Here is a 72,089-nt window from a genome sequence, read left to right as displayed (position 1 = left end):
ATTAGACTAGAAAGGATTGAGGTTAGTTACGAATAGGTGCTATCAAATCTGGAAGGAGTGAAAGTGGACAAGTCCCCTGGGCTGGATAGGATTTATCCGAGGATTCTCTGGGAAGCAAGGGAGGAGATAGTGGAGCCTTTGGCTTTGATATTTAAGTCATCATTGTCTACAATTTTAGTATCTCAGGACTGGAGGATTGCAAATGTTGTGCCCTTGTTCAAGAAGGGCAGTAGCGATGACCCAGGTAATTATAGACCAGTGAGCCTTATGTGTGTTGTAGGAAAGGTTTTAGAAAAGATTATAAGAGATAAGATTTATAATCATCTAGCAAGCAATAATTTAATTTCAGATAGTCAATATGGTTTCGTTAAGGGCAGGTCATGTCTCAAAAACCTCATTGAACTTTTTGGGAAAGTAACCAAGCATGTGGATGAGGGTAGGGCAACGTGGTATACATGGACTTCAGAAAAGCCTTTGATAAGGTTCCACGTGGTAAGCTGTTGGAGAAAATGCAGAGGCATGGGATTGAGGGTGATGTAGCAACTTAGATTAGAAACTGGCTTTCTGAAAGAAGGCAGCGAGTGATGGTTGATAGAAAATATTCAGCATGGAGTCCAGTTATTAGTGGTGTGCCACAAGGATCTGTTTTAGGACCACTGCTGTTTGTCATTTTTATAAATGATGGGTTAGTAAGTTTGCAGATGACACAAAAGTCGGTGGACAGTTTGGAAGAATGTTACAGATTGCAGGGGGACTTGGATAAACTGCAGGATTGGGCTGAGAGGTGGCAAACAGATTTCAATGCAGCTAAATGTGAGGTGATTCACTTTGGGAAGAATAACAGGATGGCAGAGTACTGGGTCAATGGAAAGATTCTTGGTCATGTGGATATGCAGAGGGATCTTAGAGGGATCATAAATCCCTGAAAGTTGCCACCAAAGTTGATAGTGCTGATAAGAAGGCATATGGTGTGTTAGGATTCATTCATAGAGGGACTGAGTTCTGGAGCCGCAATGTCATCCTGCAACTATACAAAATGCTAGTGCGGCCGCACTTGGAATATTGTGTACAGTTCTGGTCACCCCATTACAGGAAAGATGTGGAAGCATTGGAAAAGGTGCAGAGGAGATTTCCCAGGATGTTGCCTGATCTGGAGGGAAGCTCTTTTGAGGAAAGGCTGAGAGACTTGGGTGTGTTCTCATTGGAAAGAAGAAGGCTAAAAGGGATTTGATAGAGACATATAAGATGATCAGAGGATTAGATAGGGTAATTAGAGAAAGTCTTTTTCCTAGGATGATGACGTTATCTTGTAAATGGGGGTATAACTACAAATTGAGGGGTGATAGATTTAAGACAGATGTCAGAGGCAGGTTCTTCACTCAGAAAGTGGTAAGGCTGTGGAATGCCCTACCTGCCAATGTAGTTAACTCAACCACATTAGGGAGATTTCAACAATCCTTGGATAAGCACATGGATGAGGATGGGATAGTGTAGGGGATGAGCTGAGAATAGTTCACATGTCGGCCCAAATTTGAGACCTGCTGTATTGTTCTATGTACTATGTTCTATGAAAGTGAAACTTCCCAGGCATTTCCCACATCATCCAACACATCAGGACTTCTGCAGGGTCTCAATAGACAGTTCAGATGTACATCTGCTATCTGACAATCTGGACACTGGAAAATTTCTTGAATCATAAAATCTCTAGAGTATGGAAAGAGATCATTTGGCCAATTGAGACTGCACCGACCCTCTGAAGAGCATCCACCAAGATCCAGGCTCCCACCCTGTGAGTTCTGAGAAGTCACAGTATTAAATGGGTTAAACAATCTTTCTCAATAACACATCTTGTTATAGTCAGCAAGATATCAGAAAAAAGAAAAATTAACTCATAATTCTCTTTATCGGTAAGACAGAATCGAACCAGCCTCCATGACATTCAATGGCATCATTGAATCCCTCACTATCAAATTCCTAGGGTGTTACCATTAACTATAAATTGAACTAGATCAGCCATATGAATACTTGCCCACAATAGCTGGAAATTCTGAGATAAGAAACTTACCTACTGACTCCTCAAAATCTACCCACACTCTACAAAGCATAAATCAGGACTGAGATGGAAAGCTCCCCACTTGCTTGGATGAAAGCAGCTCCAATAACATTCAAGAAGCTTAACACCATCTCAGACAAATTAATCCAATTAACTGGCACTGCATACACAAACCCACCTATTCACTCTCTCCATCACCAACATACAGTTATAGCAGTGAGTAATATGTACAAAAAGAACTGCAGCAACTCACTAAGTCTGCTTCAGTGGCATGCTCCAAATCCTTTCACTGTGGAGTTGTGCACCGAAGTCATATGCCACATGGTCAGTGAATATCCCTCTCCATCCAATAGTCACCAGTTATTTTATTGTGGTGGTTCAAATGCAGCTTGCACAGTGACTGCTGTAGAATGAAGGGATCATGACTGCTGTAAGGAGACTGGTCAATGTCTTACCGTGATTTAATGCCTGTGCTCATATGCCTGCTGGATATTATCAAAGTGGAATTCTTTTCAGTTCCATACAATATTGACATGTGCTGTCTGCAAAATGTAATGTGTACCACGCATGTAATGAGGAAACGCACAATTCTAAACAAAAGGTGTGTTCAGTCCTACTGCTTATCTTTTGCAAGAGAGAAATAACAACAGTTAGTTTCATTGAAAACAGAGCCTCAGTGATCACCCATTCACAACAGTAGACAACGAATTGAAAGATGTTTCAAATATTTCCAGCACCAACCTGGAAGAAATGAGACACATTAAGGTTAATTGTCAGAGCCACTTACACAACTATGGACAAAGTAATTCTTGCCTGTTCTCACCAGTAACAGATTTCAGGGTCTCATATATTGTTTCTCTCTGAGTCATGGAAGGGAATTGGTCCCCAAACGCCCTTACTGAGAGTCTTTCTCCCCCTATTCCTTTCTCCTCTTCCGGCAACTAGACCTTTTTCTGTATGGCTTTTCTTTATTATCTGATCATTTTGAATTCCAAGGAATGTATGTAATAGTTCTCACACTTATGGCTGGGAATAACCAATTTATGCAGAAATATTTTAAAAATTCAGCATCTGTCACACTACTACTCATAGATTTTCCGATTGTTAAACAACTACAGAACGCGCCAAACAATGGTAGAATTATTGCAATTGGTAGAAGAAATCAAAAAGCAAATGATTTTTAAGTAGTTGATGATTCATTTAAATAGTTCTGATGGGGTTTACTTCCTGCTGTTGAGTGTGTGTTCAGTTCTGCAGGGTTAATGACAGTGATTACCTGGAGTGTTGAGCTCCAAAATGGCACTATTGGTATCAAATCATTGTGCATGCTGAGATATCCAATCTTCCTGCTCTGCATGTTTTCAAAGGATATCTACTGTGTGTGTCCTAACGTTCTTCTCAATTTGCCTCATAAAACTGAGTTATGAGGTTGGAATTTTCTTTGTGGTTCCATATAATATTGACAAGTGCTGTCCCCAAAGGAATATGTGCACCATATATGCAATGAGAAAACACGCAATTCTGAAGAAAACGTGTGCTTCATCCTTCTCCTCATCTTTTGCTAGTTTGATACTGTAAGGCCATTTTATGGCACAAAAAACAGGTGCAAATGGGTCAAATTTATGGCCCTTTTTTTGTCTTGATTTGGCAGGTAAAGCTACAATGGTGTAGATTCAATCATAGTGGTGGAAAATTGCTTTTAATGTTACCTGGAGCGTTATTCCACACAATGTACTTTGTACAGCATCATCAGATTCAGCCCAAAGGTTAGTGGGGAACAACTAACAATGCAGTTGGAAGATAGGAGCTTAAACAATGGAGACCAAATGAAGATCATCGATTCAAAGGGAGAGCAGAAGCAAGGCAAGAAACAAAGTGAGGGAGCGGGGTTAGGAACACAACAATTCATCAGAGATCAGTTACTATCTGTATGTCAGCTCAGAAACAACTGAACTGACAAATTAAACAGCAGCTGTTTGTCATTTCACGATTGAAATTAGTGTATGTAAGTCACAGTTTACTTCTCCTTTGGAAAGACTTCCAAATAAAAATAAGCAAACATATTAATTACATCACAGAACCAACGAGACAAGTAAGGATTCAATTTGGAGGATACACCATTGTTATTATCAATAAAATCAGCAAGTTAGAGGGTTAATGTTTCTATGAAGAACCTAGTTGGTGATACATCTTCCAGTGATTGATTACATCAGTCCAGAGTTAACTGAATGTATTGATATCCGTTAATGGTTTTCAGCTAAAAATTGATCACTTGCTTGCCAGCATGCACCAATTAATGCAGAGATCCCACTTTAGATTGGAATTCAATGCAGCGATTGTTGAAGCTTGAACATTGTATCCATTTACTTGTCGGTTACTTAGTACTGTAGGAAATCTGTAAAACTGACATAGATTCAGAGTTCTCCATGTGTGCTTGACTGAAACAGCTCTTTGATTCCAAATATTATTTCAGCTGTTTGGGTTAGAGCAACATATGGAGTACATGTGGAGGGTATTTGGTAGGAGGTAGCGTTGTATGTAAATATGAACAGCACTGTGCAGCAGTTGTGCCTGGAGCACTGCAAGATGTTTAATGACCTTTTAGATATTCCTTGGTTGGTAATTCCACTGCAACCTTGTGACACTGCAATGTACGAACTATGAATGATTTGAATGCCCTCAGAGAAAGTGAGGACTGCAGATGCTGGAGAGTCAGAGTCGAAAAGCGTGGCTTTGGAAAAATACAGGAGGTCAGGCAGCATCCAAGGAGCAGGAGAGTCAATATTCATCAGGTATTCCTGATGAAGGGCTTATGCCCAAAACATTGACTCTGTTGCTGCTCACAAGCTGCCTGACCTGCTGTGTTTTTCTAGTGCCACACTTTTCGACTTTAAGAATCACCTCCCAAGACAGTATTTTGAATGATTCTAATGATTGTCCATTACCAACAAGGGTATATTTTGCTTCTCCACTAATATCTTTGTAACTTGCCGAGCTACTGTTCCCATTAACAAACACTTCAATAAACCATATCAACACATTGCATATTTATCTCATCACACCTCTTGCAGGAAACTTGTTGATACATAGGTACCCACATAGGCATTTAATCAATGTCAATTAGAACCATAGAGTTCCTACAGTGTGGAAGCAGGCAATTTGGTTCACTGAGTCTGCACCAACCTTCCAAAGAACATCCTACCTAGACGCACGCCTTTCCCTTATTGCTATAACCATGCATTTCCGATGGCAAATCCACCTCACCTACATATCTCTAGATACTATGGACAATTAATATGGCCAATCCACTTAACCTGCACATCTTTGGACTGTGGGAGGGAACAGGAGCACCCGAAGGAAATCTGTGCAGACACGGGGAGAATGTGCAAACATTGCACAGATAGACTGGGGCTGTGAACCAGCAGTGTGAACCACTGATCCACCATGCTGCCATATTTACTGTTATGTAAATTAGTAAATCCTTGTTTTCCTGGCAAAGGCTGTGCATAGTAGGAGGGAAAGGAGCTGTATGAGAAGACGATTCCTAAACTTGACAGCAGAGTGAACTTATGGGTGGCATGGTGGCTCAGTGGTGAGCACTGCTGTCTCACAGTGCCAGGCACCCAGGTTCGATTCCAGCCTCGGATGACTGTCTGTGTGGAGTCTGTTCATCCTCCCCCTGTCTGCGTGGGTTTCTTCTGGGTGCTCCTGTTTCTTTCCACAATCCAAAGATGTGCAGGTTAGGTGAATTGGCCATGCTAAACTGCCCATAGTGTTCAGGGATGTGTAGGTTAGGTGCATTGGCCATGCTAAACTGCCCATAGTGTTCAGGGATGTGTAGGTTAGGTGCATTAGTTGGGGTAAATGTAGAATAATAGGGTAGGGAATGGGTCTGGGTCTTCAGAGGGTAGGTGTGGACTTGTTGGGTTGAAGGGCCTGTTTTCACACTGTAGGGATTCTATTCTATTCATCTTGTAACTTCCTTATATATATGTAATTAATCCAAGTCAACAGTTTTCTCACTATTATTCTACATTGCCTGTTCAGTTATTTGTTCACTCACTCGCTTGATGGTGGTACTATCCAGGATATATTTTATTTTGTCTTCAATCCATTTAATAGGAGGCCAAGACAGTTCTAGAACTTTACTGATGTGCCAAATGCCCTGCTGAGCCACGCTAATATGCTTGGTCTCTCCATAGAAATTAAAACATGTAGGTCAAAGTGCACTTTCAGAGAGGGCTGTTCAGCTGGATAGCATATCATGAGATGGTCTCCTCTATAAAAGTGGCTCCTACAGCCATCAAGTGTCTTTCCCCATCAAAAGCTTCAGCTTTTTGAAATAATTTCCAAAATACTTCTCCTCCAGCTAATCCACATTAATTCCTCAATGTTTTGCAAAGTTAAGTAGCATGCAGTCACAATGATTGTTATTGACACTTTACCGGCTTGTATAAGGTGCCCTTGATTTAATTAGATGTCAAAACCTTTGCTTAACCATGTTAATGCAGGGCTGAATCTGATGGATGTTTTGGCTAGGTGTCAGTTTTGTCAAGTTTCTTTTGAGGTTTTTCTAAACGGGCCAAGCAGGTTCTCTGACAGCACATTACCGACCACATCTCATAAAATGTTTACTCAGTCCCGATGGTGTCCAGTCATCTGATTCCAGCCCCATTCTACTACTCGCCTCACCCGGGGCAACTAGCTACTGCTGGGATATCCTGGAATGGACTGGTATCCCTTCTGCAGACACCATCTTCAAAAGGCTGTTGTACACCTAGGCAAGCATTGATGGTCCGGAAAGGCCACACTGTTCCTAATGTTTGGCCTGGATATGACGCAGAAGGGAAAAGTGTGCCTCATTTTCTAGGCAAGAACCTCGAGGTCTTGGCATATACTGTGGTGTAGATGAGGGATATCCTTTTCCCCAATACCATAATGGTTCTTGCTGATGAATTAACCTTATTAAAGCTGTAAAGGGGAATAAGCCTTGTCTGCCACGTGAAGTAACTTTATAACCAAGCAGCAAAGCTTGCAATTTTATTTCCTTAATGAAAAGGATAAGGACATGGTATATCATATAAAATCAGACACATTCTGATTAGAGCCAGGATCTTGAACATTATTCTGCTTGTTCCAGTGTTAATGGTAACTGATGAACTGTTAACTGATTGAATAAAATGTGATTGATGACCGGAGCATTATAGAGTGCAGGGACGCACAAGGTTGAAGGTACACAATCGACAATACTTAAGCTTTGGGAATGCTGCCATTCGGAATATTGCCATCTGACCATGGTTTTAAAAAAATGAAGCTACTGGCTCTAAAAAAAATGCTTGTTTTCAATGTTAGTAAAATCACAGACTAACCAATATTTTTAAGTTTTTTTAAATTATACTCAAGTTGATAAACAGACCTTGCAATCATTGGCAATGATTTATCTGGGATGATTTCCCTGATGCTGACTCTTGATCTATTGCCACTCTACGAAAGTGTGGTATTACAAAGAGTTATTTGAGGTTGTTCATTGCCACAAATCTTCCTCAGTCTTTGCTTTATCTTTGGCCGATTTAGCAACTAGTGGTAGAGGATACATCATGATACAGTATTTATATAAGGTGGATTGTTCTAAAATGATAAAAATATTTTAATAAACACAACTGACTTTGTTGAGGCATAGTTACTTGGACATAGTAAGCCAGAACAGGTAGATCTGTTCCTTCTGAAAGCTAGACAAGAGTGTTTTGTCTCTACCCACAGATGGTGTGTGACCAAGTAGAATGGGCCAAGCCCCTTGGAACATAACATTTTACAACTTTGTGAGATTTTCCCCTAGGTTAACCTATTACATGATCATGTATCTAACTGCATAATATTTTTCACTACCCGATCTCCCACCAAGTGTCTGGCTTCACAAATGCAGGTGCTTTAGATATTTCACAGAACACACTTCCTTCAGACTTTCTTAAGGACTTTTGACCTGGTTCTGGCATCTGGAGAATCATTTATCTCTCAGATATCTTTTAAAGAGGATATTATTCTTTGTAAACATTGTCTTGGATCCATTACTTTTTTCGAAGGATACTTAACCACCTGAACTTTCTCCTGAAAGACAGATGTTCTTGTATCTTGTAGCCTTCTGTCTTGAAAAGGATTACTTCATCTTTGCAGTACCCTGGATACTGAGAACAAGTAGTTTCTTCCTTCTGACCATATCCGGTTGTGTGGATGTTGATCTGTCTTCCATAGAATCATATGCAGCTTACCTCTTGAGCTGTTAGTCAGGCTTGCTGTCTTCAGTGGCCCTTTGTAGTCAGTTGACTGAGTGAAGTAAACCTTTTCAGATTCTTAATGTGTTCCTGAAGGATTGATGCTCGCTCAACATTATCTCTGTCAGTAGCATTGATTATTGTCTGAAGATCATCAGTGGAAGATCCAGAAAGGACAAAAGTGGGTTATACAGCTCATGCTGTCATTCTGGTTTACAGTATTCGTTTCCTTTCAAAGGTTTAGCTGATTTTTATCTTCGGATCTACCTTTGTGATAATGGGAGCATTTTTCAGACATGACAGCTCTGTGCAATTGTTGATTTCACAATGAAAAATGAAACCTACAACCTTTTTTGAGTTCACTAGCAATCACACTGCTGACTGAGTCCTTGTTGTAGGCTGGCAATGCCTAAGTATTGCCAGTGTTTCCTTTCCAATATATCTTCACAGAGGGAAGCTGAATAACTGGTCTTTTGTTACACACCAGAGAGATATCCATTATTTTGAAATGCTCTGAGTACTCAAATATGTTCTGAGGCAACTCACAGGACTTTTGGCATGATTATTCATCAATGTAATACCAATGGAATGGGAGCACAGTCTTAGCTATTGTTCATACTGAATCTGGTTGAACCTCTGTTGGCTTCCTGGCCACTGTTTCTTTTCAGCTATATGAAGTAATTTCTTTACACAACTGAAGGTAATCTCAACAGCTTCTTTCTTCTTCTTGGGCTCGAGCCTGATTTTAGAAAGCCCAATGAAATATTCTATTGGTTACCTCTTGACCAGTCGGTTGATAATGGTTTGTATCTGGACCAGTGGTTGAACAATCATTTCTTGTTGTTCCTTGAGAAATACACAAACATCTCCTAGTCTCCTAAGAAAGCTGAAATTGTCGCATGTGATCAAGGTCAAAAGTGAAGAGTGCTGATTGTGAAATATATATTTTCAACACGCTTACACTCCTTACAGTCTAGCGTAACTTATAGTATTCCAATGTACTTGACAATTATTCCATCAGCACCATGTTGTTTCAATTCTGATCTGTAATTCTGTTTCTTCAGCCATGGTAACTGGTCTGACAACATAGCTCATCTATCTGTGCATAAATTTTAACAGGATATCCATTGACATAACAGATTCTGTGAAACCTAGATTATTGGGATTGCCAATTTCCCTTAAGAATGTCTCGGTGATCTTTATAAAGGACATTGTAGCATTGGGCTTTATTTTGCAAGTGTAACCTTCTCCTTTTCTGCAGCTTTGTTATTGTGCCATATCTCGGCAGTTAGGGTTGTTTTCAGTGTAATGCTGTACCTTGAGAACTGATCCACCCATGAAGTCAAATCTTCTATTCTATAAGATCCATCTCCAATATTGAATTGCTGGCAAGTATCACGTCTTCTCAATGTGCTGATTAATCTACAATTACTGTAAACACATTTTAAATATATCATTTTAATATGGTGGTGTTTCAAAACATTGGGCTTTCCACTGCAGTGAGCACAATTGGTGCACAACGTTTGTGCACCAATTCTCAAAAGCTCTGAAAACAAGGAGGATGTGAGGATCTGGATCGATTTACTTAGCCCATGTCTTGTAGTGAGAAGCTCATATTCCCAGGAGAGTTCAACATGCAAATGGGGAATATCAGAGGTAACTGGAAAGGAGTTCTGGGTAAACATCGAGTTAGACAACTTAACAGCAGTGGCCTATAACTCCTGAGGAAAAGTACTAATCTCAATTATGGTATTGCCAACACAATGTTCACCGAAGTAGGCAAGTGTAAGATCAGCTTGATGCATCCAAGGTTGAAACAGAGGCATATGATTGAGGACTTCATTGTGTATCAAAGAGGTCTCCAGGATGGATGAATCACAAGCTTTGCAAGGTGCAGAGTGTTTGACAGATCACAGTTCTCTACTTGAAAATTGTTCCAACTCTGTGCAAGTGACCAAAAGTCATCAGAGTTCTTTTCAAAATGCTTAATCTCATTGCTTGCTATAATCAGTTTCAGAACACATTTGATCAAAAGCTCAAAGTTAGCCACCCTTAAATTGAGAAGGGGAGAAAATGTGAAGAGATTGTCACTGAAACAGCAAATACTGTTCTTGGACTGAAGAAATTAGTGCTGCAAGATTGGTTTGATGGAAGTGATGAAAATGTCTCTCAAATCCTGCAGGCCAAAGATAAATCATATATGGATGAAAGAATAGTTGAATCTCCACATCTAAAAAAGATCATTTCCACCACCTGAACAGTACCATTTACAGAGAACTGTGTGTGATGCAAGATCAATACTGGGAAAGGAAAGCTGAAGAATTACAACAATTTACAAACTCCCATACTTCAAATACTGTTCAGCTCTATTACATCTATGTACAGGTCATCTAGGACAGGCTCAACATATTTGCTCTTGGTCAATTGGATCAAATATGAAGCAGAAATAGGAGACAGCTTTTATTTCAAAAATATACTTTATTCATAAAAGATATCATATATATACATAGTCACAAATGGAGTTTGGTTCTGTACAGTAATATGTAAAGGAAGAAACCAGATGGGCAGAACAACTCCATAGTATGCTGAACAGACTGACTATTGTCAAGCACACAGCCTGCAACCTAAGCAGATGAACCCATGCAATGATTCAGGAAATGGCGAAATCCAAGTGGAATTCTTTTAAAGTGGCAGACCCTGATATAACAAGAGGTTTTCCATGATATCTGTTGCATGTATAAAATGAAAAAAAGATGTCAAATTACTTTTGTGATACCAAGATTGTTACACATGATAAATCCAAAGGCAGCAAAGCAGTGTGTACAGTATTTTCAGAGGGTCACAACCACATAAACGTAGAGCACTGAAACAGACCCTTCAGTCCAACTTGTCCATGCTGACCAAATATGCTAAACTAATCTAGTCCAATTTGCCACCACTTAGCCCATATCATTATAAGCCCTTCCTATACATATACCTGTCCAGATGTCTTTTAAATATTGTAATTGTGCCAGCCTCCACCACTTTCTCTAACAGATCATTCCATACACACACCACCCCCTGCATGAAAGAGTTGCCCCTTAAGCCCCTTTTTAAATCTTTCCCCTTTCACCTTAAACCTATGCTCTCTAATTCTGGAGTTCCCCATCCCAGGTAAAAGACCTCATCTATGCTACCTGTTTAACCTAAAATATAAAGCTGACTGTTTTATCTTGGATGGTATGAGGTTCCTTGAATTTTTTGTATCTACACCCATCCAAACAAATGGAGAGAAATTCATCACATTCTGACTTTTGTTTTATTCATGGTGCAGAGACTTCATTGAATAAGTCACTCACCTCAGGATACCCCACCTCAGTTCTGTTCTAGTAGCTAAAATACTTAGTATCTAGCCACTGATGACACCAAGAAGTCAATACCATTGAATGTCAAATAGAGATGATAAGATTTCATTATGGTGGCATGAATGCTATCTACTTCTTGCCGGTCTAAGACCAAATGCTACAAAGAATCCATGGCAATGAAGATACAGATTACTATATTATCAAAGAAATTGTCAACTAATCTGAACATTATGCAATTATTGGCTAACACCCACACCTCTAATATTTGATAATAGGAAGGTGAAATACATGAACCCCAAGATACTGGCTGAGTTACTCCTGCAGCAATATTCTAGGGCTGAAATGACTAACCACCAATAAGCAACTACCTTCATTTTGTCAAGTATGATAGCAGTCAGGGGGAAGATTCTCCCCTGATCTCCGCTGACCTTAGTTTTACTGGTGATGCTTGGTGTTACACTCCATTGTCTTGATGTCAAGGCCAGTAAGCCTCAATAACTTCAAGCATTCAGCTCTTTGAATCTATTTTGGGACTAATATTGTTTTGAAATATGAAGCTCAGTGTCCCTGGCTGTGTGTCGGTGAGCAGGTTATTGTTGAGTAATTGCTGTTGGAAAGTGTTCTTGATTACTTCTTCCATCACTTTTACAATGAGTGGAAGTGGACGATACTGGCAGTAATTGGTCCAGTAGGATTTGCCTGCATTTATTTATTTTGGTGGCAGTTTATACTTAAACAACCTCAGACATTGTTGGGTAGATGGCAATTTTGTTGTACACTGCAGCATCTAAGTTAACAGTACAACTCATTCTAAAGCTGAGGTCTTCTGGGTTATAGTTTGTTGCTAGATCCTGCAGCTTTTCTTTAGCCAAGTTCAATACATTCAGGTATTATGTCTGTCATGTAAAGTGAATTGAATTAGGCCTAGGTTTGCATTTGTAAGATTGGGGAACTCAGGAAGAGTTGAAAAATGTGGTGTTGGAAAAACACAGCAGGCCAGGCAGCATCCGAGGAGCAGGAGAATCGACGTTTCGGGCATAAGCCCTTCTTCAGGAATCCTGCCCACTGTCATTCAAGTTTGCATTTGGTATGTTTTTCAGGACTCAGAGCTTCTCCGTCTGGTCTGGGATTATTTAGCTCTGTCTGCAGCATGTTGTTTTTTTGCTGTTTAGATTGCATGTATTCCTGTATTGTAGATTCATCCAAGTGGCACTTCATGATGCTATCTTTGCCATGATTCTCTACATATCTCACCTGCCTTGATGGTAATGGAAGAGCGAAAGCATCAATTGAATTGGTATACAATACCGCAGATGCAGATAGCACACAGTCCCTCATGATCACCCAGATCTGAGATGCTGGAACAGATCTTAAGATTTCCTTCTTAGCATTGTTATACTGTTATACAAGATTATGGAAGGTGTCTTCAATCTGTTTACAGGATTTGGTCTGCACAAGGCCTCTGCTTATCAAAATGAGTCATCTTTGCATTGTGGAAAACAAGCATAATTATTTTGAATGGAGACCATTGACCTGAATATCACTCTATTACGTTTACCAGTCAACTGTTGCAGTTCCTGTAACTTGGCTAAGTGAAGTCTCTGTGCACCTGCAATTTCCTGGCTGCCGAAAGCCAGCTCTAAAGGGAAGTATCCATGGAAGCTTTGCCTGAAACCATCTGGAAGTTAGACAACACAATCATTTCATATTTTAAGCGTTAAAGTAAGCATGGATTATTTCTTTGTGAAGCTTCTAAATACAACCCCCAACACTAGAATATGTTGAAAGACAGATTGATTTTACGCAACATATATGTTTACATATTTTTACTATTTTATACATTTAGGAATGATTAATTAAATGGTACAAAGATTTGCAAATTAGTTACTTCTTATCTCCACTTTACAGAAACCTTCTTCTTAGCATAATATTTCTTGGCAAATAAGGTATGTATTTATCAGGATTTACTGAAATTCACTTCAATGCATTATCATTTTTAATTTCAGTAGTAAATTATCAGGTCACTGGGCAGTGAAATTATTGGCACCCATAGAATAAATTAGTCTTATTCACACTGAGACTATGCGAGTTGAGGCTGCCAAAGTAAAGAAAATTCTCTCAGAAATACACAAGAAATTGAGAAACTTAGGCACAAGCAGACATTATTTCATTCAGCTTATTTTTCTTAAATCAAAGCACATAAATCTGATGTTCAATTTCAATTTCGTCCTTTTGCTAAACCAAAAGCCTCACTTTTGTTTGCATTTTCCATTTGATATTCCTTCAGAGTGCTGACATGTTTGACAATTTTGGAAAGTTTGTAAATTACTTATAATATATCCTCATGCATTACTCAGCGCCAACTGATACTGCAGGGACTTTCTGAAACTGTTAGTTTCAACAGGTTGCAGTGACTTTTACACAATCAGATCCATGCGACCAATTGTCAAATTTGGTTGCTAATTGCACAGATGTCGCACGAGCAAAGCATTTACATTGCAAACAGATGTATCGGAACAAAAATTATGGTGCACAAATTACAATTTGCTAGCAGCAACGATGTGATCATTAAAATGTTTAATTGGTGAAATCTGATTTCGTAGTCCTCTTGAATATTTTTGTTGAAACTATTAACTAGGAAGTGTACCACACTCAAATTGAATATGGCTAGAAAGGGTCTTGTCTAAACGTGATGAAATAAATGTTCATCTGAAATCTCAAAAACAAAGCAAAATCACTAAGGATACTACTTAGATGATGGTTATGAGAGCTGAACCCCATCGCTTTGATTCAAACACAAGTATTTGTGAACGACAATCCCTCAGCTCTATGTACCATGGCATTTACAGAGGTGAATGAGTAGTTGGTATCCAACTTATATTGATAGGAACTTCACAAATAGAAGACCTGTTTCTGCAAACAGGCAAGTAGTACATTATTTCCTTCATGCAAAATGAATTGAGACATAAACCTGAAAATTACAGATCTGTTGATCTAATAGCAGTGGAATAGGTGAGGCATGAAAACATTTCACTGTTTGGTATCAATATTCCTCTGGGTAGCTGAAAGGTCATAAGTAGCAATTAACAGGGATTAAGAGCCACAACCTAAACCATGCTCACATCCATAATTTCCATCTGCCACTACTCTGAAGAGCTGAGTTACTTATGCTTTCGATTTTCTTTCTTCTAGTACAAAAAAACATGCATTATTGTAAGCCTCACTTCATAACTTAAATGTTATTTAGCATGTCCTTTCCCTTGCGGAGATTGGACAACGTGCTGTAATAAAAATGGACATTGCTCAGAACACCGAGGAAGGGTTACTGGATCAGAAACAATCACTCTGATTTCTCTCCACAGATGCTGCCCGACTTTGAGCATTTCCAGCAATTTCTATTTTTGTTTCTGATTTCCAGCATTTGCAGTTATTTCTGTTTTTGTTTAATGTGCTGTAATGTTGGCCACTGATGGCCAGATGATCTGATTTTTCAGAGACCAAAAAAAGGTCATCTGTTCTTTTTAAATTGATGTAATCTCATAGACCACAAATGACCAAGCCCATGGTAAAGCTCACAACTGAAAGTTAAAATAAAAGTTGTCTAAATGGAAGGCTTACAGTATAGCACTGTCAAAGTCTCAAAGGCCAAATATGACCAAACATCTCACCATACACGTGTTAAAACAGGTGGAAGAGGAAGCCTAGATGCCCACTAATGGCAAAGGAAGATGCTAACATAAAACCAGAAGAATCACTGGATGAACTCCATGTGAGTCTGAATAAATCATATGGTACCTTGAGTTAAGTTCACCCAAAGCACAAACAACCTGTCTATCTATGCCCAATACAGTAGTTCAGCACTCTATCCTCACCACTGGCATCAGCCCTACCATAGAAAGCAATCTATAATTGGGATACTTCCTTATGTCATGTTTGACTCCTTTGTAAATATGTTTCTTTTGATCAAACCTGAAGCAAACAATTTACGACAATTAGAATAAATGGTAGAGAATAGAGAATGCTGGAGGTCCCTGGGTGCTTTGTTTCTGCTATTATTTGTTTCGGTACATACAAGCAAAATCTTCATGTAAGATTTCAAATCGAGATTTTGATTCATTAGGACTGGTCAAATTATAAGGAAATGAATTCTCATCTACATGTAGCTTAATACTTTTATTTGAGTTTTAGTTTAGTCTGGTAAAAAGCCATTCCACAAAACGTGACTGAAAATGATTCAAATGTAAAACTATTAGTACATAATAAAGTTCATTTGAGCAGAAAAGCTCCAAATACAGTTAAGTACATCAACTCAATGTATTATATATGGGAAACATCAAAAATAATTTAACATGAGATTAACTTAATTAGCATAAAATAATTCATTCACTAGGTATGTACTCATGTGAAACTCCTTGTATAATGTCAGGGATTAAAATTCAGCTAAGATAAATTATATTAACCATTCAGACTACTTCTAGTTTGGGACCAGCTCATAACTAAACTTGTGCGCATCCAGCAATTATTGAACTCATTCATTTAGAGTTTACCATATGAACCGATATGCTACTGTTAGCATGGCAGCGAACTTGCTTATTGCTGGTTGGGATAAAATCGATTATCTGGTGTTTGAAAGAATGTCATATGTGTCATATTTACCCATCTGAGGGGCCTGAGCCTTTTCCACCAAGAAACTTTCCTTCCAAAAGCATTTAAGCCAAAATCGATTTAATAAGCTCATAGAAAACTGTGACAGAAGTGTTGTGACATTTCATAGGCACAACAAATATTCTGATTAATAAGTACCTTTGGGGCTGAATGCTTTTCACATCAAGTATGAAATATACCTTACAATGGAACACACTAGTACGTTTTATTTATCTTAGGCTGCAGCAAAGCCGAGTGGAATGTCAAGTATACAAAGACCATCAGACATAATTGGAAAGGGATCTGTCAGCCAAGGGATGAAATATAGGATGAGCTATGTTAAGCTTTAATACATGGAAAACAAAGCCGATTATACTCCCAAAGATTAATAAAACTAATGCCAGAAATTATATTTAGTCTTACTTTCTATTCTCAATAAGATGTGGCTATGTATTGTTACCTCACAGTTCTTAGAAACTTCTGTAAAGTTTTCTACAATAGATGCTTAAAATCTTGAGCAGGATCGTTCGACCCTTGGATAGGCAAGTGTAGAGAAAATTGATATCATGGTCAGTGATCCAGATTACCAACTTCACCCGGCCCCTAATCATATTCCCTGAGGTAGGATCAGAGGCAGCAACCCATTCACAGGCGGTGGGTCATTAATAGTAGCAATAAGCCCCCAATAAGCCCATTGTCAGAAGCCAGCTGAAATATTCCAGTCAACTCTGGGTCTCCTGAGCCACTGGAGATCAGCCTTACTCTAATGCAACTGCCTACAGGCTGGTTCTGGTAGCAAACTGAAGAACCGGCACTCCAGAAAGACCGACTGACCTCAGCTCTAGCCATGGCTCATGAAATGATGGGCTTCTCCCTGCACAAAAATGACCAGGCTACTGAAGACATTCTGTAAATTCCAAAATGATGGGCTTCTCCCTGCACAAAAATGACCAGGCTACTGAAGACATTCTGTAAATTCCAAAATGTCATGGCTGGAGGGCTCCAGCTTTGAGAGCCCATGTGCTTTCTTCAGTTAGATGGTGTGACAATGATTGGCCAATTCATGGACAATCACTGCTGGGTGACTATTTCCTCCACTGCGATGAGTTATGACCTCAACTGAACCCTCATCAAAAGAATAAAGCCCTGCCTCTTATCTCAGATGCTTTCAAGTGGTAAGGTCATTGATGTAATGTGGAATAATCTTGCTTCCAAAGAGGTTAGTTAAGAAGTATAATGTTCATTTCTGAGGGCCATTCTTGTTCTGAAGTCATAGTGTATATATAAAGTGATTTAAGCATTCAGTATCAAAGGATTGATCAAAGATTTTCCAACAACAGTTGACGTGAAAAGATGTTTGTGGGAAATTCCTTCATTCCAGGCTCCTGATATAATTGTGAATATTTTGGAAAAGGTCACAACAAGTTAAATGATTTAAGGATAATCTTGACTTAAAATATGAGAGGTGGAATAAATTATATGGCTGATTAAAAAAGTTCCTAAAACTAACTCAGAGAACAGGATGAGCCCTTTGATACCCTGTGTTTTGAAAGTGAATTATAATCCATCCTGCTAAAAATGAGGATATAAAAAAACAAAGAATCATTGCAAGTCAAATAAACATAAAGGTAGATGTCATAGAAAACTATCACTGATGTCAGAATGACCAAAACCTCCAGCAACAGCTGAATCAAGCAGACAGTAAGTGCACAATCAAATAGGCATCACTACTCCTGAAAACATAAACACAAAAACCTTATAACAAATAATACAGAAGAAAGTCTGGGAAGGTATACATTTCGTTCCATGGAGGAAGATGGAACAATGCAATTGCGATGTGTTTGTTTTACCCCAGTGAAAAAGGATTTGCAGCAAACGATATTTACACAAGTGTTTCCTGGACTTGCTCATTAATATATGTGGAGGGGTAATGCTTATTCTTACGTAAAATAGAAATAATCAGCTACAACTCAAAGGGATTAGAATGCAATCTTTAAAACAACCATTTTATATTCGGGCTGAACACTGCAGCAAGATCTGAGAAAACAAGCACAAAAAAGCTCTCACCGAACTGCATCATATGTCTCATCCGCCTTTTCCCGTTATGTTAACGGAATGTCTACACTCAGCCAAACAAGGCAGCAGGATGGAGGAGATGGCATGTGAAAGGTGACATCATTTCACAGACTCTGACTTTTAAACCCTTCACACGGTGATGTAGAATGTAGAATGCCCATGGAAGCAAAGCAAACTAGAAATGTCACTCAATGCCACCTGTCAACACACTGCTCTGCTAATGCAGACCACTGAGAAAAGAAATTCAATGATCTTGCCAAGGTAACACTAAGTTGGAAGCAATCCTACATTAGACACACTTTCCATTTTCCTCTTTCACTTCTTTTGGTACCAGCAAACTTCAACTTTTCACAACAACACTTTCACAACTAATTTATAATGCATTCCAGTTAGAATAAACTACAGCTTAGCATTATTGTCCGGTCTCTCCTTAACACAATTTAGACAATTCCAACCAGGATGTTATGAATGAATTTGTCCAGGTGTCAAACAATACCAAAGCAGTCAAATCAATATGAACACAAGCCAGTACCAAATCAAAAGAGCCCCACTTTTTATTAGGAACAAAATTGCAATTATCTTTAGTACTAAACATACTATCTCTCATCTTATTTGACTCCTTAATGTTACATTACTTCCGATTCTCTTGCAAATTTACATAATCACACTGTCTCTGTCTCTGGATCTACGATGCTGCTTTCTTCCTTTTTCTCTCTCTGGGTTGTCAGCCGGTCTCTGCCCCTTGCCATGCTAGTCTCCTTGGAAGGTCCCGGACAATTCCAGAGATTCCAAGAATGGTTCCAACAGTGAAATTTTCAGGTGAACTCCATTTTTATACCTTTTAGATGTTTTCTGGAACTTTCTATAGCTCTGGCCAATCAGGGAGACACACTTAATAGTTTGAAACAAGAGTCAATTATTTAGATGGCATGCCACCGTTAGTTTCTATGTGTAGCAGGACCCAATGCCTTTCTGTAAGGTCCCTCCTTGACTTAGTGGTTAAGTTGTTGGAGGTTTCTGCCCAGAATAACTTGCTTTTTACATTATGCTAAGATCATTAGCACCTGGCTACTGTGTTTGCACTGTGCCTGGTATATAGGATTTGCAATTTCGGAGTTTCAGTTGACCGATGTACCCAGCATCCCTTGCTGTTTGGCCAAGTTAGCAATCTGTGTTTAACAGCCAGGAGGCTGTTGCAGCATTGAAAATAAAAACAGCTACCAAAATATCCTAGTAGCAGTTACTGACACGCACAGCTCTGTTAGATCTTCTCCCACCCAGAGAGTAATGTTTTCCCCTTGAAATAATTCCACAGAGGCCAGTATCCCATCACCAAGTCGCCCTTTACTTACATGTTTTAGTTATATGGACTTTTTTGGCCTTTCAGAGCTATCTCTGAGAGTGAACAGAATCTCTAACATTCCCTTTTATATCTGACAGCCAGGGCTCCCTGATTAGACCAGGTTACCAGGCCCAAAGAACTCAGATTCTATAGATCCTCCTGGCCAGCTTTGCTCCAATCATGATACCCTTTCAGATGACTGCACCACTGGCTTTAGTGGCAGAGGAATTGTTTTTGAGGCTGAAAGCCTGTGTTAAATAGAATACAGCAGGGATTGATATTGAGTTCCTTTGTTGTTTGTTGCATACATTACTGATCTAGACACATGCATGAGGTTAGCTCAGTAAATTTGCCAAGGTTGGTCATGTGGTCAATAGTGAAGAGTCCATAGAACCTTAGATCTGGGAGCCAAAATAAGTCATTCAACCCATTGAATCTGATCTGAAATCTGCTACTCCCTAACTTTTCTCCATAACTCTTAATTTCCTAACTGATTAAAAATCTGTCTGTCTCCTTCTTGAATATACTTAACAATTTCCTTCGAGATAATAGGTCTGATGGGCTGAATAGAGTTTGATCTTGAAAAATATCAAGTGATGGACTTTGAGAAGACTGACAAAACAAGGGAATATACAACAAATGGTAAGACCCTGGAAAGTACAGAGGGATCTTGATACGTATGTCCTTAGACCCTTGAAGGTAACAGGGCAGATGGATAGAAATCAAAAATCAAAGAACTGTGAATGGTGGAAATCTGAATCAAAAACAGAATTTGTTGGAGAAACTCAGCAGGTCTAGCAGCCTCTGTGGAGACAGAAATAGAGTTAATGTTTCAGATCCAGTGACCCTTCTTCAGAACTGAAAATGGTATTTTTGGAAAGGTTATATTTCATGACACCAATGGTATGAAAACATAGAGTCATACAGACGTACAGCACGACCCTTTGTTCCAACTCGTCCATGCCAACCAAGTATCCCAAATTAATCTAGTCCCATTTCTAGCACTTGGCCCATATCCCTCCAAACCCTTCCTATTCACATACACATCCAGATGCCTTTTAAATGCTGTACTTGTACCAGCCTCCACCACTTCCTCTGGCAGCTCATTCTATTCACGCGTCACCCTCTGTGCAAAAAAGTTGCCCCTTAGGTCTCTTTTAAATCTTTCCCCTCTCACCCTAAACCTTTGCCCTCTAGTTCTGGAATCCCCCACCCCAGGGAGAAAACCTTATCTGTTTACCCTATATCTTCTCCACAAATATGCCCCTAGCCAAGCTGTTCCAATGCAATTACAATACTGGCATCTACCTTGAAATGTGGAAAATTAACCAGATATGTCTTGTTCCTAAAGCAGAACTATTCCAATCATGCCAAGTAAAGGAAGATGTCATCAATAGTACTACCAAGTAGCAGTCACGCAACAATAACTTACTGGCTGGCACTCACTTTTGTTTTCAACAGAGCCACTCAACTCAATACCTCAATACAACCTTGGTCCAAATGTAGCAAAACAGTTGAACTCTGTGGAAATGAGGGTAGCTGCCCTTGACATCAAGGCAGCACTTGGCCAAGTGTGGCATTAAAGATTCCAAACAAACCTGGAGTCAATAATGCTTGCTGATTTTAGAGCTCAGCCATCTCAGCCAGAGAATATCATCAGGAGTTCCTCATTGTAAAGTCTAGGTACAAATATCTTTGGCTGTTTCATCAGTGGCCTTCCCTGCATCAGTGCCTCAGAGGTAGGGGTATTTGTTGATGACTACACATTGTTTAGCATAGTTCATAATTCTTCAAATTCAAAAACCATCCAGGTGCAAGTGTAACAAGACTTGGACAATATTCAGGCTTCAGCTGACAATTGGAAAATACCATTTACAGTTCACAATGTCAGGCAATGACTATCTCCATCAAGAGAGAAACCAAGCATCGTCCCTTGACATTGAAGAGCATTATCATCACTGAATCTCCTACTATTAACATCCTGAGGATTACCATAACCAGAAATGGAACTTGACTAGCCATATAAATCCTGTCGTCTATCATCAAAGGCTCAAGTCAGTAGTCTAATCAAATATGCTTCACATGCCTGATTGCATGCAGCTCCAACAAACACATGAGACTCAGCACCATTCAGGGCAAAACAGCCTACTTGATGCACATCTCATCTAACATCTTCAAATTTAACTCCCACCATCACCAGTGCACAATAGCAACAGGATGTAAAGTCATCATAACATTACCAGACCATAAGAGAGAGATGACTAGTGGTGACTTAACTGACAGTAACCATGACTTAGGCACAGAAAAAAATTAAAAACAGAGTCCTTCATAGTACTTTCAGCCAGGGCAGGAAACACTCTGCATCACAAAACCGCCATCCAGTTAACGGACCTAACTGACCACCAAACATGTGTACAATCTATAAGGTACATCACAATCAAGGCTCCTTAGACAGCATTTTCCAAACCTACAAATTCTATTGTATTGAAGGACATGGACAACGGGTACATGGCAACCCAGTGCTTGGAAATTCCCCTTCAAGTTCACACACTATCTTTTTGTATGTAAGCTGTACATTGAGGGGATGAGTGTTTTAGCCAATGAGAAAGTTGCAAAGCGATATACATGCCATCAATCATGCCTTGGGGAAACCAGGAACCTGGTAAAAGCAGGATAACCTTTTTACTTTCCTGCTTGTTAAAAGTGATTAAATCTCCCAGTGTTGCTATAAACGCCATCATCCTTCAAGATGTTATGGAGTCTCCCCATAACTGCTTAAAATGGCCCATAAAAGTCAAGTACAGTAGTCACTTTCATATTTAGAGAGAAGGCAGTGTGGGACAATAAATATAACTACAAGTTTTCATGCAAACCGTAACATATGTGTCAGATGCCTTTTAGATTAAGCACACCCTTCTTTTTTATATCTCTACAATTAAACCTTCATTGTTCCAAACTTACATACATGCTCTGGGTGGAAGTAGAATTGATAATTGATACATCACAATCTTCTTAAATGCAGCATGAGTGTACTTTTCTCCATTTTGTTCTTCCCTCTCTTTGATGATAGCATACTAGGGGTAGGAAGGGAGGGTACGGTAAATTGCAATAATCTGCTTGTATTAAGAAATAGCACCAAGTCTGTAAAAAGAATGAGTCTCGACAGTCTCTTCAAGTTCAGAAACCCCTCATTCCCATATGTCTCAGCTAAAGATGGCAAGCTGTGACTTATAAATCGTATTTTATGTGAAAGAAGGAGATCCCAGTGCCTCTGGCTCTCCTTTACTGTGTTGCAACTCAGCAGGGGGAATGTGGATTGGAAATTGGGGAATGAAGTAAAGGGAACAATTCTATGCTGGAAAAACAATGGATGTAGCTTTTGTCTGATTTCTGTCCCTCACAAAAATACTTTTAATTTTGCACTACAATTATCTCAAATTGAGAAAAATATTCAATTGCACAGGATTTGTGGATGTAAATTTCCTTGCTGAGCTGGAAGGTTCAGTTTCACTCGTTTCATCATCGTACTAGATAACATCATCAGTGAGCCTCTGGTGAAGTGCTGGTGTTATGTCATTACCCAATATTTAAAGCAGAGTTTCCTTGATATAAAGCATCTAGCATTTTTTCATGTTACATTTTAGACAAAATTCTGGGATTTAAACTGTTACTGGAAATTAGATTCTTCAAATTATGTAACCTTTGTGTTACTACAGATAACTATGGAACAGACAATAATATCACCTGCAAAAAGATGATTCAGTGACTGACTGCAATTCCCCTATTATTGAAGGAACTGCTAATCAACTTGATTAAACCAGCAGCTCAAGTCAATAAAAAAAATGAAATAATCATGTTATTCAATTTAAAATAATACTGTAAGAAGGACAGTGATGTCCTGCAGGTCTTTGTAAGTTATTGTGCTGATCATTTCTAATGAATAGCTACATCCATCCTATTAACTGCTTTATTTGTCTTGTTAAAGTGAAAATAATACATTGTCCTACGAAAATCAAACACAGCGATTGCTGGAAATTCAAAATAAAAATAGAACATGCTGGAGAAACCCAGCAGGGCTTGCAGCATCTGTAGAGAATGAAATAGAGTTAAGATTTCAAGTCCAATTTGACTCTTTTTTCAGAACTGGAATGTATTTTCCAATTGTGTTCTTCCCATATGGAAGTTTAATACATTCACATGGGATGAGTGCAACCCTGAAAACATTTCCAAAATAGCTTTGAGGCAGACATTTTAGCTCGTATCCCTGCTTCCTGGCTGCTTCTCAATTGTCCGTTTAAGATTGGTGGTGTGTAAAATCTGCAATAGGGTTTATTACAATTCTTTTTACAAATCTAGCCTTTTTTTCTATCTAGTTGCTCATCTTGAAAGAGTATCCAGCGCACTCATACATCAAGTTAGAGTGATTCCTTTGAGAGATGTTAAACTCCTGATGCAGAGAGAAACAGAATTAATATAAGTAAATAGAGAGGCTTGTTACATCTGGGTTTATGTGAAGTTCTGTGTTATATGATTCGCATACATCTTATTTCATGTCCGAGCGCATATTTATATGAAAAGTGCTTTACCATTTTTCCACATGTTTATTAGAAAATGCCACATGTCGAAACTGAGATGGACTAGTCAGAATGATATTGATATTATGAGATTACGAATAACTTTATAGACAAATGTGTAAAATGTAAATATTAAAACGTGAAAGGAAAAGTAGAAATCAAGCATTCATAGAGCACTCTGCCATCAATGCTTCAAAGAGCAATCACTGTGGAATAGTATGGAAAGGCTTTCATTGTTGTATAGAGATCGAGTTGGTGGCAGCTAAAATGAAGAAATGTAAAAAAAAATGTCTTTGGCAATGAGAGCAAACACTTTTGGCAAAAAGGCATATCATACAAGGCAAGTGAGAACAACATTGAAAATGCAATCATGAACATAATGGACATAAGGAATAACACAAGAAATGTTTCATAGATGTTAGCCAGAGGGAACAAGGAATTCACGAATGCCAACAGCTAAAAAAAATGAGAAAATGTCATATGCTTTTAGAAATTGAAAATGTTCCTATATGGGAACTATTAAGCAGTAGTGGATTTCTGGTCAAAAAAAATCTAACTTTAGTAAGGGCATCTTTGCAACTTTCATGAGCTTTGACTGTAATCATAAGTTGCTTCAGGCAGTATTGCAACTAAAACATGAAGGAGCCATAAACAAAACAAAAGCAGATATGAAGTCATTTGTGTATGTTGCAGTATTCAGAAAGGAATATTCCACCTTTTGAAGATTTTATATCTGAAATTTTAAAAGAAAGGCAAAATACATAATTTTTCAGATCACTAGTTAGATCCTTGCTTCATCTTATCAATGGCCTCAAAGTTGATATAAGTGAAATAAAAAAACTTGTATATATTTCATTTTCTATGCTCAGGGTAATGATGATTAACATTATGTGATTCTTTCTCCATATCAGCTATCATGTTGTAGTCTGTAAACTACACATTGAAAAAGTTTTACCATATGTCCTATTGGTCTTGGCTAATTAAAGAAAGCAATCAATGAAGTATTTTATTAGACTAGATGAAGAGAAAATCCGCACATAAGAATAGTGATATTTCTGTCACGGGAAATGAAAGGCTTTCCAACTGAGACCATTATGTCAATGTCAAGCACCAAACTCTCAGGTTGTCAGAGGCAAAAGGACCAATGTCGAATTGTAAAGCTAGAAACAACTTGAAATGTTCTTGTCTAACTTAAGATTGTAGTCCACAGTTAAAATACTTTTACTTGTATCAGCAGATAATAGTAATGGGCACATGTCCTCTATTTACTTGTCACCCACTCCTGACTAGGAGTGAGATCAAGCATGTGAATACACCTACTCCATTCCTCTTCATTATAATAGGAAGCACATTTTGGAGCCTTATGTTTCTCTTTAGCATTGGCATCCCATTTTTTGTCTTTGTGAAATTTTGCTTGCCCTAAAGCAAGAACATTAATGTTGTGTATATTTAATACTTAGTTATGTGGTTGTGTTCCATAGCACTTTAACTACAATTATCCTTTGCTCATTTAACAGACGGATACAGTGAAGTTGCCAGCTTTCTTGAAGCAGATGCACGCAGATTTATCAGTAGAAACAACAAGAGAGAAAAACATATTTGACCTCATCCTTACCAATCTGCCAGCTGTAGATGCATCTGTCCATGATAGTTTCAGTAAGCAAGATTCCCTACAGTCCTTATAGAGACAACATCCCGCCTTCCCAATGAGAATAGCTTCCATCGTGTTGCATGGCACTATCACGATACTAGATGGGACAAACTTCAAAGTGATTTGGCAACTCAAGACTGGGGACCTATGAGGAGCAGTGGACCATCAACAGCAGCCGAATTATACTCCAACATAATCTGCAACCTTATGGCCCAGCACGTTCCTCATTCAACCATTACTTTCAAGCCATCTTAGTCCAATGCAGAGTGCAGGAGGGCATGTAAAAGCAGCAGCATGCATACTTGAAAATGAGGTGTCAATCTGGTGAAGTTACAAAACAGGATTACTTGCAAGCCAAACAACATAAGCAGCAAACAATAAACAGAGTTAAGTGATTGCACAATCAAATAATCAGTTCTAAGCTTGCAGTTCTGCCACATCCAATGATGGATTAAACAACTCACTAGAGGAAGGCATTCAACAAATATCTCAATCCTCACGACAGAAGAGCCCAGCACATCAGTATAAAAGGTAAGGCTAAAACAACCACAGCAGTTTTCAACCAGAAGAGCAGACTAGATGGTCCATCATGGTCTCCTTCAGTGGTCATCAGCATTACAGATACCAGTCTTCAGCTAATTTGATTCAGTCCACGTGATATCAATAAATGATTGGAAGCATTGGATATTGCATCAGCTATGGGCCCTGACAACATGCTGGCAAAAGTACTGAAGCCTTGTGCTCCAGAACTTGTTGCTCCCCTAGTGAAGCTGCTCCAGTAGAGATACAATACCAACATCTACCCGACAATGTGGAAAATTTCCCAGTTATGCCCTGTATACAAAAAGCAGGACAAATCTAACTGACCAATCACTGTGTCATTTGTTCACCCTCAATCATCAGTAAAGTGATGAAAGGTGTCATTAATGGTGTTAGCAAACAGCACCTACTCAGCAATAACCTGCTTAGTGATGCTCAGTTTGGGTTCCACTGAGGCCCTCAGCTACTGACCTCATTACAGCCTTGGTTCAAAATGGACAAAAGAGCTGAATTCCAGAGGTGGGATGAGATTGACAGCCCTGGGCATCAAGGCTGTATTCAACTGAGTGTGGCATCAAGGAGGCCTGGCAAAACTGGAATCAATGGGAATCCAGGAGCAAAGTCTCTGCTGATTGGAGTCAAATCGGGCACATAGGAAGATGCTTGTGGTTGTTAGAGGTCAATCATCTCAGCTCCAGGATATCTCTGTGGGTGTTCCTCATAGTGACCTAAGCTTCAGCTGCTTCATCATTAACTTTTCCTCCATTATAAGGTCAAAAGTGGAAATGTTCCCTAATGATTGCAAAACGTTCAGCAATCACCCACAACTCCTCAGACTCTGAAGCAGCCAGTGTTCAAATGCAACAATATCTGGATACTATCCATCTTGTAATGTTTGCATGACCCAAATCCAGGCATTGACCATGGAACATAGAACATAGAACAATACAGCGCAGAACAGGCCTTTCGGCCCTCAATGTTGTGCCAACCTGTGAACTATTCTCAGCTCGTCTCCCTACACTATCTCATTATTATCTATGTGCTTATCCAAGGATTGTTTAAATCTCACGAATGTGGCTGAGTTAACTACATCTGCAGGTAGGGCATTCCACACCCTTATCACTCTCTGAGTAAAGAGCCTGCCTCTGACATCTGTCTTAAATCTATCACTCCTCAATTTGTAGTTATGCCCCCTCGTACAAGCTAACGTCATCATCCTAGGAAAAAGACTTTCACTGTCTACCCTATCTAATCCTCTGATCATCTTGTATGTCTCTATCAAATCCCCTCTTAGCCTTCTTCTTTCCAATGAGAACAGACCCAAGTCTCTCAGCCATTCCTCATAAGACCTTCTAAGAGACAATCTAACCACTGCCAATTGCCATTTAATGGTGTTATCATCACCAAATCTCGCACTATAAACGTCCTTAGGATTACCATACATTTAGACAAATAACTCATCTCATGACTCCTCAAAGCCTGTCCACTATCTACAAGGTATAGTCAAGAATGTAACAGAATATTGACCAAATGCCTGGGTGGGTACAGCTCCTATAATACTCAAGAAGCTTGACAAAAGCCAGGACAAAGTGGCCTGTTTGATTGGCACCATATCTACAAGCATCCATTCCCTCCACCACCAATGCTCAGTAACAGCAATATGTACAATCTATAAGATGCACTGCAGAAATTCACAAAAAAATCTTAGACAGCACCTTCCAAACCCATGACCACTTCCATCTATAAGTGCAATGGTACAGATACATGACAGCACCATCACCTGCAAGTTAGCCTCCAAGCCACTCATCAACCTGACTTGTAAAAATATCACCATTCTTTCAGTGTTGCTAGGTCAAAATCCTGGAATTTGCTCCTTAAGGGAATGTGTGTCAACAACGACAGCATGTGGACTGCAACAGTTAAAGAAGAAGGTCACCATCACCTTCTCAACGGCAACTTGGGACAGGCAATTAAAGCTGGCCAGCCCACATTTCTGAATAAAAATAAAAATGCATGCTACCAATTCCATTTTATCATATATTAGCTTCTGGACCTTAAGAATATCAGCCAGTATGTAGCTTAAATAATAAGATATAAATTGTCTTAGATCAGATGAGATCTATAAGAACAGAACATATATATTAACAAACTAGAAGGAGAGTCCATTCAGCTTTTAGTGTTGCTAAAAATACATTGTTAGACATGCTACCATGTTGTGACAAAGATCAAGAAATGGATCATTGAGCAACAGAACCTCGAAAAGAAATTCAAAGCTTTTCAAGTCAAATAAACTGAATGAGAAATAAAAAGAAGCAAGTTAATTTCATGCATGGATTTTCTCCACTATGCATATGCAAGGAGAATTTTCCATTGTGCTTTCTAGCCAGAATGCTGCCCAGTGCATACATACCACTGACTCTGACTCATTACCTGGAAACAATGCTAATTCAGATTCAGAGCAAGCTCCTAATCTGTTTTCCTGGTTTGACACTCCAGAGCACCCTCACCAGAGGGTGGTCTCACAGCAGTCGACAAAGGAATTTGCCAGTCACAAGGTCTATCAAAGGATAAATTTACCCTTTGTTCCCTGAACCAATTAGATGGGCAAACTCTGTACACTGTAATTTGTGTGAACTTGCAATAACTTGTCATACAAAGAACTCACCCAAACTTGCAGCTGTTTATATTAAGCTACAACTTCAGGTTTCTACAAAGCAAATCTACTAGTTAAAAGGAATTCTTAGGTTCCTCAATAATCAACTTTCTAGGATATAGAAGAATTATAATGGCCAATGTCCAGAACTGATAATTGGATGCCACTCAATAAATCACTACTATTTTAATGTCCATTTTAGAGTCTCTCTTTTGTATTCTTTTTCTCTCAAGGTTGCTGATGAAAGATTGTGCATTATACCATAAAGAGACAAAGTGAGTACACTGTCTCACCTCTATGGCAATTGAACTGCCACTGTTGGCCTCATTCTAGCCATCTCAGGACTGAGTTAACCAGCCTGTAGTATTTTAAAAACACACAAAGGCAAACTACTTTAGAAGACAAAGATTTGAAATAAACGCCAATGCTTACTAAAACTGCTCAGCAGGCCCAACAGCAGCTATGAGAGAGAAACTGAATTAATAGCTCAAGTCTGTGACCTGTCATCAGAACAACAGTGAACGCTAATTTCAGAATTTTCTGTTTTACTCAAATACATTAATATGATTCAAATTGCAAATCAAATAATCAGACTGCCCTCGAGAAAATGGAAGTTTTGGCCTGTATGATTCAGAGTTACTGGTAATTTAGAATATTAAGAGCTTCTTAATTAATAGCTATTGTTTCTATAGATTATTGGCTTTCAGAATGATATAAAATGAGACTTTCTCTAAAGCTCAGAATCTCTAAACCTTTCTTTAAAAATTCTGCACAAGTGAAAATGTGAAGGTAGCTGGGACAGTAGCAATAGGGAAGATAATTGTTAAACTCTGTTGGATTGCCAAAATCAGCTATTGTTACCATCTTCCACTCAGTAAGATGATTGCTATACTACCATTGTGTTGAAGATCATTATGGTTATTATCATAGTGAACGGTGTCATCTTCACAGATCTCACACAGTATAATAGGAAGCTAAACTTCAGGTGTCACATTATTTGCTTGTTCCCAAATTATCTTTTCAGATTCCCCCACTTGATGTGACATCTAGCTTAACTGATTGGTTCCTAGTTCATTCAACGAATGTGTTGCAAAATTATTCCAACTGATCGATTTTGCCAAATTGCTTTGGAAGTTGCAAAGAGGTCCATACTGCAATTACAGTGAAGCTTAGTGGTAAAAACAAAAGAAAGATGTGCATTTATGTAGCAATTTTCACAATCTTAGAGTGACCCATAGCACTTAACAGCTGATAAACGACATTTGAAATGTGATCATTGTTGTAACGTTAAAAAAAACAGCAATTTGCACACAAGCAAGTTTCCTCAAACAACAACGTGATGAAGAAGATTCAACCTGTTTATGGAGAGATAAATATTAGTCCCATACACCAAAAATAATTCTCTTATTTTCTTCAAAATAGTATCACAGAGTACTTGGTTTAATTTATTACCCAACTATGGGTTGAATCTTATTTCTCTTTTGGCTATGTACATGTTACATTGAGTTTTTTTTTGGAAGGATTCTTGCTGCAAATCTTGATGATATTTCTTGCCATGTCATACCAAACTCACCGCATTGACTACCTACCACAACCCATAACATCCTGCAGATTCAATTTTGGCTTTATTTTACTACACGTCCTTACCAGGACAACTTGTTACTCAGTGGATCAAAGAATTATAGAATGATGATATCCCTACAGTGTGGAAGCAGGCTATTCAACCCATCAACTCCACACCAACCCTCTGAAGAGCATCCCACTAAGACTCACCTCCTATTCTATCCCTGTAACCGTGAGTAATCCACTCAGCCTGCACATTTCTGGACACTATGGGTAATGTACAACAGCCAATCCTGCACATCTTTGGACTTTGGGAAGAAACCATAGCACTTGGAGGAAACTCACGTGGACATGGGGAGAATGGTCAAACCCACACACAGTTGTCCATGGGTGGAATCTAATCTGGTCCCTAGCATTGCGAGGAAGCAGTGTTAACCACTGAGCCACTATGCTGCCCCAATATCTGCTGAAATATCTGTTGAAAGTCCTGTACATCTGGCCCCAATGCCTTATTTCAAAGGCTACAGTGTACCCAGTCAACTATTGGCATGTTGAAACTGTCCCAGACAGTTGCTTGGTCACAGACAGACTCTGAATGTGTTGGACATGGGAAGGTGGTGCTCCAGTCCTGGTCCAGGCTGCCAAGGTGGCACAAAGGAGAGGCATCTTCTTCCTGAAACATCGGCAGAGAATACCTGGATTTTTGACCAGGTTGCCAGCCAGGTTGCCAGCCAGGTAAGGTACATGTTTTTCTTCCACCTCACACTCATTTTAGAACATTGAAAAATACAGCGCAGTACAGGCCCTTCGGCCCTCAATGTTGCGCCGACCAAATCCTACCTAACCTACACTAGCCCAATAACTTCCAAATGCCTATCCCATGCCCGCTTAAATGACCATAAAGAGGGAGAGTTCACCACTGCTACTGGCAGGGCATTCCATGAACTCACAACCCGCTGTGTAAAGAATCTACCCCTAACATCTGTCCTATACCTTCCACCCCTTAATTTAAAGCTGTGTCCCCTTGTAACAGCTGACTCCATTAGCGGTAAAAGGTTCTCAGTGTCTACCCTATCTAAACCCCTAATCATCTTGTACACCTCTATCAAATCTCCCCTAAACCTTCTTTTCTCCAATGAGAACAGCCCCAAGTGCCTCAGTCTTTCCTCATACGATTTTCCTACCATTCCAGGCAACATCCTGGTAAACCTCCTCTGCACTTGTTCCAATGCCTCCACATCCTTCCTATAGTATGGCGACCAAAACTGCACACAATACTCCAGATGAGGCCGCACCAGAGTCTTATACAACTGCAACATGACCTCAGGACTCCGGAACTCAATTCCTCTGCCAATAAAGCCCAGTACACCATATGCCTTCCTCACAGCACTATTTACCTGGGTGGCAACTTTCAGAGATCTGTGTACATGGACACCAAGATCCCTCTGCTCATCCACACTACCAAGTAGCCTACCATTAGCCCAGTAATCCATCTTCTTGTTACTCCTACCAAAGTGAATGACTTCACACTTAGCTACATTGAATTCCATTTGCCACCTTTCTGCCCAGCTTTGCAACTTGTCTATATCCCGCTGTAACCTGCCACATCCTTCCTCACTATCCACAACTCCACCGACTTTTGTGTCATCCGCAAACTTACTCACCCAGCTTTCAAGCCCCTCCTCTAGATCATTTATAAAGAAAACAAAAAGCAATGGTCCCAAAACAGATCCTTGAGGTACACCGCTAGTAACTGCACTCCAAGATGAACCTATACCATCAACTACTACCCTCTGTCTCCTTCCAGCCAGCCAATTTCTAATCCAAACCTCTAATGCACCCTCAATGCCATACCTCCGTAGTTTTTGCATTAGCCTACCATGGGGTACCTTATCGAACGCCTTACTAAAATCCATATACACAACATCTACTGCTTTACCCTCATCCACCTCCTTAGTCACCTGCTCAAAGAACTCAATAAGGTTTGTGAGGCACGACCTGCCCTTCACAAAACCATGCTGACTATCCTTGATCACGTTATTCCTATCCAGATGTTCATAAATCTTATCCCTTACAATTCTCTCTAAGACTTTGCCCACCACAGAAGTCAGACTCACTGGCCTATAGTTACTCGGGCTATCCCTATTCCCCTTCTTGAACAAGGGGACCACATTCGCCATCCTCCAGTCTTCTGGTACTATTCCCGTTGACAATGACAACATAAAAATCCAGGCCAATGGCTCTGCTATCTCCTCCCTAGCTTCCCAGAGGATCCTAGGATAAATGCCATCAGGCCCAGGAGACTTATCTATTTTCATCCTTTCCAGTATTCCCAAAACCTCTTCCCTACATACTTCAATGCCATCCATTCTAATCACTTGTGACTCAATATTCACACCAGCAACAGTGTCCTGTTCCTGAGTGAATACTGACGAAAAGTATTGATTTAGTGTCTCTCCAATCTCCTCCGCCTCCACGCACAACTTCCCACTACTATCCTTGACTGGACCAATACCTACCCTAGTCATCCTTTTATTCCTGACATACCTATAGAAAGCCTTTGGATTTTCCCTAATCCTACCAGCTAAGGACTTTTCATGTCCCCTTCTCGCTGCTCTTAGCTCTCTCTTTAGATCCTTCCTGGCTACCTTATAACTCTCAATCGCCCCAACTGAACCTTCATGCCTCATCTTTACATATGCCACCTTCTTCGCTTTCACAAGGGATTCCAATTCCTGATTAAACCACGGCTTCCTCACAAGACCCTTAACTCCATGCCTGACTGGTACATACTTATCAAGGACACTCAGTAGCTGTTCCTTGAACAATCTCCACATATCATTAGTATTCTTCTCTTGAAGCCTGTTTTTCCAATCCACACATCCTAAGTCATGCCTCACCGCATCATAATTTCCCTGCCCCCAGCTATAACTCTTGCCCTGCAGTGCACACTTATCCTTCTCCATCACTAAAGTAAAAGTCACCGAGTTGTGGTCACTGTCCCCGAAGTGCTCACCTACCTCCAAGTCTAACACCTGGCCTGGTTCATTACCTAGAACCAAATCCAGTATAGCCTCACCTCTTGTTAGCCTGTCTACATATTGTGTCAGAAAACCCTCCTGCACACATTGGACAAACACCAACCCATCTAACGACCTCGAGCTATAGCTTTCCCAGTCAATATCTGGGAAGTTAAAGTCTCCCATAACAACCACCCTGCTACTTTCACTCTTCTCCTGAATCATCCTCGCAATACTATCCTCTACTTCTCTCGGACTATTAGGAGGCCTGTAGAAAACACCTAACAGGGTGACCTCACCTTTCCTATTTCTAACCTCAGCCCAAACTACCTCAGATGGCAAGTCTTCCTCCATCGTCCTTTCCACCGCTGTAATGCTATCCTTGACAAGTAATGCCACACCTCCCCCTCTTTTACCCCCATGTCTGACCCTACTAAAACATTTAAACCCTGGAACCTGCAACAGCCATTCTTGCCCCTGTTCTACCCACGTCTCTGTAATGGCCAAAACATCGAAGTCCCAGGTACCAACCCACGCTGCAAGTTCACCTACCTTATTTCTTATACTTCTGGCATTGAAGTATACACACTTCAAGCCACCCTTCTGTTTACAGTCACCCTCCTTCGAGATTGCTGCCTTGTTCATAACCTCCCTACACTCAAGGTCCTGTACCCTAAAGCTACAGTCCAGGTTCCCTTATACTCTGATACTGTAACCATCTGCCACCTACTCTTATGCTGTGGCACTGTCACTGTTGACTGCAACATCTTCCCCCACTTGCTCTTTTATCCTGCCAACTCCCACACCACTGTGTGTGGCCTCTAATCTACATATTCACTCCCTTGGGACACCCCATTCCCATTCCCTCATCTGTACCACTCACTTTCATCTTACTCAATTTCTCCCTTTCACTTATGGCCACATACCCATAAAATCTAGCTCCTGGAGTGGGACTTCAACCCTCAACATTCTAACCCACAGTCAAAAGTGCAAACTATTCAGTCACATCTGAGTGATTGCTCTATGAGATGTGAGCTTTGCTGACATTATTGACCCTATTAAATTGCCATTGAATTGAATGCCTTGCTAGGCCATTTCAGAGAGCAGCTAAGATTCAATTTCATTGCTGAGTATCTGGAGTCACATGTAGGTCAGACTGGATAAAAGATAGTAGATTTATTTGTTTGTAAAGGACATCAGTGAACCAGATGGGATTTTACAACAATAGATCAGTGATTAAGACAACTGATGGAGCTGTGAACTGACAAGTCTCCAGTCCAAGGAGACTCATTTTGGGTTCCTAAACAAATTGATGAAAGAGGTGGTAGATGCATTGCTGTTAAATTTCCACAATTCCCAGGATTTTGGAAAGGTTCCATCAGACTGGGAAATATCATATAAAGCCCTTCTATTCAAAAAGAGAGGGAGACAAAAACAAGCAATAGGCCAGTTAGGGATCTGTTAGAGTTGATCATTAAAGGGGTGATAGCTGGACACTTAGAAAAACCCAATAGAGTCAGGAACAATCAACATGGCTCTGTGAAGGAGTAGAAAGTGAGGTCTGCAGATGCTAGAGTATCAGAGCTGAAAATGTGTTGCTGGAAAAGCGCAGCAGGTCAGGCAGCATCCAAGGAACAGGAAACTTGACGTTTCGGGCATAAGCTTTCGGGCTTCACCATTCCTGATGAAGGGCTTATGCCCGAAACGTCGAATTTCCTGTTCCTTGGATGCTGCCTGACCTGCTGCGCTTTTCCAGCAACACATTTTCAGCTCTGTGAAGGAGTAGGTCTTTTACTTGCAAACAAAAAACTGTGACACTCAGAAAGCAAATTCTTGAATGTCCCGAATCTTATGGTCTGTGGCTCATTATACCATTTTTTTAATCATGTTTTTGTTAGCTTATCAGCATGCCCAACTGTGTTAGTCAGAATTACCTCACCCCATCTATACCATAAACCAATGGTGTTACTTCCCATTATCTCTCTACTTCTGCCACTATGTTTTTTTCTACATTCTACTTAATATTATTCTAAAGTCATGATTAGATATTTTACTGCCACTTCTGCCACAGTGATCTCCCATCCCAGACTAACCTGTCATGTTGAGATATTTAGCTACCCCATCTACCACAATGGTGTCCTGTGCCAAGCTGACTCTACTAACTATTAATTAAATATTTAATGTCATGTCCTCAATATTTATTGTCACAACCTGTCCCAACTTGCCATGATGACAATTAGCAGGTGAGGCAGACTTTACTAATTGTTGTTATCTCAGCCTGCCATAATAAACTTTCAGCCACAACCTGACTCTGCTAATTGGTGTAGGAGCATTCCACTATTCTTATCCCATCCTGCCACAGTGACCTTTTGAATAGTGTAGTATTCCACAGACCCCTTGTAGCAGATCACCAATGGTCTTCATGCTTTAACGCTTCCCATGCCTTCATGCTCTTTATTTTCCATAACCCCAGATTATAGAAGGACCAGGCACCTGATTGACTATGGCCACATTGTGGACAGGAATGGGATACGCCTTTTGACTGACTATAAATTAAATTCACCATAGTCCCCAATGATGCAAGAGAGAGAGAGAAGGAAAGAACCACTGGTCATTTATCCTGAGGATCTCCATCTCTTCACTGACAAGAGACATTGAGAAGAAGATTCCTTTATGGCTATATCAGTTGATATGCGAATTAAACCCACACTGTTGGTATCACTCTGCATCACAAATCACCTATCCAGCTACCTGAGCTAAGCAACTCCTAAACTGTGGCAGCACTCCCTGACTGAATGTTGTCCTAGTAAAAAATGAGGTCTGCAGATGCTGGAGATCACAGCTGCAAATGTGTTGCTGGTCAAAGCACAGCAGGTTAGGCAGCATCTCAGGAATAGAGAATTCGACGTTTCGAGCATAAGCCCTTCATCAGGAATAAGAGAGAGAGAGCCAAGCAGGCTAAGATAAAAGGTAGGGAGGAGGGACTAGGGGGAGGGGCGATGGAGGTGGGATAGGTGGAAGGAGGTCAAGGTGAGGGTGATAGGCCGGAGTGGGGTGGGGACGGAGAGGTCAGGAAGAGGATTGCAGGTTAGGAGGGCGGTGCTGAGTTGAGGGAACCGACTGAGACAAGGTGGGGGGAGGGGAAATGAGGAAGCTGGAGAAATCTGCCAAATTTTGTTGGTTGGAATGTAGTTCGGAGTCCGTGTGGGATCAGTCGGTTCCTTAGGCAGGTGCTGAGGAAGGAGATGTGGCTGTGGTAACGAGTCTGTTTGAGAACGTGGCTGAAGAGTCGTTACCACAGCCACATCTCCTTCCTCAGCACCTGCCTAAGGAACCGACTGATCCCACACGGACTCCGAACTACATTCCAACCAACAAAATTTGGCAGATTTCTCCAGCTTCCTCATTTCCCCTCCCCCCACCTTGTCTCAGTCGGTTCCCTCAACTCAGCACCGCCCTCCTAACCTGCAATCCTCTTCCTGACCTCTCCGCCCCCACCCCACTCCGGCCTATCACCCACACCTTGACCTCCTTCCACCTATCCCACCTCCATCGCCCCTCCCCCTAGTCCCTCCTCCCTACCTTTTATCTTAGCCTGCTTGGCTCTCTCTCTCTTATTCCTGATGAAGGGCTTATGCTCGAAACGTCGAATTCTCTATTCCTGAGATGCTGCCTAACCTGCTGTGAATGTTGTCCTACTTCACCCTACTAAAGACCCTTTCCCTTTGATAGCCATTTGATTGAAATACACAATTTTGTTTTGCCAAGTAATCTATTGGCACATACTAATGGGGTCAATTTGATATAACATGGCACCGTACAGCAGTAAACACACATCCTTAAACTGTTCAGTGCTCCAAGCCATAAAAAATTGTTTGCCTCTCTCTCTTTCTACATTACAAAGCAATGCAAGCTATAGCAATCCTCCACATAAATGTATAGTGAATGAGTACTAAGAAATGAAGCTAACAGCCATTAAATGCATTTTGTATAAATGTATGAGATACAGGTGTATCCCTGCTCAGAAAGCACCCCAACAGAAATATGTAAGTCCCCAAGCTATAAAGGGAAGTCCTTACAGTGTGAGTCTTGAGGCCCAGGAGTAACAATGAAGAATTCATGTCAAGCTGGAGGTTTGCTGTTGCTGACTTGATTGGATGAAGGGTGAAGGAGGATGGTGTTGAGGAGCACGGAGATAAATTGTGATGAAGAAGGAATTTAGAAGTAAGCAGAAAGCTGCTGTTGCCAGGTAACTGCTTTGATTTTAATGTTGGGAATTGGCACTGTTTAGTTTCTTGCGAAAGGGGTATTGGAAGCTTCTTAGAAATGAGATGCAATTCATGTAAGTAATGTAGTCACTGTTCATTAGCAAACTTCTGAAATTGCCATTTAAACCTAAAGGGGAAAATCAAATTTTCTTCATGTTGACTTTTTCCTTTTCTTCATAATTCTCCACATGTCTCACCATTGCCCATGCTGCACATGAGACAGAGAATTCTACTCACCATTTAATACAATTGATCAGAGAATCTGCAACAAACAATCCCATTTTGGAATTGTATATTCTGTGAACTAATTACAAATTGTTTCACTGTTTTTGAATTTTTACACCTATTATGCAGGTTTTGCAGAATGTCAGTTTATGAAAGCTGGTTAAAACAAAGTTAATCGTTCCTCTTGTTCGTTCCAGAACATTGATTATAAATAGTTAAATTTGGAGGAGGCATGGTTACATCTGCATCCAGCAGATGTTCATATGCAACACATATGCACCATATTTTACAAGTCTCTATGGGACAAGAGGACCTGAGAGCTAATTATACCAGGATTATTCATCAGCTTTTAGATGAGCTCTTCTATCTTCAGTGCTGGAGTGTTGCAAGTGGACATACATTGGAATATAACGAATAAATCTCCTGAAGCTTACTGGGGAGGACAAGACGGGTGACAAAGTAATCCTGAGCATACTTATGAATATGGCTAAACTATACAAAAAAACTTTTCCTCGAAAAGATGCTTTAATTCAGGAACAATTTCACTTTCAACCTGTTGAAGAAGGCTGAATGGAAAGCAATTAAGTCATGTGTAAATACGTATTGATTACAAACTAAAAATAATATTATACTATAGTTGTATTCAAGGCAAATATCATCTTAGTGTTTTAATGCTTACTGAGTTTGTCTTGCCAATGAACACAGTGCCTGCCTTGCTATTAAGTACTAATTTCTATACAAATGTTATTTCAAAAGAAGCTAAGTGCTACCAGAGTCCTGCTGTCCGCTCTTATTACACCCACAGTTTAAGTGCTAGAAAAGAACAGAACATGGTGATACCCACAGAGACGGTCATGAGAAGGCATCAACGGCATATGCTAATGAGAGAGTTAATGGTCTGGAAACAGAACTTAAAGGCCAATGTCAAAATATCGCTGTTGAAATAAATTAACATCGCACAGATACAAATTTCAACACCCCACAGTGAAGTAAGTTGTTTTGAATATGTTCAGATACTGCTAACTCTCTTAGACTGCATGAACAATATATATCTAATATATATATACAGATGGCTATAGCATTGTGGAAAAATGTGTGCAGCACATAATAGTGACTAGTAGATCCGATTTATCCCCAGAGCAGGGCTTTCTATGCAGGAGTCCTCCCCTTTCTCTCGGGGATCTGGGGTGGAGGGTGCAGCACACAGCGGTCCCCTGTAACCGCAGATTGCAGTGGTTCACGGACTCCCAGTCCAACTGCTTGTTATGTAGTGCTGTGGAGTCCGTGGACCATGTATATATGGGTGTAGGCATTTGCACTCCCTTTTTAGTTTTCTAGAGAACCTTCTCCTCTGCTTTTGGCTGCACTTCAGTATCATGCTCCTGATCTTTTGGCACCCAGTGAGGAGGGGGAGTAGGTCAGAGAATCTCCTCAAGAGTCTGCTCCTGGGCCTGGCCAAACTGGTCATAAACAGGTCCAGGTAGCGGGGCATGAAGGGAGTTATTATGGCCAATTGCCTGCCCCTCTTCCGTGGCTACATCTGAGCCCAGGTGTCTCTGGAAAAGGAGCACATGATGTCTACCAACATCCTTGAGCTGTTCAGGAAGCGGTGGGCACCACAAGGAGTGGAATATTTTATTTCCCCCTGCAACTCGATTTTGATTTAATCCCTGCCCTCCCCTTCACTTTTTCATTCACGAGGCATTGCCCTTTGATGAGAAGGGCGCTACTGGTCACTGGCCACCCTGGTGTTTCTTTTCTTCCTGGTGGTGAAAATTAAATAAAGATTGTACGCCTGTTATCTTTCACTGTGTCTTACACCTGCTCACACACAGCATGGATGCAGGGAAAAAAAACATAGATCCGATTTGTAAAGGTTTCAGTAGTATTTTCAAATCTATGAACAACATAGGGCAATTTAAACCTTAAAGGATGGGTGAGTTGTGCAAGGATAGGAAGTAACAATATTTTAAATGTCAAAGAGATCCTAACTAACCCTGAAGTCTATCATCCACCCAGTACAAATTGAGCTAAATCAGTGGTGGGCTACTAATCAACTCTCAGATGTGTATTGGTTAGAAAAATGCTTATATTAAGGTGCACACCCTTGTTTTATTACAGTGTTCTACGTTTAACCCTTGTATTCAGAAACCCAACAGATAAAAGGAAACAGTAGGATCAAATCCATAAAACAGATATATTTGTCACACTGCAGGAAGAGCAGAGTTCCACAATAACCCATCAAGATGAGGACTTTACAAAATCACACAGTCAGCACCCCACAATCTCAGGTATATCCCATGTATCCTACAGTCTGATAACTCCCATTCTCACGATCGCCCACTCTCATTCACCATACAATTGCCTACTCCCAATTCCGCTCTGCAATCATTAACCCCCCAACACCCCCCCAACTCTCTACAAGATCTTAAATCTCTCCCTTTGTTCCCAGAATTACTGATTCCCTCGACACTCTACGTGGTTACAATTCTGCTCACTCCCTGTACAATCAGCAACGCTACGTATTTCACAATAATAGCTGACTCCTCACAATCTCCATCTCTCTTCAATTTCTTAAGATTGCTGAAACTCTCCATACTGCCATCATCTGTCAAACTCCCAGTGCTCACATTGAGATCTCCAAAAACCTCACACCATCTCTGATTTCTCTCACCTACTAACCAAATCTGACCTCTATTCCTACAGATTTCCACTCCCTCACTTGAATAAATATGCATAGTTTAAGTTTCCATGGTATAAAAGGATATAGAGGCTTTGAAAAAAGGTGGAAAAAAAGGCATTTGAAAGGAAGATGCCGGAACTGAGATGTTATAGTTATCAGGAAAAACTGAACATGTCTGAGTTCTGTTCCCTAGAAAAGAGGTGACTGAACAGAGGTCCTAAAGTTATGAATAATTTTGATGAGGCTGATATAAAGAAGAAATTTCTACTTTGTAGTAGATCTAAAACTAGAGTGTTGTAAATAAAAAAGACATTCATCAAGAATAAAATTGGAAAGATCAAATGACATCAATAAAGGTACCAGAAACAACAACAATGGCGAATATGCAGCCCTAATGACACTGCAAAGTCTTCCTTCCCAACATCTGGGAGCTAGCATCAAATGTGGAGAGCTATCTCATTAACTCATCAAGCAATAGCCTGGTGTATGGCTTTGTGAGTATGGTGTCTTACAGACAATATCCCAGTCAGCACCAACACCTTCCCCAGATATGTCCCGTCTCAGGACAGACTGAGCAGATGTGGAGCCATTGTGATATGCAATTAGAAGGAGTTGCCCTGGGATTCCTCAGGATTGACCCTCGATCTCATGGGCAAAGAAACCTTGTGCTGATTACCATGGAACACCCATCCTTGGCTGATGAATCTGTGTCCTCTATGTTAAACACCAATTGGAGGAAGCATTGAGAACGGCAAAGGCATTGAATGTACTCAGGGTAAGGGACTTCAAGGTTCACAATTAAAAGTGGCTCCGCATTATGCTGTTAATTGAGCTGGTCAAGTCCTAAAGGACATAGCTGTTACACTGGTCTGTGGCAGGTGACAAAGGAACCCTCATCATGCTGTGTGGTACTATCACTGCGCGAAATGGGATGGACTATAAGCAGATCCAGCAATTCAAGATTCGGCAACCATGTGGCAATGCAGGCCATCAGCAGGACCAGAGGTGTACTCCAACACAGACTACTACCTCATATCTCCCTCTCACCCACCTCTCCACACAAACTCCAAGTGATCAACTCTAGATTCAATGAAGAATGCAAGAGGGCACATCAGGAGCAGTACCAGGCATATCTAAAAATGAGGTGTAAACCTAGTGAAGCTACAAAACAGGACATACTTGCCACACAGCATAAACAGCCAAGTGATAGACAGAGCCAAGTGATTCCAGCTACTGGATCAGATCAGATCTAGTTGTATATCATGGTGGACAATTAAACAACTCACAAATATCTTTATCCTCAATGTCTGGGGTACTCAACACATTAATGCTAAAGATAAGGCTGAAGCATCTGCAACAATCTTCAGGCAGACATGCCAAGTGGATGACCTCCACCAGTACTCCCTACATGGGTGTTCCATGTAAAGTGATAGAAGGTGTTAACAGTACTCTCAAGTAGCTCAGCAATAACCTGCTCACCAAAGATTTACCAGGGCCACTCACCTCCTGACCTCTTTACAACCTTGATTTAGACTTGCACAAAACAGCTGAATTTTAGAGGTGAGGTGGAAGTGACTATCCTTGACATCAAGGCGCATTTGACTGAGTGTGGCATCAAAGAGTCCTAGCAGGATTGGAGTCAATAGAAATAAGGGTAAATTTTCTTCAGGTTCGGGTCATACCTGTCACAAAGGCATATGGCTGCACTTGTTGGAAGTCAATCAGCTCAGCTCTAGGAATTCCCACCTATCCACTCCACCCTTCCCTCCGACCCATCAAAATTACCCCCAACCCACACCTATCTATCACCTTCCCAGCTACCTCAACCCCACCCCCACCCTCCTATTTACACACCAGCCCCTTCAACCTCCCACATTCCTGATGAAGCGCTTATGCCCAAAACATCCACTCTCCTGCTCCTCAAATGCTGCCTGACTGGCTGTGCTTTTGCAGTGCCACATTTTGACTCTAGACAATATCTGGGTTTGTGCTCCTAAGCAGCAAGTATCATCCATGTCACACAATGTTCAAGCAATGACCATAAACAAGAGAATTTGATCATTCTTTCTTGACATTCAATGTATCACCATCACTGACCAAGATCCTGTGGTGTTAGCATTAACTAGAAACTGAACTGGATTAACTGTACAAATAGTATAGAATATAATTTATTGTCACATATATTGAATGAGTATAGCAAAAAATTTATACGTCACCAATTATAGCACCAACAGATTTACAAAAGTACCTGAGCTCAGCGTCTTTAGTTACAAGTTCTTAGGCAATAGCGAAATAAAATATCCAGAATTACAGGATTAAAAATACAGTACGGCAGAGCGCACAGGCATCTCGCTTCCAGTTGAAACTGGGCCCTGGCTTCATACCATGCCAGCAACATGCGATACCGGGAGGCCACTGTAGAAGGCTGGGAGACCTTCACTCCAGACTGGGAGGCCTCCATGCCAGGCCAGGAGGCCATGAGATCACCACACCAGGCTGGGAGGCCGCAAGATCACCACGTCAGGCCGGGAAGCTGTGAAATCACCATGCGATGCCGGGAGGCCACAAGATCATCATGCCAGGCCAAGAGGCTATGAAATCACCACGCCAGGCCAATAGGGCGCGAGATCACCATGCCAGGCCGGGAGGCCGCAAGATCGCCACACCAGGCTAGGAGGCCGTGAGATTGCAACGCCAGGCTGGGAGGCTGCGAGAACGCAACGCCAGTCTGGGAGGCAGCAAGGTTGCCATGCCAGGCCAGGAGACTGCTGCAAGGAGCTGGGTGTCATCTCTGGAGGCCGGGAATCATCACAGAGTCCAGGATTCAAAGAGAAGAGAAAAGGAGATGGAAGAAAGAAACCGTTAAGAGGGAGAAAAGAGAAGAAAAAGAAGAAAGGAAGAAGAAGAACGGCTGGAGCGCCCAAGTCCTCCACAATTTAGCAAAACAATACCGTGGCTACAAGAAGAGGTCAAAGGATAAGAATCCTACAATGGTCCTTCACGCCCTGTTTCCACAAACCTGAATTCCCTCTATCATCGGCGCTCAATAGAAGCAGTTTGTACCATATACAGGATGGACTGCAGAAATTCACCAGGTTTTCAATTGAGCCCCTTCTAATCCATGACAGCTTCTATCCAGAAGGACAAGAGCAAGGGCAGCAGATACAAAGGAACACCACCATGTACACGTTCCCCTCCAATTCACTTACAATTCTGATTTGTAAATATATTGCCTTTCTTTTGATGACCTTGGGTTAACATCCTGGAATTCCCTCCCTGATGGCACTATGGATATACCTACACCAAATGGACTGAAGCAGTTCTAGGAGGCCGATCAGCATCGTTTGTTTTTTAAGGCCAACTAAGGATGGACAATAAATGCTGAACCAGCCAGCAGCAACCACATCCTATGAATGATTTCTAAAAAAAATCAAATTAGAAATCTAGTCAAACCTCTTTTCAAAGATTGATTACAAACTGACTTTATTTTACCATATTACCGAAACCACCGTATATAGTGCTTAAAGTGAATAGAAATAGATGCATTTAAGGATGAAACTAAATAAGCAAAAGAATGAGAAAGGAATAGAACGATCCTGTGAAATTAAGTAAGAGGAGGTTAATATCGAGATTAAACTGGCAGAGACCTGGGGAGCCAAAAAAATTGCTTTTCTGCAATAAAGTTGGATCTAATTGTTGTCTGATCACTTTAAAAAATAAATTAACTACTGGATTCCAGGATACAATTCCATTACCAATTGTATTGTCTTATACGTTTGATGAATATTTTATTCTAGTCCAAAGTTCCAGCTAAGCAAATGAATGAAAAAGGAAATATAGATTCAATAATGACATTGTTGTTTCATGGATTGACTAATAGAATTTTTTAAATAAAAAAAGGCTCTAAAATGATGGATTTCACTGGATTAAAATTGTTTTGCATTGAGTCAATGCTGTAATCGCCTGATGTAAGGTGAGAGAGGAGTTAATACATGTATGTGAAGATGGCAGGTAAGTGGATTATGCACAAAGCTATTCTATTTGAAAAGATTAGCTTAAGGACTTTATGAGGCATTGTAATAAAAACAAGACTTTCAGTTAAATTTTATAATGCTGTTTAATAGCGAATAATTTTATTGCATGCCTTCCTTATAACTTGATCTTTGGAGGGCTCAAAAGGTAATGAAGAGAAATATCATGTACTGAAGTATTATATGGAGAGAGGATTGTGAACAGAGAGAACATCTGGGGTCTGAGCAGAATTTATAAAACCTTTTGTAATGGAATGATGGATTCCTAAATAAAATGTGTTGTCACTTTCAGATGAAAACATATTGGCTTGAATTTCTTCCAACGTTTCACATGCAAGATTCAGAGGAAACTGTGGAAAAAAATCAGCCACAAAGGTGATATTATTAACACACTGGCCTAACCTTATTTAAAGTGAAATTTAAGTATATGGACAATCCAGTGATTGCGAAGTAGGGATTCTTCATTTCACTGGCATCAGGTCTTTACAGACATTAGAGAAATCAAAGGTAATGTTAGGAAAACAGTATTTAAACTGGAAGCAGCTTGTGATTGAACATCTTTGTCTTTGTCTCTCTCATGCTCTCTACACCAGACCTGTTACTCCATTCTCAGCCAGAAAAAGTCTCCTTCCACCCAGACAGTGTCCAGCGACTACATAGCTCCTCTGCCTAGTGGTCTCCCTCACAATTACCGAATTGTTGCTTGAGGCCCTACTACACTTGATTTTCATTCTCTTACTCAATCTGCCTTTCTCCCCTTACAATCTGTAACCTGTAGATACCACAAGACAAACAAAGCCAAAGGTGCCAGACACTTCACTCTCTGTTTGTCTCCCAGGCAGTGTTTGCTGCTTTCTTGATATGCTGGCTCCTTCTGATGTGATAATCCTGGTCCCTCACCCGAATCTCCCAACTAACTCCACCATTCCACTGAATATTAAAAATTATGACACAGTGTTTGAGAGACATTTGGAACAGAGATACACAAGCTATTGAAACCTAACCCGCAGCCTCTTTCCATCTGGAGGACAGCCTTGGCAGTAACAGTAAAAGTGACAGGACAGCACTATTTTTTTAAAACATATAGATCTTCCAAGCAGACTTAAGGGACTTTAGTCACATCCATCTTCCTGCAGTGCATGATGCCAGTGACAGATTTCCTGTTACAGCACAAATCTGAGTTTAGTTACTTCTCCAAAGACTCATCAAAGTAAAGAGAAAATGATCAACTTCCTCTGAGTGGCTGAGTTCTCCCAAGTGCAAGAAGCCATCAATTCTATCATATGCCAATATAGATCCTGCCCAAAATCCCATCAGTTTTATTCAGAAGAAGGAATTTCACTCACAACTAGTGAGAAATTGAAACCACTTTACTGTGTGTCACAAAGGGTATGCTAATATTATCATCAGAAAATCCAGCGTACCTGTTTTGTTTCAGCAGACTAGTGTGTCAAAATGACTACAAAAACAGAAGTTTGCTGGAAAATCTCAACAGGCCTCGCAGCAACTGTGGAGAGAAAGCAGAGTTAATATTTCGAATCCAGTGACTTCAGCCCTGAAGAAGGGTCACTGGACCTGAAACGTTAGCTCTGCTTTCTCTCTACGGATGCTGCCAGACCTGCAGAGCTTCTCCAACACTTCCTGATTTTGTTTCTAACTTCCAGCATCTGCAGTTCTTTGTCTCATTTTTGCTTAGTGTTAAGATGACTGATAAGAAACCAGCAATACCTATTTCAGATGTGACCAATGAATTATTTGTGTTATCAAAGGTCAGAAGCTAAAACTAGAAACACTAAGGGTTGAGTACGACACGGAAAATAGCTGAGCAGCCCTCCAGAAGACTCAAGATAAATTTCCTGCTGGATTAAACAGACGAAGTCCAGCAAGTTTGGTCAAGGTCTCCAGACTTACAACACTCTGCAGCCTCTGTAATTTGAACATTGCAAAGGGGGAGGAACTTTCAGCAAGAAGATGCAAAGCACCGATCCTCTGAACTGGAATAGATGGCCCAGAGTAAAGATTTTCACCTTCACATTATTTAAGAAAAAAAAGGCCTTTGGTATATCCTTTCCTTCCCACAAATAACTATTATCCAGCTCTGTGCTATCTCTAATACACCCTTAGGGAATGGAGACTTGCAAACGTGCAGCACCATTAAAAGAGAGTGTTAATAGAAGGAGTCCAATTAAATACACCACTCACCAAACATTCACAAATATACCCATCTTTTCACCTTTCTCTTCCAGTACTGCTATCTCTGAGAAACAGGGGATATATAATGAATAATTATTCCTACTACTCAAAGAATCAGCAACAAGAACCTACCTAAGAAGGACAAAAAGCAGAATTAAAATCATAAATTTAATATTGTAGCTTTCACATCTCCATGATATCCTAAAGTGCTTCGTAGCCAAATTTTGAAGAATAGAGCTTTGATAACTTGGAGCCAGACTGAAGGAAGGGGCATTTGCTGGATAATATTCTTTTGAAGGATGATCATGATACTTATGCAATAAGGTGAGCTGGGACAGAGCCTAGATCTTCATTCTAATTTATTGGTGCCTACCCCTGTATCTGCTGCTTCTTGGTAAAGGTTACAGGACACCCTGGTCCTAGGACACAGGAAGCACCAACAATTAATGTACTATCCACAAATCCCTTGTTGTAAATCGTTCCCTTCAAATATGGCCCTAAACTAATATGATCTAAGTTTAATTCTTTGCCCTATGATCTTGGGGATTCTCCTCACTTCCCCAATTCTTGTTGCAGCACTGCCATTATTTTCACACCATGAAGTCCATCATGTAAGTGGCAACCCTGAAAGGAGCCAACCCTCCATACAGGAAACCAGACTGTGTTTCGATGTCAGAGTGACAAGCAGAAGTCTGTGCAACTGGAACAGCACCATTGGGAAGACAATCCAGCCTATAATGTTTAATTAAATGATACTTACATGTGAGGTGCAAGTTACAAAAATTGGCAGTTCCATTGATTACAGTGAGATACAAGTTAAAGATCAATTCTACGTGTTGAATGAAATATTTATGTTGTCTATAGTTTTAAGCACTGACCGGGGAACCATTGTAGCAGTGCAAAATCAAAAGATTTAAGTGTCTGTCCACACAAATTACTAAAAACCAGTCTCCACATGGCCAATGCATTCAAAGGCTCACAGGATATTGACTAATTTGTCATGAAGTTCAGGTACAAATACAAGGAGTGGATATTCTGTTTCTGAGAAGAGCAACGTACACTGAATGCTGGAAATCTAAAGTACAACTAGATCATCTGAGGAGTCATGAATGGTATTGAATGTTGTGCATCATCAACGAACATTCCCACTTCTGAAATTATGATGGACGAGCAGTCATCGATGAAGCAGCTGAAAATAGGGACACTACCCTGAGGAACTCCTGCAGAGATGTGCTAGAGCTGAAATCACTGCCCTCCAATATCCACAACCATCTTCTTTGTGCTCAATTTCACTCTACATTGAGCCCTCCACAATGCCACAGTCAGTGCCATGCAGCTTTGACAGCACGTGCAGTCAGTTGTTCTCACCCTGTATGTGCATTTATAGGGAAGCTAAATAAATGAGAGAAAAATTAATATAATGATAAATTAGATGAAGATGAGCGTATGAAGGTTCTTATAGAACAATCATCTGCTGGGTTAATTGGCTACCAAATCCAAACTCCAATTGACATCAGCCAGTGCAAAGACTGGCATCCAGATTTGTAGTAAATTATCCACACTTTGCCTTTGGTGCTGGAGTGATTTGTTCCCTTTCCTGTAGAGTTCTTGTGGTGTGCTGCAGTAACATTAGAACATAGGATTCCCTACAGTGTGAAAGCAGGCCATTTGGCCCATCGAGTCCACACCAACCCACCAAAGAGCATCCCACACAGACTCCCCCCACCTATTCCTGCAATCCATCATTTCCCATGGCTAACCCCCAGCCTGCACATCCTTGGACACTATGGGTAACTTAGCTTGGCCAATCTAGCAAACATACACAACTTTGGGTTGTGTGAGGAAACCCACGCAGACACAAGGAGAATGTGCTAACTCCACACAGACAGTTGCCCGAGAGTGGAATCAAACCTGGGTCTCTGGCGAGGTGTAGCAGCAGTGCTAACCACTGAGGCACCATGCCACCCCTGCCTGGCATCCCACATGTTCCAAGTATGTGCAGTAACATCTCTGAACAAATTAATAAGGAAAACTCTCCTCTTCCTGCCTGAACTTTTTAGCAAAAAACCAAAGGATCACAATTTTTTTTATAAAACTGTAAAGTCAAGAGGTTATCCCATCCACAATACTTGTTTGAAAGTAACTGGCACCTCTAAAGTGGGCACTGGTAGCCAGCAAGGAACACAACCTATTTAATATCTTCCAAGTGAATATCAGAAAATACAGATTTAAGAGAAAAGATCAAGTGACATAATTAGAAGAGGCACTAAGTAAATAAATGGGCTGGCAAAGCCAGAATCAAATTACAATACTAAAAATAATAACGGTATCATTTTTCCAATTAATCCATTATATTAATCAATAAAGCTATTTATGATGTTAACTGCCTAAATTATGCATCCTTATTTCTACTTAGAAAATTTGTGTCCAAATCTTTGGACACAGTATTTTTGCAGATCTGTCCTTATCTGCTTGCCTCAAGGCAAGGCATGTCAGCATGACATTGTAATTTGAAGCAGAGTTGATACAAAAATAACAGTTTTGTCGGCCTCATTGAGTTGTCTTCTCAGTATAAGACAACACTTTCATGTGTTGACCATTTTAGTGAACTCCTTGGCTCAATAGTTAAAAACTGACAGAACTGCAGACCCTGTAAATCAGAGACTGAAATCAAAATTATTAGTAAAGCTCAACAGATCTGGCAATATCTGTGGAGAGAAATCAGAGTTAACATTTCAGGTCAAGTTCTGAGGAAAAATCACTTGACCGAAGATGTTAACTCTGATTTCTCTCCACAGACACTGCCAGATCTGCTGAGCTTTTCCAGCAACTTCTATTTTTGGCTCAATAATTGCCCTGTTGTCTCTGAACCAGAAGACTGGGTTTCTACACTCACTCCAGTGTAATATTGAGAGGGACTATTTAATCAGGAAATCTCCCAGAGTAGCAATCAAATGTAATGTTACGACCTCGTGAGGAAAGCATATTTCAAAATAACCAACTTTACTCACTGAGCTCCCAAATGAAGACATCACTAAGTGTCTATTTACAGAATTTGAACAATTACTGGAAGCTACAGATATTCCTATATAAGGAAAAGAAATGTTCGCAGTATCAATTACTTCTTGCTTTGAAATTTGACATTTTTGCATCTGATGAATGAAAATTGAAAAAGGTCCAGTGTTTTAAGAAATATTCAAGATCCAATGTTTTGTAGTTTTTACTTTAAGCTTTTTCAGAAACAATATAAATTACACATGAATCAACAGGCAAACGACATTTCAAAAAAAGACATTCATTTTAAATAGACAATACAATAAGGTATGTCCAACACAATTGCAAGCATTCACAACACAACCCACACAAGTGTGGCACTAAGTGGATATACAGTTTCATAACATACTGTTATTTCTTCATAATGATATAGGTCAAGGAGACCTACCCAACAGCAGTTTTTACCTTCAAGTTTAATGAGGACAACTAATGTCAGCAAGACATACATCTCCAAACCAACTCTCCCTCAGATCCCAATGGATTGATGGTATAACCATTCAGAGTTAATTTTCAAACAACCAGCCAATAACATTCTGATAGTGATTTGCTTCTTCTCATCACAAAAAATTTCAATGAGCCTCCTTCTACCTCTGCTTGCTTTCTGCTTGTTTCTCCTTCTGTGCAACAGTCACCTTTACCTCCTCTGCATATAGATTGTCTTTGTGTCTGCCCATCATTTTGCTTCTTTCTTAACGTCCACCTGATTTGTACTACATTAAGATCAAAGGTCACTAGGTTACATGGGGCTGTATTTCTTATTTATCCAAGAAAATTAAGATTTATTTCTTTATGATCAATTTAACTCTTCAAGCCTACTTTCAAACATTCTGAAAACAATTTCAAATTCCCAGACCTTTTGAACACATTATTATTTTTCTTTCCAGTACTGCTTCCAGATTAACTGTCATCATATTGTCCCTCAATCAACAGCCTTGCATTACATTATCTTATGATTAATGTTTTTGTTCCTTGTCAGACATTGCTGTAGTTTCCCTGTTTTCCTATTCAAATTTACCAGACTGTGGATGGCAGGAATGGGAGTGAGGGCTGGTTAAAAAAAACAGTAAGAAACCATGTCAGGATGGCTCCCAGTCACTGTTCCACCAGTGAGGAAGTTCCCAGGATTGCACTGCAAGGTAAATAGCCAATTTACACTGTTAATGACAATTTCCCAGGAGCATTGAAGTTGTAGCAGTGTCCTGCTAAAATGGGTCAGCTTATGACCTTCATGGAAGCTCTGTCCCTTTGGTAACATAAGGATGTGGCTTCAGAACTGCTGGTCCTCTGATTGGGGGCTAGAATCATCACGAGTGCAGACACCATTCTTAATTATATATCCATCCCGCAGGTTGTTAGTTAGGGGATAGAATGTCTGAAAATCACCAGTTCAGTCTTGCTGCCAAAGGTACAAGCTTGGGACTCAATCTTTGGTCCAAAGTTAGGACTTCAAAACTAAAATGAAATCCTGCACTTCCAAAGTGTCTTATTGAATGTGAATTTTTTAAACACATTATGAGTTTGTAAAAGTTGCTATATGAAACTAACTTCTTTGACACTTCAACCTCATTTCTTTATTTAGTGAATATATTATTAGAAACATGATCAGGAATTCCCATTTGAAATTATTCTCAAAGTATATTTCTGGTTAAAAAAGTTATTGTAACACAGAATGCATCCTCTAATTATTTAATTATATGAGTCTATATAAGGTAGCAATAATTAAGTTCTTATTTTACAGATATGACATGTTTCTTATATAAACATTCTCATTTGATACAAATGTTATATGTATAATGGAAGATTTACAAATTCTCAAGATTTAAAAGAATCAAAGAGAATTTGCTTATAACAGATATACAATGATCCATAACTAATGAGGATCTTTAGTCTCTGGAGCATTTCACTTGAGCTCAACACAAATCCTCACCCTGATTCATCATCAAACAGAAATGGCATACAGGCACATTTAGATAAAAATAAAATTGTTGTGAACATGTTTTAATTCTAACAGGCTTAGACCTCGTGGCAGGCCAGAATCCAGTTAAATATATCGTCCTGAAAGCATGTTAATGCACATGTAAATTAAGCCTTCCTCAGATAATTCACAATCTCAAAATTCATCAAGACAACTGAAAAATATTAACTTTCTTGAGACTCCAGAACAGTAATTACCCATTAATATTCTTTCAACTCACAGCCAGTATACTAAATCTAACTATATTGGATCTTGAGTGAAGTGAAATGGAGGAGAATTTGCATGTAGAGTCATACAGTCATAAAGATGTACAGGACGGAATCAGATCCTTCAGTCCAACTCTTCCATGCTAACCAGATATCCCAACCTAATCTAGTCCAATTTGCCAGCACTTACCCATATCCCTCTAAACCCTTCCTATTCATATATCCATAACCCTTCCTGAAGAAGGGCTTATGTCCAAAATGTCAATTCTCCTGCTCCTTGGATGCTGCCTGACCTGCTGTGCTTTTCTAGCAACACATTTTTCAGCTGTGTCTTTGTCAGTCAATCCAGTGATCCTTTTTCTGAATTCTGTTCTTTTCATACTCTCCTGTCTCTTTTGTGGGGGCCTTGCAACTCAGTTGGCTGGACAGCTGGTTTGTAATGCAGAATGATGTCAACAGCATGGACTCAACTCCTGCACTAGCTGAAGTTACAATGAAGGATTTTCCACCTCAAACTTTCCCTTACCTGAAACACGGTGACTCTCAGGATAAACCAACACCAGTTATCTCTCTCTAATGAAAAAGCAGACCTCAAGGAGGTGTTGCCAAGAATATGCAAACAAAGCATAATAATATCACACAGAAATGAAACACGAATTTATAGGGATCTAGAAGATCTAAACACCTTTTGTACATAGTTATATTCAACAAAACTTGTTCATTATTGCTTTAAAGTGTGTACACTTGAACTTACTGCATGTTGGCAAATGATTAGACCCACAGAAATGGGACTAGAGGCAATCAACATTCAAAGTGAACCTGAGTGTGTTATAGGCAAAGAATGAGGGTAACCCAAGCGACCCGACACTAAAGTGGGGGTAAATATCCTCAGAGAAATTCAACAAGAAACAGTGAATGATAGACTTTAAGGCCATCCTCAGAGAAGGAAAGCTCACATAGAAGCTGAAAATAAACACAAAAGCAGAGAACACGGCAAGCAATTAAAAAAAGACAAACACAGCAGTGAAACATTTCAGTGATTTGTAGGTCTTTACAGCAATGGGGAAGAGAATTTGGTCAGTCAGTCCACAGAAAGCATGCATGGAAACAGGGCATGGTTGATATCCCTAAGGGACACCAGCTCAGTTAGCTAGACCCAGCAGTATCATAGAGCATCATGAGTGCCAAGAGACAGCAGTGTGCAGCTTAATAGGTAGCAGAATAAAGGAAAGTTGATTTCAACAAAGCAAAGTGTCCAGGCATTAGGATAGGTGGACAGGCAAAAAGGATTCTCATTGAGGAGCATAGTAGCCATAGCAGCCACATGGGAGGTGTTCAGCTCCCTCAATTTTGCAGACCAACATTTTGAATTTAGTTGTACAAGTGCCATGGTCAGTGATTAGATTCATTTCACCAGAAATTAATCTGCACTAGAGACTCTCCATAAAAGGGTATACAAGCACTTTCCTTTCATAAGAACAGCTACAAAGATACAAAAAGTTAAAAGTGACCAGCTACAAGAGAGAATTGGAGACATTAGGACAGACAGCAAGAGGTAAAAGGTTCATTTAACAGAGGCAGTTGGCGTGGATATCCCTATACTCCCTGACTTGAGTGACATAACTCCTGAAGGCAGATGAACTCAGGGCATGGTTAGGAACATGGGACTGGGATATCATAGCAATTACAGAAATGTGGCTCAGGGATGCACAGGACTGACAGCTTAATGTTGCAGGATACAAATGCTACAGAAAGGACAGAAAGGGAGACAAGAGAGGAGGGGGAGTGGTGTTTTTGATAAGGGATAACAGTAGACTTGTACTGATGGACGATATTCCAAAAAATACATCCAGGGTAGCCGTTTGGGTGGAACTGAGAAATAAGAAACGGATGATCACCTGATTGGGATTGTATTATAGAACCCCTAATAGTCAGCGGGAAATTAAGAAACAATTTTGTAAGGAGATCTGAGTTATCTGTAAGAATAATAATAATATGGTAGGGGATTTTAACTTTCCAACATAGACTAGGATGCCATAGTGTTGAGGATTTAGATGGAAAGGAATTTTTCACAAGAAAATTTTCTGATTCAGTATGTGGATGTACCTACTAGAGAAGGTGCAAAACTTGACCTACTCTTGGGAAATAAGGCAGGGCAGGTGACTGAGGTGTCAGTGGGGGAGCACTTTGGGGCCAGCGATCATAATTCTATTAGTTTTAAAATAGTGATGGAAAAGCATAGACCAGATCTAAAATTTTAAGTTCTAAATTAGAGAAAAGCTGACTTTGATGTTATTAGGCAAGAACTTTCAAAAGCTGATTGGGAGCAGATGTTTACAGGTAAAGAGACGGCTGGAAAATGGGAAGCCTTCAGATATGAGATAATGAGAATCCATTGTTAGGGTGAAAGAAAAAGCTGATAGGTGTAGGGAATGTTGGATGACTAGAGAAATGAGGATGTGGTTAAGAAAAAGAAGGAAGTATATGTCAGGTATAGACAGGAGAGATCAAGTGAATCCTTAGATGAGTATGAAGACAGTAGGAGTATACTTAAGAGGGAAGTCAGGAGGGCAAAAAGGGGACATGAGATACCTTTGCAAATAGTGTTAAGGAGAATCCAAAGGGTTTTTACAAATATAGGAAGGACCAAAGAGTAACTAGAGAGAGAAAATAGGACCCCTCAAAGATCAGCAAGGTGGCCTTTGGGTGGAGTGCAGTAGATGGGGGAGATACTAAATGAGCATTTTGCATCAATGTTTACTGTGGCGAAGGACATGAAAAATATAGAATGTTGGGAAATAGATAGTGACATCGTAAAAAATGTCCATATTACAGAGGAGGAAGTGCTGGATGTCTTGAAACACATAAAAGTGGATAAATGCCCCAGGACCTGATTAGGTGTAACCTACATCTCTGCAGGAAGCTAGGGAAGTGATTGTTGGGCCTCTTATTGAGATATTTGTATTATCAATAGTCACAGGTGAGGTGCCGGAAGACTGGAGGTTGGCTAATGTGATGCCAACATTTAAGAAAGGTGATAAGGACAAGCCATGGAGCTGTAGATGGGTGGGCCTGATGTCGGTGGTGGGCAAGTTGTTGGAGGGAATCCTTGGGGCCATGATGTACATGTATTTGGAAAGGCAAGGACTGATTTGGGATGGTCAACATGGCTTTGTGAGTGGGAAATCATGTCTCACAAACTTGATTGAGTTTATTGAAGAAGTAAAAAAGAGGGCAGAGTGGTAGGTGTGATCTATATAGACTTCAGTAAGGCATTTAGCAAGGTTCCTCATGGGAAACTGGTTAGCAAGGTTAGATCTCATGGAATACAGGGAGAACTAGCCATTTGGATATAGAACTGGCTCAAAGGTAGAAAACAAAGAATGGTGGTGGAGGATTGTTTTTTTCAGACTGAAGGCCTGTGATCTGGGGAGTGCCACAAGGATCAGTGTTGGGTCCTCTACTTTTTGTCATTTATGTAAATGATTTGGATGTGAGCATAAGAGGTATAATTAGTAAGTTTGCTGATGACACCAAAGTTGGAGGTGTAATGGACAGCGAAGAAGGTTACCTCAGATTACAACAGGATCTTGACCAGATAGGTTGGGCTGAGGAGTGGCAGTTGGAGTTTAATTCAGATAAATGTGAAATGCAGCATTTTGGAAAGCAAATCTTAGCTGGACATATAACACCTAATGGTCTGAGGGAGTGTTGCTGAACAAAGAGACCTTGGAGTGCAGGTTCATAGCTCCTTGAAAGTAGAGTCGCAGGTAGATAGGATAGTGAAGAAAGAGTTTGGTATGCTTTCCTTTATTGGTCAGAGTATTGAGTACAGGAGTTGGGAGGTCATGTTTTGGCTGTACAGGACATTGGTTAGGCCACTTGGAATATTGTGTGCAATTCTGGTCTCCTTCCTATCAGAAGGATGTTGTGAAACTTGAAAGGGTTCAGAAAAGATTTACAAGGATGTTGCCAGGGTTGGAGGTTTTGAGCTACAGGGAGAGATTGAATAGGTTGGGGGTGTTTTCCTTGGAGAGTTGGAGGCTGAGAGGTGACGGTGTAGAGGTTTATAAAATCATGAGGAGCATGAATACGATAAGTCGACAGTCATTCCCTTGGAGTAGGGGAGTTCAGAACTAGAGGGAAAGATATAAAAGAGACCTAAGGAGCAACTGTTTCATGCAGAGTGTGGTACGTGTATGGGAATGAGCTGCCAGAGGATCTGGTGGAGGCTGGTATGATTGCAGCATTTAAAAGGCCTCTGGATGGGTATATGAATAGGAAAGTTTGGAGGAATGTAAGCTAGGTGCTAGCAAGTGGAACAAGATTAGGTTGGGATATCTGTTGGCATGGATGAATTGGACTGGAGAGTCTGTTTCCGTGCTGTACATCTCTATGACTCTAATTCTCTATTCTCTCTATTGAGTCATTTCTTTGTTGAAGAAAGGAACAAAGAAGTAACATTGTCACGGAATCCATCAACGACATTACAGAAACACAGCTAGATAAAGGACAGACTACAGTAAAAAAGCACACTTTATACACATTCAATTACAAGTAAAGGCAAGCAAAGATTCAAATCTTTCGACAGCTAGCAAAGGCACCATAGCATTTGAGATGTCTCAGATTATAGAGTTTAAAAAGGATCTTCAATCTTGCATGTAAGATAGATAATAGACATTGAAGCCCTAGATGCATTAATGGGGCTAATTGTCGTCAATGTTTTGGCTATCAAATAATAGTTCAATGATTATTAACAGAAAATTAAATCTATCCTGTGAAAGGGATGTCTCAGTCCAAATTGGAACATGTCAATATTGTAAATTCAGAAATTGTTGGGCTGCTTAAATGACAGGTGAACGGTCCAATGGAATCTCAACAGAAAGACATTCATATACTTGGGTTTTTCGGCCAACAGTTAGAAGAACAAATTCTACTGATGCAGCATGCTCTATCAAAGCTTAAACTCCATCATCAAAAGGAGATCAAGCAGATTAAAGTTAAACAAGAATTGAAGTGTTGCACAACCTCAAAGAGATTGCTTACCTGCTGATTTCTGAAAACATTCTGCATAGTAGCTGCGATATCACTCCATTTCTAAGCTCACCTTCCTAGACAATGGTTAAGTAACATTCTCTAAGAGATCAAAGACTACTGGCAGAGATTAGTGCCTCACCCAAAAGGATAGTTATATGTTCATGAATAAACATTAATGGTTAAAAGGGATACCAAAAAGGAATGTTATGGTGGGAATGTGAGATTCAAAGTAAACTGCTAATTATACTATTAATTTGGAAATAGCCACTGAGCATGTGTGAAAGGAGATTTATCAGACTTATCTTAGATTTCATGGAACTGGAACTGGGTCTTGAGGCTTCCATATATGTATAATATCATTATTAAACATACTACGGGATATGTTAAGAAAAGTCACAAATGGGTAGACCTGACTTTACTCAAATTATATTCAATCCATATTTACTCCACACAGACTATCTCCACCCAATCACACAAAAATTACAAAGATTTAGAACTCCCCAAGTTAATCAACAGCATGGAATTTCATTTAAAACTGCAAAATCTGACAACATATTTTCTCATTAAACTGATATGATTGGCAAAATAAAGTACCTGCAGCAAAAATTATAATTAACATTTTTCAGTTTCTTAAATAGAAGTTTTGAAAACCTAACATAAATTATCCTCTTTTTATATATTGTTAGCACACACCATCTGTTAATCTTAAAAAAGAAACTGGAAATGCTAGAGAAACTCAACAGGTCTGGCTGCATCTGTGGAGACAGAAACAGAGTTACTGTTTCAAATCTAGTCTGACCCTTCCTCAAAATGCAGAATAACAGGTGTTTAACTGACATGTTGCAACAAGAGCAGTAAAATAAAGGAGTTGTGATAAGTTAATTTACTTGAAATAATAGGCATAGTAACAAGTGTTATGATCCCCAAAAAGACCAACTACACAAATGAGCCAAATATGCAAAACCACCTTAGTGAGAAAAGCAATGTACAAGATCTAACTTTTCCAACTGTCATGAAATAATTCCACAGAGACCAGTATCCTGCCACCAAATCACCTTTTGTTTATACCTGGAGAGTCTTGACACTGATCCAGCTTCCACAGAGCTGAAAATGTGTTGCTGGAAAAGCGCAGCAGGTGAGGCAGCATCCAAGGTGCAAGAGAATCGACGTTTCGGGCATGAGCCTGAAGAAGGGCTTATGCCCGAAACGTCGATTCTCCTGCTCCTTGGATGCTGCCTCACCTGCTGCGCTTTTCATAGAACATAGACCAGTACAGCACAGAACAGGCCCTTCAGCCCACGATGTTGTGACGACCACTGATCCTCATGTATGCACCCTCAAATTTCTGTGACCATATGCATGTCCAGGAGTCTCTTAAATGTCTCCAATGACCCTGCCTCCACAACTGCTGCTGGCAATGCATTCCATGCTCTCACAACTCTCTGTGTAAAGAATTCGCCTCTGACATCCCCTCTATACTTTCCTCTGACCAGCTTAAAACTATGACTCCTCATGTTAGTCATTTCTGCCATGGGAAATAGTCTCTGGCTATCAGCTCTATCTATACCTCTCATTATCTTGTATACCTCAATTAGGTCCCCTCTTCTGCTTTTCTCCAATGAAAAAAGTCCGAGCTCAGTCAACCTCTCCTCATAAGATAAGCCCTTCAGTCCAGGCAGCATCCTGGTAAATCTCCTCTGAACCCTCTCCAAAGCATCCACATCTTTCTTATAATAGGATGACCAGAACTGGACACAGTATTCCAAGTGTGGTCTAACCAAAGTTTTATAGAGCTGCAACAAGATCTCATGACTCTTAAACTCTATACCCCTGTTAATGAAAGCCAAAACACCATATGGTTTCTTAACAACCCTGTCCACTTGGGTGCCATTTTAAGAGATCTATGTACCTGCACCCCAAGATCCCTCTGTTCCTCCACACTGCCAAGAATCCTATCCTTAATCCTGTACTCAGCTTTCAAATTCAACCTTCCAAAATGCATCACCTCGCATTTATCCAGGTTTAACTCCATCTGCCATCTCTCAACCCATCTCTGCATCCTGTCAATGTCCCGCTGCAGCCTACAACAGCCCTCTATACTGTCAATGACACCTCCAACCTTTGTGTCATCTGCAAACTTGCTGACCCATCCTTCAATCCCCCCATCCAAGTCATTAATAAAAATTACAAACAATAGAGGCCCAAGGACAGAGCCCTTTGGAACACCACTCACCACAGACTCCAGGCAGAATATTTTCCTTCTACTACCACTCACTGTCTTCTGTTGGCCAGCCAATTCTGTATCCAGACAGCTATGTTCCCCTGAATCCTATTCCTCCTGACCTTCTGAATGAGCCTACCATGAGGAATCTTATCAAATGCCTTGCTGAAGTCCATATACACCACATACACAGCTCGACCCTCATCAACTTTTATAGTCACATCCTCAAAGAACTCGATAAGGTTGGAGAGACATGACCTGCCCCTCACAAAGCCGTGTTGACTGCATTTAATCAAGCCATGCTCTTCCGAATCCTTTCTAACACCTTGCAGACAACAGATGTGAGACTTACTGGTCTGTAATTGCCGGGGGATTTCCCTATTTCCTTTCTTGAAGAGAGGAATTACATTTGCCTCACTCTGGTCCTCAGGTACGACTCCAGTGGAGAGCGAGGATGGAAAGATGTTCGCAAGTGGCGAAGCAATTGCACTTCTCATTTCCCAAAGCAGGCGAGGAAAAATCTGGTCCGTGCCTGGCAACTTGTCAATCTTAATGTTTGACAAAATTGTCAGCACATCACCTTCCTCTATCTCTATCCATTTCAGCATGCACACCTGCTCTTCAAAGGTTTCATTCACTACAAAGTTCATTTCTTTTGTAAAGACAGAAGCAAAAAACTCATTTAGGGCTTCCCCTACCTCCTCAGACTCCACACACAAAGTCCCTATACTATCCCTGATCAGAGGGACATATTTATTCATCACTTGCAACAACTGTTCCTTAAACAGTCTCCACATGTCTATAATGCCTTTACCATGGAACAATTGCTCCCAATCCATGTTTCCTAACTCATATCTAATCGCATCATAATTTCCTCTTCCCCAATTAAATATCCTCCCATTTTGCCTAATCCTCTCCTTCTCCATAGTTATATAGAATGTGAGGCAGTTGTGGTCACTATCACCAAAATGCTCTCCCACCACAAGACCTGATACCTGCCCCAGCTCCTTTCCGAGCACCAAGTCTAGAATGGCCTCTCCCCTCATCGGCCTGTCAACGTACTGAGTTAGGAAACCCTCCTGAACACACCTTACAAAAACAGCTCCATTCAAATCTTCTGCTCTAAGGAGGTTCCAATCAATATTGGGAAAGTTAAAGTCACCCATTACAACAACCCTACTACGTCCACACTTTTCCAAAACCTGCCGACCTATGCTTTCTTTCATCTCCCTGCTGCTATTGGGGGGCCTGTAGTAAACCCCTAACGAGGTGAATGCTCCCTTGCTGTTCCTAATTTCCACCCATACTGACTCAGTAGACAGATCTTCCTCGACAATGGAAGCTTCTGTAGCTGTGATACCCTCTCTGATTAGTAGTGCTACACTCCTTCCTCTTTTCCCCCCTCTCTATTCTTTTTAAATGCTCTAAACCCCAGAACATCCAGCAACCATTCCTGCCCCTGAGAAACCCATGTCTCTGTTATGGTCACAACATCAGAGCACCAGGTACTGATCCATGCTCTAAGTTCATCACTTTTATTCCTGATGCTCCTTGCGTTAAAGCAAACACACTTTAACTGATCCCGTGGTTCCTTCCCAGGAAAATCCTTCCCACTAGCTGGTCTACTTCTTACTATTGCCTCATCTGCATCAACTCTCACCTCCGGTATATAGCTCAGGTTCCCACCCCCCTGCCATATTAGTTTAAACCCTCTCGAACTACTCGAGCAAACCTTCCACCCAGGACATTGGTCCCCTTCCAGTTCAGATGCAACCCATCCTTCTTGTACAGGTCCCACCTTCCCCAGAAGGCATCCTAATTATCTACATATCTGAAGCCCTCCCTCCTACACCAGCTGCACAGCCACGTATTAAGCTGCGCCCGCTCCCTGTTCCTCGCCTCGCTATCTCATGGCACCAGTAGTAAACTAGAGAACACTACTCTGTTTGTCCTGCTTTGCAGCTTCCATCCTAACTCCCTGAAATCACTTGTTATATCTTCGATCCTCTTCCTGGCTAAGTCATTAGTGCCAATATGGAACAAGATTTCTGGCTGTTCGCCCTCCCCTTTTAGAACCTTATACACCCGATCGGAGACATCCTGGACCCTGGCACCAGGGGGCAACATACCTTCTGGGAATCCTGATCCTGACCACAAAATCTCCTGTTGATTCCCCTTGCTATCGAGTCCCCTACCACGAGTACTTTTCTATTCTGCCCCCTTCCCTTCTTTGCCACAGTGTCAGGCTCAGTGCCAGAGAACTGACTGGTATGGCTTTCCTCTGGTAGGTCATCCCCCCAGCAGAATCCAAAATGGTATACTTGTTGCTGAGAGGAATGTCCACAGGGGATCTCTGCACTGTCTGTCTGTATCATTTCCTCCCCCTAACTGTAACCCATTTATCCTTGTCCTGAGCCTTTGGAGTGACCAACTCCCGGTAGCTCCTCTCAATTACCCCCTCAGCCTCCCGAATGACCCGTAGTCCATCCAGCTCCAGCTCCAATTCCTAACACGGTCTTCAAGGAGCTGGAGTTGGGTGCACTTCCCACAGATGTAGCCAGCGGAGACGTGTGCCATGTCTTCCACCTGCCACATTCTGCAGGAGGAGCAAGCAACTGCCCTAGCATCCATACCCAAATTCAAGTTGCTATAAAATCAATCACAAACTTATATTCAATAGAGGAAGTTTAGAATGAACCTTACTTATTAACTAGGTTAGAGGAGGAGGGCGAGTGGGAGACTCTACAGTTGTTAGCCCCCTTGATGATATATATGGTCACTGCTTTCCTTCCCGGCTGCCCCTCTGGTCCTCGTCACTTCCCCCACTGCTCCCGCTCCTTCTGTGAAAGGGAAAACACCGCTGTCCACTACTGGTAAGTAATTTTCAAAAAAACTGCCTTACCTTAGCTGCAGTCTTCCGGGTTCGTCTTACCTCCGCTGCTGCTCGCACTCAAAAAATATGTATGAAGGTATGTTCCAGCAACATATTTTCAGCTCTGATCTCCAGCATATGCAGTCCTCACTTTCTCCCAGGTTCCACAGAGCCAGCTCTCAGAATTAACAGAACCTCCGACACTGCTGTTTATATCTGTCAGCCAGGGCTCCCTGACTGGATAAGATTAACACCCTCAGTCAAGAATCTCATATTCTCTGATGCCCACCTGGCTGACCTCATTATAATCATTATGTATTACTTTAACAATGAAACCAAAATCAATATAAATTAAACTGAAATAAAGGTGAATGGTTAGCTCATTTGGCTTGATTAGTCGGACATATTTCATAAATAATTACCAATAGTGTGGAACAAAAACAGAAAGTGCTGGTAAAACTCAACACTTCTGGCAGAATCTCTCTACAGATGTTGTCAAACTTGTTGTGTTTCCCAAACACTTGGTTTAATTACCAACAGTATGGGTTTGATTCCAGTTGTAGCCCAGGTACATTGAGATTGCCCCGACTCTTCCTGCCTGAAGAGTGAAAGACAATAGCAAACAGCAACTAGTGAAAAAGGCAGCCAAAGGAATGGCTAACAATGGAGTAACAACAGGCAATAAGCCCAGGACTACCCTTTGGGCAAAGCGCACATGAATGAGTGAACAAAACAAATAAATTGCAATCAACATAAACTATAAATTACAAATTAAGTAGGAGATACAACAAAGGTAAAATCTCATAGATATGTATTGGTCGGCACTGTTAACATAAAGTCCAGCTTCAAACATTCTCAGATAAAATTTCAGCCTCTTTGCTTTGAGATCTAACTTCTGGTCTTTAGCCAACAGCAGCACCCAATCAATTTAAATTCTATAAATACAAATTTCACAAAAACGGCACACTGCTTAAGAATCTCCTCAGCCCAATCAAATGCAAGGTGTTCAATTTCATTTATTTTTGAGTTTGGATCTTTGAATTTTGAACTAGCACCATGTTGGTGTTTAAAGAGTTTATCGATTAACTTGTAAATATTTCTGTAGACATGGTGATTTACTTTAAAACAGTTTAAGAGAGATTGCCTCAAAGATTGTTTGTGTAGGGAGACTTTATGGGTGAAAAAAATACACAGTGCAATACTTTTACTTTTCTGATGAAAAGTTGCAGACTTGTTTTTCATAACCTGTGAGCAAATACCCATGACTTGAAAAGAAACCTTTCAACTTTACATTCTAATTGAGGCAGTTTTACAGGTTCTGGCTCAGGATGAATCTGTAAAGCAGTTGCTCTTGAGAAAGGGAAGAAAATACATTTACTAAAATAAATTACCTCAAAGTAAGAAGCTTAATAGTAGTTCCAGACAAGAGATGCTTACCCAAATACCTGAAAGAGATTACTTCGAGCTGATAAAATAGAAAATCAAGTGTTTCTAGGAAGAGGCTTTTGGATTCTCCAGAATGGGAGTTACAAGTCATGGCTAAGTTAAGCCTATGGGAGTAATAAAGAAGGGATTATCTGCATGATTTGGAGACACAGTGAGAGTACTGAAAAGGGTGTTTTGGGGATTAATAAGATAGTAGTTTTAATATTTGTTTCAAAATATTTAAATATGTTTAGTATGTGCCTGGTGTGGAGGGTATTAGCTATGCTGAGAGATTGGACAATCTTGGTTTGATTTTCCCTTGAACTAGAAGTTTACAAAATTATACATGGTATGGATAGAATGGATAGTGAGAATCTTTTTCCCAGGATAGAAATGTCAATTACTAGGGGACACAGCTTTAAGGTAAAATGATGTAAGTTTAAAGGAGATGTGAGAGGCAAATTGTTTATACAGAGGGTAGTAAGTTACCAAAGGAGGTAATGGAAATTGATGCAATATCAATGTTTAAGAGGCATCTTGACAGATACATGAATAGGTTGGGAACAGAGAGATATGGGAGCATAGAAGCAAAAGGTTTTCAATGTAGAAAGGTATCATTGTCAGTGCAGTCTTGGTGGGTTGAAGGGTCTGTTCTTGTGCTGTACTGTTCTCACTTGGCAGCCACAAAAATCTGGAGCCAAGATTCCCAGGCATGGGACCCAGTCGCCATTTTAAAATCTGCTTTGCCTTCTTCCTGACAAGGCTCAGGCATGAAAACCTGGTTCAATTAGATTAGACTTACAGTGTGGAAACAGGCCCTTCGGCCCAACAAGTCCACACCGACCCGCCGAAGCGCAACCCACCCATACCCCTTACCTAACACTACGGGCAATTTAGCTTGGCCAATTCACCTGACCTGCACATCTTTGTGACTGTGGGAGGAAACCGGAGCACCCGGAGGAAACCCACGCAGACACGGGGAGAACGTGCAAACTCCACACAGTCAGTCGCCTGAGTCGGGAATATTTGCAATTTTAACAAAGCCATTAATCTACTTAGAATAAACAGAATTATCACTGCTTTATGAAAACCTATGGCAGATTACAGCAATCAGTTTTCTTCCAGAGAAATAACAAAATATTTAAACCTGAAAATGCATCATGACCATTTGATGCTGCCAATGAAGTTTGTATATGCACCAGCTGATGCTACATTGTGGATGTGAAGAGTCAGCAACTGTGGTTTCACATGAGCTGATTAAAACTTGAAATGACTTCAACCTTATCAAAGCTCAATGTGAATCCATTGCTTAATACTTATTCATACAAGTACAGCCTTTGATGAATTTCTCAGTAAGTTTGTGGGCCTCCTTGATCTAACATAGTTGCATGAGAAATAAGCGGCAATCGTGGAATGATTTGTAAAAATACAATTATGTATTCACTGCATACCTCTCAAGGACTTTACTGTTCTGCATGAATAGAGTGCTTACTTCAAGCTGACTTTGATGTTAGTATGAGGTGTTATCTTTATGAATGGATTTAGAGGTTCAAAGAGCTGCCTGATAGTAATTTGTAGTTTTCAGTAATTTGGCACTAGTTGTTATAAAGTTACAAAATATATCTTGTTAAAGCCTTGGTAGTCAGAAAACTCATCTTTTATCATGGTACTTAGTCAAAATTGGTGATAATTTCAGTGTGCAGCATTGTAATGCTAAATTACCAAAAATTGTAATTATGAAAATTACAAATTAGTACCAGGCAATTTTTTGGGGAGAACTAAGAATCCATTTATATAGGACAAGATGAGAAAATCTAGCAAAAACCAATAAATAGGAAAATGTTTATGAGCATATCATAAGCGAAATAATGTTTAGAAAGGGCCAGATGACTCAGAGATGACACAGAAATCTAATTACTAAAGATGAAGATCTGACAAACGTTAAACAAATCTTCAGCATTTTGTTTATCGGTATACCACAGGAGATTCAGAAACTATCATTGTAGGCATGAAATTTTTCAAAAACTGAAATGAGCAATGGAAAACTCATCACATTGTCAAAGCACACATTGTAGGCTTTCAAAGGAGCTCAGAGAAAAAATGATTGAGTATCTGCAGCAAATATAAATCCTCCTTAGATATGTAAATTATGCCAGAAGATTTGACAGTAGCTTATGTAATGCCACTGTTCGTAGGAGAAAGTGAATAACTTCAGGCAAGTTAACTCATGAGTGTTATGAGATACCTTTTATAATTAGTGGGCTTTTTTTAAACTCGCTTCTTTGGATATGACACTGGCTTGGAGAATCCTTCATCTATTTTTTAATCAACGAGAAAGAAAATTTGGGCAGATTGTATCACAAATGGCTGTCCTGCAATGGTTTGTTGTGTCAACCTCTACACACAACATCAGCTATTCAACTACAGAAGCCATTATATCTGCTGCTTCTGACATCAAGTGTTAACATTTTCACTTCAGTAAGGTTGAAATTAAGCAACAAGCCCCAAACACATGCCCCACAGAGATTTATTATTTTGTCTCATCAATATTTGTTGCAAGTTTGGTATCTGTGTTTTTCTTTCACTTAACATCTTGTCAGATGTGGGAGCTTAGGGAGAGTTTAGGGTGACTGAGGATTATATCTGTAATAAATTCCATTGATTGCGAACCCCATCAGATCGAATAGATCGGTTGGAGAGACAGAGGCAATGAGGAATTTACAAGAGCAAGGGGATGTGATGAATGCCAGTTATTGGAAGGGGAAAAGTCGTAGATACAGTCACATAGATGGGTTAACTCCAGGAAAGGTAAGAGAGTTAGGCAGTTAGTGCAGGAGTCTTCTGTGGCTATCCCCATTTCAAACAAGTATGCTGTTTCGGAAAATGTAGGGGGTGATGGATTCTCAGGAGAATGTAGCACGAACAGCTAAGTTTCTGGTATCATGACTGGCTTTAATGCAATGAGGGCTATGTTAGGTTCCAAAAGATCAATTGTGTTAGGGAACTCTCTAGTTTGAGGTACTGACAGACATTTTTGTGGCCAGCAGCAAAAAATCAAAATGGTGTGTTGCTTCCCAGGTGCCAGGATCAAGGATGTCTCAGAGGAGGTGTTGAATGTTCTCAAGGGGGAGAGGAGCCAGCAAAAGGTTATTGTCCACATTGGAACCAAAGACATAAAAAGGGAAAAGGTTGAGATTCTGAAGGAAGATTACAAAGAGTTAGGAAGAAATTTAAAAAGGAAGCCCCCGAGAGTAGTAATATCTGGATTGCTTCCAGTGCTACGAGTAAGTGAGGGCAGGAATAGAAGGATAGAGCAGATGAATGCATGACTGAGGAGCTGATGTATGGGAGAAGGACTCACATTTTTGGATCATTGGAATCTCCTTTGGGGTAGAAATGATTTATATAAGAAGCACCTAAATTGGAGGTGGATTAATATACAGGTCAGGAGATTTGCTAGAGCTGCTCAGGAGGATTTAAACAAGTAAGATGGGAAGGTGGGACTCAGGATACTGAGGAAAGAGATCAATCTGAGACTGGTACAATTGAGAACAGAAGCAAGTCAAACAAACGGGCAGGCAGGGACAAAGCAGAGAACAAGGCAGGACTGATAAGTTAAACTGCATTTATTTCAAGACAAGAGTCCTAACAGGGAAGGCAGATGAGCTCAGAGCATGCTTAGGAACATGGGACTGAGATATCATAGCAATTACAGAAATGTGGCTAGGGATAGACAGGACTGGCAGCTTAATGTTCCAAGTTACAAATGCTACAGGAAAGATAGAAAGGGAGGCAAGGCAGGAGGGGGACTGGTGTTTTTGATAAGGGATAGCATTACAGCTGTACTGAGGGAGCATATTCCCGGAAATATTTCCAGGAAAGTTATTTAGGTGGAACTGAGAAATAAGAAAAGGATGATTACCTTATTGGGATTGTATTATAGAACTCCTAATAGTCAGCGGGAAATTAAGAAACAATTTTGTAAGGAGATTTCAGCTATCTGTAAAAATAATAGGATGGTTATGGTAGGGTTGGTTCCAAACATAGACTGGGACTGCCATAGCATTAAGGGTTTACATGGACAGGAATTTGTTAAGTGTGTACAAGAAAATTTTCTGATTCAATATGTAGATGGAAAATTATCCAAAATTGCAATATGGACCAAAATTTGGATTTAGTCTGTTGTGAAACAAGCAGAAATTACTGTGCAAAGAAATTGGAAGTTGAAGGGAACTGCCAGCTCAAATTGAGACAAAACCAGATTTACATGAAGTTTGAGTGAATATCTTAAGTAATATTCATTGCTGAATGTATTGGATTTATTTTTGACAAATGTGGAGGTAGCAGGGCCATTATCAGGTGGAAATTGAGCCTGCCAACATTTTATGTACTCATTCTCACTTAAAGCTCAAAGGCCACTTCTCAATGGACATTCTGCCTGATCTAGGACAATTTAATATAACAAGGGTGAAGAGTTAAAAGTTGAAGGTTTCAGTGGTGTGACTTTAAATACTGTTGCAAGTTTTTAAAGGAAAGTTTATTGTTATGTCCACTCTTTTGGTATTACTTTGTGAGAAAATAGGACAGTGGCTATGCTACATTATAGAATTTTATAAAATATCAGGAATATGCCACTAAAATATGTAAAATACTAAAGAATTACAAAGATAACCATCCCAAACTACCTGTTCTATATCCCCAATTCCCTCTAACCCAGCAGGGTAAGAGCTTATACTGTCTAAAAGGGCATCCAAAAGCTATGCTCACCGTCCAAAAGCTCTAGCTGTAAATGCTAAATAAAACATTCTTGATTTCACACAATCATCTCAAGCATAGCTTATCACAAGTGAGATGCAGCAAGAAAATAGACCCAGTATACATGGACAGAAGTATCTATTTTACTCAGTGTACTTTACAGACTTGTGAACACTTCCCACACAAGCCACTTCTACAACAAGGAACAAACTTGAACTAGAATTCCCATTTCAGGAACTGAGGAGTTGATGTAGAAAGGTCATTGAAAGTAATCAAACAGGTGCAGTGAGCAGTTAGGAAGGGAATGTTATATTGGCTTTCATTCAAAAGATTTTGAGTACAGGAGAAAAGAAGCATTACAGCAGCTGCACAAGGCTTTGATGAGCCCACACCTGGAGCTCTGACTGCAAGTTTGGACTCCTTACCTAAGGAAAAATATATTTTCCATAGAAGGAATACAGTAAATGTTCACCCACCTGATTCCTGGGTTGACAGGTTTGTCGTAAGAGGAGAGGTTGGGTCAACTAGACCTGTATTCAATGGAGTTTAGGCAATTGAGTGAAAGTCTCGGTGAAACATATAAAATTCTGACACAACTGGATTAGCTGCAGGGATAAAGTTTCCCTAAGCCAGTGGGTCCAGAACAAGGAAAGGATACAAGGTTGGTCATTTCAGACTGAGATGAGGAGAAATATCTTCACTTGGTGGTGAAACTGTGGAATTACTTACAGCTTTGGAGGCCCCAGTGACTGAATTTTTAAAAAAATATATATATATATTTCTAGAAGGTAAAGGTGTCAAGGAGAGAGAGTGGAACTATGACGTTGAGATAGAAGATTGGCCATGATCATAATGAATGATGAAGCAGACCCAGTGCATTGAATAGCCTACTCCTGTTCCTAGTTTTAGTGTGTTTATGTTTCTAGGACCTCTTAAAGTACTTAATCCTAACACTTCTTCTAATATATTCTGATTCATGGGCATGCTCTTCACCAACAATGCTGTATTTTTAGATTTTTGTAAAATTAGTTTATGAATGGTTGGGCCAATTAATATTGCTCATTCTTAATTGCCAAGGAGAAGATCATAATGAGCTGGTTTCTTAAAATGCTGCAATCAATGGGACACCCACAGTGCTGTTAGAGAAAATAATTCTAGGAGTTTGATTGAAAAACAATGAAATAGTTCCAAGTCAAGATGATGCATTACTTGAAGGACAACTTAAAGTAATAGTGTTCCCATGCATTTGTTGCCCTTTTCCTTAAAGATAGCAGAAGTTGCAAGTTTGGAAGGTGCCTTTGAAGGAGCCTTGATGAGTCATTGCAATCTGTAAATGGTGTACAGTGTTGCCACTAGGCATTGGTGATGAACGAGGTAAATAGATATGGTGGCAATTGAGCAGATGCTTTGTCATGGACAGTGTTGAGCTTCTTGAGTTTTGTTCAAAACTCACATGGAGAATATTACATCAGACTCCAAACTGTTTTTTTTTTACATAGTGGACTGGATAGGAGTTAGTCACTGCAGAATCCATAGCCTCTGACTGGCTCTTGGATTATATAGCTAGTCCAATTCAGTTTCTCTCTCTCCCATCCTTAGTCTGTTTCTTCCCCCCAAATTAGTCTTTCCCTCTTTCTTTTTCACACCCCAGTGTCTTTCTCTGCCTCCACTCCTTGTCTTTTGCTGCCCAACCCTCTCTATTTCTTCCTGTATTATTAGTCAATCTTCCATTTTCTCTTCTCCATCCTTGGTCTCTCTCTTTTTTCCCATTCTTTCTCTCTAATTCTTTCTCTCACTGCCCCCAATCTCCCTCTCTTTCTTCTCATAATTAGGTTTTTTTAATGTTATGAAGATGTGGGTGTACTGTACCTTGAAGAAAGTAAAAGCTAGCAGTGACAGCACTACGTGTTCTCAATAAGACACAATGTAACATGTGCTCCAGCTATTGGGGTAGCCAGTTGCCTGGAAAGAACAAAACAGATTCAAATTTGGCCAATCAGTTTAAAGTATAGCGCCAAAAAAAAACAAATTCCAATCAAGTTTGAATTGACAATCTTAAAAGCCAATGACACAATCTGATGCTTTGGGGTAAAGAACTGGGGAAAATTGTACAGTTGGGAGGAGAACTGCCACCAGACCAACAGATGTAGACTGCTCGTCAGAACTCTCTGGGAGGTACCTGTCCACAGTAGGAGTTTGCACAGAGAAAAACCTCAACACTGACCTGGAGAGCAAATCTACAAATGCACATGAAGAGAAGATTCAACCACTGGCTGGTTTTAAAATCTGAATTTTTCTGTAAATCTTAATTGGGAGTTTTATCGGACTAGTATTATAGAAGGGAAGGTAAAAGATAGACTGGAGGAAGAAATTGTAAATAGTTCTTAGTTAATTATTCTCTGTTATAGTTTTAAGAAAATAAAGTTGTTAATTTTTACTTTAAATAGTTCTTGGCCACTCAAACATTTACACATTATTAACATGGGATGAATCTTTTCTGTGTTGCTGGTTTTAAATTAAGTAGGAGGGTTTACCCCTTGCTGTAACAGTTTAGGAGCTCAGGTAGAATGAAGCAGGTAGCACATAAAAACTGTGAGACTCTGACATTTACCCAAAGGGATGATGTGTTAGTACTGTTACCAGTGATAGGAGATCCCTTCAAAGCCAGGAGTAATGATCCCCATCAAATTGAAAAAAGGTTGAGTCAGGTGAACTATCTAGTAAAGATGTCAGATAGAAAAAAAATGTTATTGAATATGTCATGTCATAGAGTCATAGAGATATACAGCATGGAAACAGACCCTTCGGTCCAACCCGTCCATGCCGACCAGATATCCCAACCTAATCTAGTCCCACCTGCCAGTACCCGGCTCATATCCCTCCAAACCCTTCCTATTCATATACCCATCCAAATGCTTCTTAAATGTTGCAATTGTACCAGCCTCCAACACATCCTCTGGCAGCTCATTCCATACACGTACCACCCTCTGTGTGAAAACTTTGCCCCTTAGGTCTCTTTTATATCTTTCCCCTCTCATCCTAAACCTATGCCCTCTAGTTCTGGACTCCCCCACCCCAGGGAAAAGACTTTGTCTATTCATCCTATCCATGCCCTCATAATTTTGTAAACCTCTATAAGGTCACCCCTCAGCCTCCGACGCTGCAGGGAAAACAGCCCCAGCCTGTTTAGCCTCTCTCTATAGCTCAAATCCTCCAACCCTAGAAACATCCTTGTAAATCTTTTCTGAAGCCTTTCAAGTTTCACAACATCTTTCCGATAGGAAGGAGACCAGAATTGCACACAATATTCCAACAGTGATACTGTATTATACTAGAGAGAAAGAACTGGAGACACACGTGTTACTTACTGCCCCACAGAGTGAGAAATCAAATCCAGATGATGAAGATTTTGATA

Source organism: Hemiscyllium ocellatum, chromosome 12, assembly GCF_020745735.1.
Source record: "Hemiscyllium ocellatum isolate sHemOce1 chromosome 12, sHemOce1.pat.X.cur, whole genome shotgun sequence".
In the NCBI taxonomy this organism is placed as follows: domain Eukaryota; kingdom Metazoa; phylum Chordata; class Chondrichthyes; order Orectolobiformes; family Hemiscylliidae; genus Hemiscyllium; species Hemiscyllium ocellatum.
The sequence above is the reverse complement of the archived record's forward strand: the minus strand, read 5'-3'. Positions refer to the sequence as shown.